Source organism: Bombus vosnesenskii, unplaced genomic scaffold (assembly GCF_011952255.1).
Source record: "Bombus vosnesenskii isolate JDL3184/JDL3185 unplaced genomic scaffold, Bvos_JDL3184-5_v1.1 scf7180000013295, whole genome shotgun sequence".
Classification (NCBI taxonomy): domain Eukaryota; kingdom Metazoa; phylum Arthropoda; class Insecta; order Hymenoptera; family Apidae; genus Bombus; species Bombus vosnesenskii.
Genome location: NW_022882946.1, coordinates 864,429 through 936,517, shown reverse-complemented (window position 1 = coordinate 936,517; position 72,089 = coordinate 864,429). Strand labels below are relative to the sequence as shown.

General features: G+C 42.6%; 2 protein-coding genes across 2 annotated transcripts; both read left to right on the top strand.

The window, feature by feature from the left end:
• The first annotated feature begins 43,385 nt into the window (after window positions 1–43,385).
• Window positions 43,386–46,241, top strand: LOC117233246. Its single transcript, XM_033493374.1, has 5 exons — window positions 43,386–43,850; window positions 44,476–44,736; window positions 45,202–45,455; window positions 45,732–46,106; window positions 46,219–46,241. Exons 1-5 carry the CDS (start codon window positions 43,426–43,428, stop codon window positions 46,239–46,241), a joined length of 1,338 nt encoding a protein of 445 aa, XP_033349265.1. The 5' UTR covers window positions 43,386–43,425.
• A 4,474-nt stretch (window positions 46,242–50,715) lies between these two features.
• Window positions 50,716–60,198, top strand: LOC117233335 (fatty acyl-CoA reductase 1-like). The gene is made up of 4 exons (XM_033493533.1): window positions 50,716–51,421; window positions 54,435–54,914; window positions 56,917–57,144; window positions 59,844–60,198. Exons 1-4 carry the CDS (start codon window positions 51,237–51,239, stop codon window positions 60,175–60,177), a joined length of 1,227 nt encoding a protein of 408 aa, XP_033349424.1. The 5' UTR covers window positions 50,716–51,236; the 3' UTR covers window positions 60,178–60,198.
• Window positions 60,199–72,089: the final 11,891 nt, after the last annotated feature.

Genomic DNA, 72,089 nt, shown 5'->3' with positions numbered 1-72,089 from the left:
TATTCGGATGGACGTGTTCGCCTGTACCGTGACGATTTCATCGACCTAAATAGGTTGGTTTTCTTAGTTCGTTCAAAATCATTTACCGTCGTTCAAGAAATAGAATCTCATTGCTCCAGTTGCTTTCATATTCGTTTCGCCCCTTCTCTCCCGTCATGCTTCGGGGCCGATTGTTTTCGTCCAGTCACGAAAACGTAAAGAATTCTATCATCGCGTCGGTAACGCGTTAAAACGTTTAATCGGGCGAAACGTTTGGTAGTGCTGCAAGTGCGACGGTTCCAAAAGGTGTTGCAACTGTAAACGTAATTACGCAACAAGTTATCGCGACGTTAGTCCGACTAACGATAAGATCTGCAATTTTGTTGCACCGTTTAGCATTCGCCTGCATATTTGAAGCGGTACACCGCTTTCCGTCGACTCATACCGATCGACAGTATATCGAACGTTTTTGTAACTTTGATCAACGAAATCAATTAAAAAAAATAATCGAAAAAATTATCGTCGTTTGTTTTATTCGAAGCTTCTATAGTTTAATAACCGTGTTAACGCTTGATTTCAATTGTTTACGGTTGACGATGCACGTTGGCGTAGGTCGTAGCGGCAACGATAGCAACTCGCATTCATCGATTTCATTGAAAATGCACAGCGCGGTAACGAAATAACGTTTGCGCGCGATTGCTCAACGCATACGGATGAAAATTAGCAGAAGTGGTATAGTGTCGCAACATTATCGCGAAGCGGGCATGCGGAAATCCGTATTGGATAAACGTCTCTGGATGGAACGCGAGTCGAAAACTCGGTACTTTTGAACGTTGGCAAACGCATCGCGACGATATTTTGCGGAGAGAAGTGCCTCTCGCTCAACGATTGACGACGAATCGCGAAAAGAAACGCGATCTCATCGTCGATTCCAACAGCGGTATTAATTTCATTACAGAGATTCGATAATCGTTCCGTTATTGCTTGATTCCGATCCATTCATTTTACACTCGCTTTAGCTCGAAATGGGATGAGAAGAAGAAACGGAAAAGAGAAAATAGCCGAAAAGAATTCACCGCAGCCAATCCGGCGACGACCGTTGCCCGTTAAAATCGATCGCAACTGTTGTATCGTTAGCGGGAAAGAAAGAAAAGAAACGAGGGGAGTACGAGTTCTCTTTGGGGAAAAAGTATCGTCGAATTTGAATCGAATTCGCGTCAAATTCGATCGGAGAACAAACGAATAGCTCGAAGCCGCTTTACGGCTTTCACGCCAATCTCTCTGGCTGTCTATGGCGTTGATAGCTCTGTATCTTTGCTTGTTCTTTTTTTTTTTTTGTCACTATCGAGAGGCGAGCGCTAAATGTTTGAGTCTGAGCGGGAAAGGAATGGAACGCACAAACGGAAATTTATTTCCGCGGTTCAATCGGTTGACCGTTATTTTCACAAATTTGGATTAATCTCGTTCAATTGTTAAAACCAGCTCTTTCAACCGGCCCGGTTTTTGCTTCGAATCAAACGTAATTATAGTTACCGTTTTCTTTCATAAATTCACATCGATAAACCTCACCTATGTACCACGTTGAAACAATTAGAACTAGTCGTCCGAGTAACCACGAGAAACGAGAAAAGCGTAACATTTATATCCTGTTGTAACAACGAACGCATAAATTACTCGTAGTTAGCGCGTCGAGTTTAATCCTACTCTCAGGCAAGCGGAGCCTGTTTCTGTTTCGTTCATTTCGTCGAGATTTGACCAACAAAGTCGTCTAAAGTATCTACTTATTTGCTCGCGGTACATGACTAAAGATTTTTTTCAAATATTCGTTTCTGTTACGTTCGCGAGGAAGGAGAGAAAGCCTGGAACGACGAGAAATAATCGGAATAGAGGAAAACGAAGAAAGGGGAGTTCAAATTTTATGTCCAGAATACGATAACCGTTGCTCCATAGAATTATTCGCGACATCTTTTTTCTTTTTTTTTTTTTTTTTGTGTGCTTCCTCGTTTCTCGAATGTCGTTTGGCTCGCGAACAGCATATCGTTCGAAAAGAGTTTTAATCGAACGAAGAACCTCGTGGAAGAGAGGCTTTGGAATAAGTTCGGAAGCATCGTTCGAGGACGAGACCGACGAGTTACCTCGATTTCACAGTGTCGCTCGGTCAGCGAATCTTTGACCGACTCTCCTGTTATTTCACGAAGGCAGCGAGAGCGTTGTTGCTCGTTTAAAGAACGTGATAATTTATCGCTTACCCTGCCGTTTCCGTTACTTTGATTTTCTGTCCATTCGCTACTCGACCGGCTCTCTCCTCCTCTCCTTCGATTCCGATATTTCAAAACGTTTCACCGTGCCACGGTTCTTTCGACTCTACCAAGGATTTTTACCTCTCCGACGCTTTTCCGCGAAATTTTCCAGACTTTCGATTCTTCTAAAAAATAATCGCGCCGCTAGATAATTCGTTATTTGTTGTTTTTATCGTACGCAAACGTTGTACTCGTAACGGAAATACAAAAGCTGCGCTAATGTGTTACAAGAGTACGTGGAAACGGAGTTACGTGGCTATTATACACAGATAGACGACGCGTTATGATACATATAGGCAACTCGCGAAAGTTCACTTTTTTATTGGGGTCACCCGGATGCCGTGTAGCGTTAAATTTTAATTCAGAACGCTTCCACTTCTCGGTGCTTTACAACTCTAATTCGAGAATAATTCGCACGGCGGGAATTAAAAGGTTAAACCATCGGTTGCCTCGAATGTTTCCAATCTTACCGAGAAATCACCGATTTTCTAGCGTATTAAAGCATCAACGATGAAACGTTTTATTCCCTTATCGGTGACCTATATGCATCGATATTAGCCGATGCAAAGCAAGCAAACGACGACGAAAGGTCGACGAAAAGCACAGTTTCGTCCGCCTTTTTTTTTTATTCCCTTTACGATATTCGCCGATGGACCCGTTGATGGAGAGTCTTTCTACGACACTCGTTCCCAGTCTCGATACGTACTTTAATACCTGGTAGATCGTTCTTCGAAGCAATTTCCTTTGCTAATTAACTAATTTACTTAATCCGTTGCAGGAAACAGTATCTAATCTGCGGAAAGGTAAATAAGTAAGCGGTGAACACGGTTCCGACAAACAGATCACCATCGTCCTACCGTGTAGTTTACCTCTGTAGCGTATCGTTTCAACAAATTTGAACCATACATAATTTTCATTTTTATGACTCGTTATATACAGGGTGGTTGGTAACTGGTGCTCCAAGCGGAAAGGGGGTGATTCTACGCGAAGAAAGAAGTCGAAAATATAGAATAAAAATTTTTCGTTCGAGGCTTTGTTTTCGAGAAAATCGACTTTGAATTTTCGCTCGGTACGCGTGCACTTTATCGCATCTCGTTATAACGGATCTCATTGTAGATCGTTGTCTCGATGGAAAAATTAAAAAAAAATTAAAAAAGAAAAGGTTTATTCTATATTTTCGACTTCTTTTTTCGCGTAGAATCACCCCCTTTCCGTTTGTACCACCAGTTCCCAACCACCCTGTATATAACATATACTATACATATTTGTTATATTTCGCATCATCGTTTGAAATTATTGTCGTAACTTGTCCATGGAACAACTAATCGTCGCGTAGAACCCGTTTGCCTTAGTATTTTTACGTGGATAGTATAGCAGGTGAATTTCATCCAAGCTGAGGAATTTTTAACGAACGTTTTCTTGCGTATGATTTTTCTACCTTTCCATGAAACTCGTTTTAGAAACTCATGCGTAGTCGATTCACGGATTATATCGGTAAAAGTATACACGGTCGCCTGCCATGCAAAGAACACCAACACCTTCTAGTGAAAACTCGCTCTTGTCTTGTCTGATCTACATGTTTCTATGATTTATTTATATCGACTTGCTGGCAAACAGGTAGAATTTTATAGCAGCCAACTTTACGAGTCGCGATCGAATTCTGCACCATGTTTCGTTTTTTGTTTAATGAATTCGTTTCTGCGGTCCGTGTTATTCTATCTTTTAGTCGGTAAAAAGTATGACGTACATATTCAATTTAAAAAAGATACAACGCGCCCAATATTTTATAAAATTTTGTAAGCAGAATTTTTTTCCGAGGATGTATTTACAAAGAGTTTATTTATATTTGCTTTCTACTTTATCTTTCGTTTTACCGACTGCAAAAATCCAGCAGTAACGCGGAAAGAGAAAAGTTACGCAAATTAACGAGTAACGTACAATTGACAATTATAATTACTAAGAACCTGATAACTAAGAGTAGTTACGGTTAATACGTCGCTGTTAAATAACAACCAAGTATTTGAATAGAACTTAATAGCCAAGAATTAATAGTCATTAAAGTAAAAACAGAAACAATGAAACGGACGAGAGGCGAAGCGATATAAGGGTTGGTTGGAGTTTAAATAAGCGAGATGATAGCAGAACAAGGTCGGTGGATGTATGCACGTCCACTACCGTCGTGAAATATTATGCGGAGTTACGAAGATAAAGAGAAAAATACGCGCATAGATATGTTTAACAAGGTGTATTACACGCTGTCGAAAGCGCGAGCTAAAGCGTCGAGATTATCTTTAAAAAACTATACATCCAAGTTATTAGAGCGATGTATACAAGTTTAGAAAAGTACTGTATGGAAGTTGCTACGCTGCATATCGAAAATTTGTATACCAGCGTCGCTAAGATTGGCCTGAAAACTTTCATAACGTAACTGTTCCAGATGTTTGTTAGGAAAAAACGTCTCGCTGTGGAAATCGTACGCAACTTTTAACAGAACCGGTTGTCGTATCAATTCATAATTAAGCGGAGGAAACTGTAACGAGATGTGGAAAGTTGAATAAACCATGAATTACATTTACATGAGTAATGTTCCTCGAATACATCCCGTAAATTCTTTCCATTCTACACAATTCTACGTACTTTTCTTTAATACCTGGATGCAACACGACGATTTCGTTCGTCTCTATCGAAATAAATGCAAGGGACGAGCGCGCATTTTTCAAGATATAAGAATTCACGGTGCACAATCGAGGGTCAAACGTGGACTTCCTTCGTGTGCTTTTCAATCATTACCATCTGAAAGGAGTCGTTTTAAAAGGGGGCGTACCTTTTCAGGCTAGTAACGACCGTATGCAAAAAGCGAGACGATCGATCCGTTTTCCTTCCGAACGTTTCATCGTAATCAATTCCTCGTGATGCTTGTTTTGTGCCTCGCTGCGAGACAAATTTTCCTCCGCTCGCGCTCGGCACAGCATCTCCGTTTCTATTCTTCGATAGTATTTTTCGTCTCCGTATCGCGAAAAACGCGTCTGTTGGAAATTTTTTAGAAGCGTGTTAATTAAAATTACAGCTTCCGTTTTAATTACCGTTGCTGCTTTCCGATGCATCGATACAGTGCGGTTTGCGGGCAAATTATCGGCCCGTGAATTACCGCTCGAAAACAGATTTACCGGGAAATTGTATTGCCTTTTCGAGGCGATACCGTCTCTTAAACCGTAAGACGTGTCTCAACCAGGAGAAAAAATACAGACCGTAGACGATTTCGGTAGGAAGAATTGAAAAAAGATCGGAAGCACGAAACTGACACGTGGACGCGTACCCGTATTAATAGCGACAGCAATCGAATTACGAATAACGAGTAGCGACAGCAACGCGTTAAGAAAGGACGTATCAAACTCGGAGACGTTAGTTCCTTCCGACGGAATATTTCCTGCGAGTATCTGATCTGCAGGTTCGCGACGAATCCGACGATTCGAGGGAAACTGGAAGGTGCGACGTGCAATGTGCAACGAACTTCTGTAATTTGCTTCCCTGGCGTATTTCTCTCGGGTACTTCCCGCGGGGAACCAACAGAAAGAGACCGGCAACTGCCACTGTTCCCCTAGCGCTCTCCTGATTTCATTTGCGAAACGTGTATCAAATATCTATAGAAGCATTTGCCGTCGACTGTGAAGCGCAACGCCCTAACTTTGCGTTCCACTCTGTTACGGCTACTGTTTTAACAGGTATCGCGTTGCTCCGGAGATTTCGGCTTTACTCCTGTTTTCCTACCGCAATCTACGTTGCCCCGGGGATTACCCAAAAATCGACTATGCAAAACTGCCGCGATTCCCGATTCTTAAGTGAAATATACGTTGCTAAGAACTTTTAATTGCAAGCTATCGTTCCCTGTGATCGCAAACCGCTTCAACCTACGTTCAACGTTTACCGTTGTTTCGTCACGAACTATCGCAGTACTTCCATTCATTTTGTGTCGCAAAGATGTTCGTAACGGAGTACGCGCGTGTGAAAAATTTCACTTATCGCGATACAAACTCCGATGCAAAATAAAAAATTGGCCAAACTTAATTCGCTTAGTTTCACCGACCACGTAGTAAACCACGTTTATTTGGTTGCCGGTTTTTGCATATGTACCTGTGTATAGTGTACGTAATTTGTTCCCCCGTAGTTTATCGCCATGTAATTTCACTCGCTTCTCTTTTTCCACTTACGCGTATTTTCATCTACCGGTAGAAATGGCCGATGTTCCATACGAAACTCGCGGAGACAATGTTCGCTAGTTACGTCGACTTTTAGCATTCTCGACACGCCGGAAAATTTACGGTTTCGCAATTCGGTTACGCAATTTAATGACAAACGTGGACGGGTCGCGCGGAACGGATAGGTTTGTTTAAGGGTTCGTAAGCAAGACAGAGGAGAATGAACGCGTCAACACGAAGGAAGGAGGCAAGAGTTGGAGCACGCAGCCGCGTGTCACGACAACGCAGCTAATGCATACCGGCTACGTGGAGCAAAATTTAATCCACTGAATTAATTATAGACTATGCTCGAGATCTCGTTTACGGCTCGGCCAATTACAATGGAACGAAGTACGTCTTTCTACACTCTTGTGACATGCCGCGAAGCTTTTCTCCTCTATCTCGATAGTATCTATCGATAATTTCATTTACCAAGCGAACTCGTGCCGCGTGACCTTACGGATGTTCTTCAACGAGTCGTCCGTCCAATCGTTTCCGCGACTTTTACCCTCCGAAACTTATTCTTCTTTTGTCTTTTCTTTTCTCCCTCGACTCGACGTACGTGTATTACGATTCCTATTCGCGCTACTCAAGTTGCAAAGTAATTCTATCGTCTTTTTATGTCATTAAAGGATATAACGCGAAACGTTTTACAGTACACGAGTTCAGTCCTGTGATAAAAATAAAGTCGGAGAAAGTTTTACAAACAAAGAGGAACAACTATGTGTATTTACTAATGGAGCAAAAGTTAGAGGGGTCAGCACCCCATAGCTCCGAAGGTGTTTAGGGTGATTAATAGTTACCGGACTACCCTCCATAATTAATGTACAACCGTAAATTCAGCTTTGCAGCTGGCGACTATTTGGATATTACAGTTAGAGAGGAGCAATGCTCCAATTTGTTGCAGTCTATTAAATGAACAATTTTTACATGCGAATCTAACTGGCTTCTTTATTTATATGCACCCGCTACGATGTGCGATCGCATGAAAATTTTTGTAACAACGTACACGCAAAAAATGTATTTAACTGAATCAGTTTGATACGTATTTGTCATTGTCGTATTTGTCGATCGCTGAGGAAACAGTCTCCCTCTTTTCCTTCCAAGTGTATTTCAAAAATCGGTTTAGTCTGATTTAGCTGAATTTTCGTCACCTAGTTAGAAACCAAAAATACTCGGATTTGTTTCCAAGGCGAGGTTATCGCGTTCTTCGTTGGTTCAGCTGGTTTAACGAGTAAAATCGTTCTTTGCGTGAATTTTGTCGGTAATTGCAGCAAGTGTAGCATTAGAAGTGACTCTGACGCGGGCTAATAGCCCTCTCCTCCTTTCTATTCGGGGTTGAAGTTTCGCGAGCCGGTATCGAATCGGTGGTGCGCGTTAGGTTTATACGTGTACATTTACGGTCAGAATTCCGGAGCGAGCGTGGAAACGGCACTTTCGGAAAACGGTTATGTTGGACACGAAACTGCTCGAGTGGTAGCATAATTAGAACTATCTTCCATTCACCTCGTTGAATCCCCTTCGTACGAGATCCTTCGTTCCTTCTACTATCTTCGTTTCGATAGCGTTTCTATTTCGTTGGACGTTTAAAAATATTCATACAATGACAAAAAATATTCGAAATACGAAATCTTTCTTTGAATCGTTTCTTTGAATCGACGAGATACGTGTCACGCTGATGTTTCCCTTTAAACGATAGATCATTTTTAGAACGTTTATCGATATCATAGCCTTTTGATCGAACCTTTTAACTCGACTAACCGTTGTTTAAAACGAACGATACACATGGATCGTGCGTCTCTCGCGTATGAAACGGAACGAAGCTAGTAGCGAAAGCAAATTACGAATCGTACTCAACGCGCAAATGGGTGAACGTTAGCTTAAAAAATATTTCGCAGATTCGATTCGACGTTTATTCGGCATTATTTCAATTTTTCTTTACATTTTGCGATACTTTTAAGGTTTCACTGCTGGAAAAAGCGTCATGATATTGAATGTAAAACTATCGAATTTACCCTCGAAATACTATCTGTAAATTCAAACTACAATTGCAGAATATAGCGTTGATAATACATCGTTCATTGGGGTAATATTTCAATTAACCTCTCGTCAGAATTAAATCAACAATATCCCGTATAATTTCATAATTAAACGGATCGGTTAAGTCTACATCAATGAAAATTGGCTTCGTCAAGATCATATCTCGCTTTATGGCTTACTCGTACGAAGAAAGAGTTTACGGTGGAACAAGGAATTATTAGAGAAAATTACGCAGATTGAATTTTTATGGTAATTCGATTTGAGCAAAAATACACGTATGCGTGATACGAATATAATTACGCGTGAAACTATCGTTTTTGCCCTTTCTTTCTAACAGGCATACGATATTTTCTCGTTAGTAAATTTTTTATTTAAAGTTGGATCGAGTTTGATAATGGTACAAGTAAAACGTAACCTTTTAACGACCTTAAACACGAAAATTTTATGCAAATCACGAAAAATGTACGATTTTTACTATTTTTGGACTTCTTTTTCAGGAAGCATTCTGTTTTAATCTACGAGCAATTAGACGTGTATGTAGCTTAAAAAATATGTTGGAAAGACTAAAATGGAGCACCCGTGTTCCGGAGGAAGTCAAACGAGCTATTAAAAATTCGCGAAGAAAAATTTATTATGGAAAATTTTGAAGATATTTCGAGGTTGTCATTTTTTCGTCGGAAAGATATCGTATTTGTCGATTTATAATAGTTGCCGCCCGAAATAAGTTTCGAGAACAAAGGAAAGTTCTTGACATTCGATTCCTTTCATGCGAGTGTCACTACCACGTACCATGATTTCCATCGAACCACAATGTATCCGATTCTTCTCGTTTTTCAACGAATGGAAACACAAACGACGAGTCCGCGGTGTTATTGTACGACGTTTTACGATATCGGTAAATTGCTTCCGATAGATTCGGATCAGCGTTGGAAGGAATTTGTTTCGTTGGCGACTTAATCGATTCGCGTATGTACGTTGCGACGAGCGTCAACGTACAACGGAATTTAGTAATTCGGAAGAGGTGGCATTAAAAAGAAATCGCGTTATACTTTAGTGTAGCCTTATTCGGCTCGCCTAACTACCAAATAACACGTAAAGCGTAAAGCCAAGAATAAGGGGCTTTTAAGCTGGCGAAGTGCACAGGGTGGTCTAGAAAACGTATTCGTCGAACGCGAATCAATTTTCAGCAAATCGTACCGATGATCGCCGAGCGAACGTTAAATAAAATAATCTTAAACTTTTCCATAAACTTACGTTATGGTTACTGGAAAAAAAAATCCCCGAACCAAGAAAACGAGGGAATGTTCCGCAAAGACGATCGGCTGTCGAAGTTTCGAAGATAAAGAAACGAATTTTGTCGAGAGGTACACTTAGAATGATATTACGACCATCGAGAGGAAATTGAAAGAGTTTGCGGCCGGTGTGTGCGGATACGTTAACCGACCCCTAAAACACGGGCCGACGCGACGGTATGAATATTCCATTGCGCAGTCACCGTGTATGCGAGGACCTGTACGCAAATAGGGTAGGTCGTGCTCCGTATCGTTTGCATAGGTTGGTAGGTGCGCACGTATCTTTCTAGGCGGTTGCTCGTGTATAGAGGTCGTCGTTTAGCCCGAGGTGCGGAATATCTCCGTGTAATTGCACCTTTCGTGCTACGTGCGCAACGCCGTTGGCGCGCCGTGCGGTACAATTTCGATGCCCGCGTCTAGGCGCATAGCGACACATGCTCGATACTATCTTTAATCGAGTGGCTTACCTTTGCCCAAAGCTAATACAACGCCGCCACTCGTCCGATTTCGTTCGCGAATTCGATACGAGCGGACACGAAAGTCCTCTTTGCTACGTACCAACCGTTTTGGAATTCGTTGCCACCGTGGCCTGTTTCGTTAACGCTGCGAGCGCGGGCCTTTACGTCTCCACCTCGAAACTGTGGTCGTATATATTTGCGATACTTTTCATTTTTCTTTCATCGCTGACTTTTATTTCGTACGAAGCGATCGATTGCGAGTTACGATTCAGCAGGGGAAAAATATATATCGAAGCACCTTTAAAAGATTCGTAGAATCATCGCTCGTTTAATATTTCGCGATACACAGTTAGGATATTCGATGCGATCCTCCCCGTTCGAGGAACGTTCCTGACACGCGGAATAATCCAACTTAATCGCGAAAGTCGTGGAAAGAACAAGCACGCGCGCGGATAAAATTAGTTCTCCTACAAAATTCTAAATATTCCAAGTACCTTCGACCGAATGTAGCCAATATCGGTACGAACACGACGATAGCGCAGATGTCGGCAGGCGGCAGGTGTACTCACCATTCTATAGCGCGCTTTATAAGTGCTACGTAAAAGTAATGCTCCTACACAGCTAGTCGGAACTTTTCCCCCCGAACTTAGATTATAGGATCTCGTACCGTTTTTGAGGTTTTAATAAAAAAAAATATATATATATATATATATATATATATATATATATATATATATATATATATACAATTGCTAGCAAACTTTCTACAACGAGTCCGATATTAGATTCGCAGAGAAAAGAAATTGTAAGATATTTTTACTTTCAAGAAGCTTCTCCTCGTTATCAGAACGGACGGTAAAAAATGACGGCGTCCGAGCTGACGAGCTTCCTTAATTATTATTCGATGACGCAGACAAAAGGCACGGCTTTCCTTCTTAACCACGTGTTTCCCTTGCATGATTTATGACACGTATATCGTACATGGGACGGGGAAGAAGGAGAAAATTATAGCGGAATACGTATAAAGTTTTATGGTTTGCCAAGGGTTGGACGCAGCTGCGCGTTTTCCCTTGTCGGAGGTGCGTATAACGTTATGTTGTACCACTCTCGCATGCAGAAGCTCGAACGATGAGCAGCATGTATTAGGAACGACGAACGACTAACACCTTCGTGGTTCGATCGTAGATCGGATATCGGTACGTGTGCTAAAATCGAGAACCGTGCGGTTAGATCGTTCTCGCTGTCTGTTTCAAGAGGAACGACACCGACGCTTCTTTCGTGGAAAACAATTTCTCGGGGCCGCGCGATCCGTCTTCCAAACGAAACGTCAGACGAAGGAACATCGTGGTCGGGATACGAAGGAATCGTTGCGAACGATTGAAACATCCGTTTCTCTGTTATCGCCCTAGGAATTCTAGGAAATTTCAACACGGAGAACGAGTTTCTTTGCACCGATTACCGTCTACCGCTCCTACCTTCCACCCATTAATCGATCGTACGTTTAACCGTTCGACGTATCGAACAAACGTTTCTCTATCTTTCCGGATATTTACGCAACATTTATCACACTGCGCAAAATAAACTTACTCGCCGCAATGATCAAACCGCTTCAAACGTGTTTCACGCACGATGTTTCGCAACGATTCGAATTAAACAGCTATTTACGGAATTCGTATTTTCTCGTTCCGAACGCTGTTCGAATTAACTTTCTTCTTTGACAATTTAACAGCCCGATAGATGTCATTATCGACTTGAACGAAACGAGCGGAAATTACTCTGGCAGCAACGTCCGTATTATTAATTCCAATTTTATAATAATTTCCGAGACGCGAAGAAACGGAAGGATGGAAAAAGCGAAGTAGAAGAGGATGCAGTTCGTCGAAGGTAGCGGCAGATATGGTCGCGTAAGCCGTAATATCGATTCTAGCGATCGGTCGAGCCCTCGGTCCTCATTACACGAATTTCCAGGCAACAAAGCTGGCGCGGCGTCTGCTAGACCTGCGCGTGGCCGGATTGACGAATGGCTATCGTGCAAAGCGATGAAATTTCAGACCGCGCCTTCGATAACGAGTCGTCATTATCGAGATCGCTTCCATCGAAATTAACCGTCCATGATAATAAGAATCGAGGTCCGCGACTTCTCCATATCGCTCCGAAGAATGAGACGCTCGACGAAGTTTCGTGTTTCGATAACGCCAATAAGAACGATATCGTTGAACGATCAAGGAGTTAACTATCCGATTTGTCGACAGACACCGTTAAAAACGTTTTATCGCGTAAAATTATAGTTGCGAAATGTTTGTCGCAGCTGGCGCGAGTTGATATCAACGCGAGAGCGACTCGCCGCGATACACGCCAGTCTTGCAAATATTTGATCGTAGGATCTCGACGAGAACGATACGTCCCTTTGAAACGATAGAACAGACACAGATAGCATCGTGAAGAAACCGTCCAGTCATTTTCCGGATTAAATCGCGAGTGTCGAGACGAACTATTTCGACGCGTTTCGCAAACGACGCGCGTGTCACAGACGAAATTCGAGCAACTGTATATAACAAACCGAAATTCCGAACGCCTTATCGCGTGTGACCGTCCGGTCAGCACCCGTTCTCAGCCGCCTGAGTGGCATTCGATCACTCCAGCCGTTCTCCGAATTTTACACTAAGTATAAACAAAACCTTCTCCCACTCCAACGAATGGAAGAATATAAATGCTCCCTTCAAAATCATCCAGTCAGTCTAATAAAAAAATTCTTAACTAATCCAAGCATCGAAAGTGTATCATCGCGAACCGAAAAAATTGTATAAATTGAGAGAACTTAATCTCCTTTTCGGAAATTAACAAGTTCCTTATTTTTACCTTAATTTTACACGACACGCGAGATGTTGGTTCTTTTTTGTCTTAAGGCGTCCCAAAGCTATCGTCTACAGCTTCTTGGACAACTGGAATTAGTGGCACGCGAGAAATGACGGGCGAACCGAATGTCGAAAACTTGCACAAGTATCTCGATCTTGTAGAGTTTCAGAGTCTCGGCCGACGAAGCTCGTCGCTGGATCGTTTTCATCGTGGTCGCTCCTCCAACACCGTGTCATTCGCTCACTCGCACGCTCTTATAAAATGTAACGCGACTCGTACGAATGCCTGGTTCTTTCCGTCTACCGTGCATATATTTCCGCTAAACTGGTACGGATAATACGCGCATTTCTATTCCCGAGGGTAGCTAAAATTTTTCGGTGACGTTGCGATGGTGCAGTGCTTACGCTCGTTTGTCGTCGATTCGAGACTAGTTTGGAGATTTCGTTATCACGGTATTTGCATATGTATAAGCTTTGGTTGCGCGTCATGCCACCGATTGCCATTTACCATCGTTCCTGTCAATCGGTTGTTACCTAGTACTTACGCGAGCAAGCTTACCACTTCAAACGAAATGTGTTCAACGATCGACAAAACTTCAAGTCTTTCGACGATATAGCCAAACGAAGAACGATCTCCCTAACTCGATTTCGGTCGGTTAACTCGCAAACGTTTCCTGTAGCCTTCGCTTGTTACGTATTTTTACGCGACTGTGTCTAGCGGCAAGACGATATTCTCGCACACAACGTGCCTCGAGCCAATATGTACGAGAGAAATCGTGAGTTCGCCTAATGGAATTCGATTCAGACTACACGCTAAATCAACATCGGTGAATAGTTCGTTCGAACATTGTGTAACATGGTTCAACGCCTTTAATGGCTTGACATTTAAAATTAAGGCAAAGAACGTGTTTGACAGGGTCGTAAGAAGAGGATACGAGCGCGAATGCGTTTCACGAAGATTCGCGAACGTAGAGAAAGTTACAGCGTGTAGAGCGATCGAAGGACGATAGCTTAAGCCTCGTAACGTTCTTTTCTTTTTTCATATCAATTAGCTAGCCGTTGTAACAGTACCAATACTACGTCGCTTAGTACCGTGATGCACCGGCTAATGTGATCTCGTTAATGTCCTACGTTAATCCTATTTACACGAAAATGTTCCACGTTACTAAAATCGCCGCCTAATGCTACTAATTAGTTGCCATTAATCGTTACGCTAGAGTTGCGAGGCATTTCGCCTACGCACTTTACCGAGATTCTCTTTGAACGTGTTACAGTCGCCAATTTTCTAATCATATTTGATTTAGAATCCTGCGGCAATTTATGCCGCCCGTTAATTAACTTCTTCCATGCTGATAAAGTGTAGAGTTCTGTCGATTATATTAATCGATTATAATCGAGAATTTACCAACCGATAACGCTTCGCGAGATAATTTTCAGCAGTTGCGAGATATCGGTGAAAATTTAATTTCTCTGCTCAACTATATATATTTTACAACGCATATTCGGAAATACCGACACTTCGTGAACTTTACCCCTCGTACATTTTCGTCTTGCTTTCAGATTTTATCACTTTATCGCAATACGATACCAAAAAAGTAAACGATTCCGTTTAAAAAAAACTCAAATATTAAAAGCTCAAATATTAAAATATCAAGTACGACTATTTAATTAATTTTCTTAGCACGACGAAGCGATATTTCTTTGAAGTTTTGCAATCCCGAAACTCGATCGCCACCGATCTGCGTAAATTGCAAATGTGCTATTGAATGTACAACAAAGTACACCGCGTTCTAACGTCGTATCAAGTATCCTTTCGGCGAAAATGTAAATCGCGAAATTGACGATTCTGATACGTGGGTCGTGTCTTAAATGCCGTAATTTGGAAAGACCGAGTTTTAATTTAGCCGCGACGAAACGAACGTTTAAATGCGACTTAAATTTAAATTCGATCGATCATCGTTTCCAATTTGCCGTTAAGACGATGGGACTTAAGGTTTGAGCGAAAGAGGTTCGCCAGTCCGCGAGTGCGATAAATCTTAAATGGCTCATAGCTAGATGAAAGAAGCATATTACAGGGATGGGGCGAAGAATCGAGGCGATCGAGTATCGAACGATCAACGAGAGATGTGGAACATTGCCGTTATTGCATCGACGGGGAACACGGGGTTGGAGGAGGGGGCGAGTGAGGTTGAAAAATTTATGCCACCTTTCCGACGTTTCCGGTATCGAAAGTGAGAGAAAAGGGGAAATCGACGTTCTTCAAGGCGCGAAACGACGTGTTCCCGTTAAAGGTTGCGAAACGCTTCGATCGCACCGAGACCTATTTAATTTTTAAATCAGAATGATTCGAGAAAGAAATAACTAGCGAATCGACTCGGATCCAGAGAACAGCATTACCACACGGGCTCGATCCCAGTCGATTTGCACGTTTTCGGGCCGTGATCGGGGATTTATTAACTTAGTCTCACGTTTACTTTTGCTCGCTTCTTCGTATGACCAAGATCATTTCGGCGTAAATATAATTTTAGCGAAACGACAGGGAAAGAAGGTAACCGATAAGCGATCGACGCTTCGTGGTACAACGCTTTCCCATTTCTATTCGAGCAACAACGAAAAAAACCGTAAGTTTTTGCAAACTTCTCGTTTCCGTCCGCTCGGAATTTCTGGCTTATGCAGCATCGATCGTGTATTCGAACATTAATCTTTCACCAACTTCGAGGATCGCGTTTAAAGAAGCTACCGTCGTACTAATCGAAAAAAGATCCGTTTCCGTTTAAGTAGATGATGCACTTTTGGATTAATACGAATGCTAAGCAAATTCTTCGAACTTTTTGAGAAGAGCAAAGGAAAAGATATAACAGAAACGCGCCTTTCCTCGTTTCGGAGTCAACGCGTATGTTCGATCTAGGAAATATGCCACTTTGCAAATCTGAAGCGAACTTTGCGTACCATTGTCGCGGATATAAAATTTATTGCTCGCGCGTAAATTTTCAATCATTCTAAATTCTAAAGGGATACGGTTTTTACGCGTGCCAATAGGAAATTGTTGGAATATAAATCTTTCAACCGATTTGAAAGAGATTTGCGTTTCATCGTAATTATTAACGCGCGAATATTGGTCCCAGCGGGATGTTATTTTAATAACAAAGTACCGATTTATACATGTACATACGTCGGCGGTGCAGACGCGATTAATATCGCGAAAAACGCATTTCGTTTTAAACAATTTTTCGTAAGAGAGTGGATATTAAAAGCGAGCGGCGTATAATTTGAAATCGATAAAGTTGTGCTCGTCGTTTAATAGGATAGTGGTTTTCGACCTAGATACTATTTTAACCCCGCACAATATATAATTAATCGTCGACGTGGTAATCTCGCCTACCTTATTATTCAGAACGATCCTCTTTCTCTGGGCATCGCGCAATTAAAGAAATAAAAGGCGTATTAATATTCCTTTACCGGAGCTCTCTGTAATAAACATTCGACTTTTTAGTGGGAGTTCTAATTTGCCGATTGCACCGCTCTCCTGAATCCTCAAAACGATTCGTGGCTTCTTCTTCTTCTTCTACCTTCTTTTTTTTCTCAACTTTTTCTCCTTTTTTAGGGGAATGAATTCATTAGTAGCCGTAGCCGAGAGGGAAAAAGAAAATTACAAGATTGTTAAACGAAGCCGCAAGTTGGACGAAGTCAAAGGTGCAATCTCAATCTTCCACATCTCCTTCAATTACATCCCCGAGGCATTAATCTTCGGGTAGTAGCGCCAAGCTCCGGTATACGCCATAATAAACGTAAAAAATTATGTGCAATACACGCTCGATCGCGCGCTTTTTCAAATATTAAAAATTACCTTTTTACGATATTCCATCGAATAAATAAATGGTCTTGAGAAACGTATACCGACTTTTTTTTCTACGTCCTGCTTTGATCGAAACAGGAGCAGGCTTAAAGGTAGGCGCTACCCTTTTGACATCTTCCCTCCTTCTTTTCCTCTATCTTCTTTCTTCCTCTCCTCTCCTCCCGTTCCTCTGTCTTTATTTTTTTTTTTTTTTTTACTATATCTTCTCTACTTTTTCGTTTCGTATATCGTCCGATGATCGTATCGCACGGAAAAGGCAGCGAAATGGAAAGGTTTATCAGAAAAATGGTTAAATGCAAATAGATAGCGGTTGGCGTTCGTAGAGATGGCGGGTCTTGCGACCGCTAATCAGGTTGGAATTGGTCGGCATTGTCGAAATTTCCACGAAGCGACGCATCGCACCATTACGTTTCACCGCAACGATCGTGCCCTCTCGCACGGAATTCGATGACGTCGTGTTCGGCAAATTAAAGCTTCAACGCGGAATGACACGCAGCTTCTTTCGCGTTTCGTAGAGATTCGTCTACCTAGAGAAACTCGTTGCTCCCTCGAAGCGTAAGTGTACCTCGATAAGAAATTTTATTTATTAGCTACGATCGTCTACGGCGTAGCGATGCTGTCTAAACTTATTCTTATATAACTTATATAACTTATAGATTATATTCTCACGCTCGTTTCCCATCTTAACGTCAAAGTCGATGTTCGAACGTTCGATGTGGATCGAATACGGATGATACACAGCGGGAAAACGAAATCGTTTAACTTTAAGGGGTACCGATGTAGAACAAGGTTAATTTATAAACGAATCAACAATCTGTAGCAGCAAATGTATATTTCTCCCAAAGGACGTTTCTACAATAAGCGAGTCTGATCGATACGTGACTTTGTTAAATGTTTCCTGAATCGTATTCCACGTATATTCCGTTACGAGAGGATTACGAATCAATGAATCGGGCGAATCGAATCTTGCAAAGCAAAGATAAAAATCTATTAATTCCACGCTTTACGATGCATCGAAATGCAACGCAATTGTGTTTTAAGTACACCGTCGACTCCGTACCCCGTACGATATCGAACGGGCACGGTCGAACGAGCCAAGTATTTTTCATTACAGCTTCCTTTCAAAGTATTTAAAAGGTTGCCAGGCGCCAAAGAATATGGTGAAAATGCGTGGAACAGGGGAGAGACTGACTGAATGCAACAGTGGCAAGAGGTAAGAGAACATATTAAACAGGGGCTGAAGCGGAATGGCGTATTCGGAGAATGTCGGGCTATCTGGTAACAAGGAAGAATCGCCGCGAGGAAGGCGAGGTGCGCCGCGGGAAATCCGGTGTTCCGGGTTCCCGGGACGTCGCAAGCTTCTTAGCATTGGCGGAGAATAAATCGTGCGGCAAGAAAGAGAAACTCAACGGTTGACGTTGTCGCGAAATAATACATCTCGGTGTAAAGAGGCTGCATAAATAAAAGCCAGCGATGCTGGGGGGCTGCTGCTGCTGCTGCTGCAGTCGAGGCCAGTCATGCCGTTTCGCGTCGCGCACCGCCACGCCGCTTCAATTTATCAAGCACCGAAAGAGCGCGTTGCGAAAATTTTACTTTTCTTTAACCTCCGACTATCCGTTCCTGCCTCTTAACAAACTCTAAACGACGATTCACCACACTCTATTCTTCCGTTTCTTCTTTTTTTTTTTTTTCATTTCCCATCTCTACGACAGGCTTGTCGCCGTTATTTTGTGTATCTGTTTCTTCTCTTGACGCGGTATCGAACAACTTTCCATTCGTTTACGTTGAATCGAGTACGAAGCACAAAGCCAAAGTAATGCCGACGTAAAGGACGAAGAAACGGCTTTTGAAGCGTTTTTTTTTCGTGATTGCTTGGTCGTTCGACGACGAGAGAACATAGACGAAGCGATAAAAAGGAGAAAGGGTGGCCACGGTGTAAATAGCATCGGAAGCGTTTAGCAAATGCACGCGAACATACGAGGAATCTTCGAGATCGGATAAACGATACGCCGGTAGAAAGGTTATTTTTCCGGGGTGCGCAGCGTGAAGCTATAAGGAATTAATTCGGAAGAACGAACGGGAAGGGGGATAGGCAAGCAGTGGCTGGTTTGCCGGCTGGCTGGCGTTTCACAAGCTGTTCTATTTTCTTGGTTGCAATTGCAGTTGCAGCGCGCGGACCATCTGTTTTGTACGCGAGCGGGTTTCGTTATGTTCCGCTAGTTCGGATGACACCTCCTGTATTAAAACAATACCGAATGACGCGTGACGCCTGTAGCCACGGTAAAATATGGTTTATATGCAAATTACTGCCACCGGCAAACTTCGAGCTAACGGGCTTTCCTTTCGAGAGACTCGGTATTTTTCATTTGCAAGCAGTCGCACGACTGACATCGAAGTCCGGATTTTTCCTACTCCAAAATACCCAATTTATTCTGTCTCGCGTGAAACCAGTTGCTGCAAAAGTAAACGTATATTTTATGAACAGTCGCGACGCGTTTCTTTGCCCGCTATAATCGAGTAGCGTTCATTTAGAAAGCATTCTCCCGATTATTTCTTGCCCTCTGTATTTTTCCTGTTCCGTTCTTGGATAAATATCGCGCGATCGTTCGTGGTGCTGCGTTTCTTTTACCTTACCCCGTGCAATTGGTTCTAATAGTAACTGATTGCAAGAACGGGTCGATATCGAACAGATAAATCAGAAGATAGAAACGAGGTAGAATACGAAGGCGGTGACAACGAGATTGGTCCGTCCGGCAACGCGATTTACTTTATCGCGGAATCGCGCTTAACTATTTTCGGGTCGGTGATCTATAGGTCGTGATTTCTTCTCGCGTTTCGAACTCATCGTCGTGCTTACAAGCAACGCTTCTAAGATAGGCGTTAACCGAGAAGAAAGTTTCGACGTAAAAGCACGACGATCCACTTTCTCTGTCTTTAATTGCGCGAGCGTAATCTCGTCGTTCGAATAGCTCCATTTCGATTACCATTGTTACCGAATGCAAAGTTGCCGCGCTGTAGATTCTAACGCGTAAAACTTCTCGACGTAGGTAAGGTTGCACTAACTCTAACGCGTCGTTGGTAGAATTCGTTTGTCCCGCGACATATATATCTCGATGTGGATACAATGATACAATTTCACTATGTGAAATTATCCGACAGAGCGATTCGAGCAAAAACCCGATACAGCAGGGACGCAAACAAACGATGCAACTTTAACGAAGGTTCGGCAGTGCATAGAAAGGAAACGACCGCGAAGCGGTAATCAATTTCGCAGTGTATCAAGCAGCTGGGTGCAGAAAATGCGGTTACGGTTGCGGTACGATTGAATCGAACGCAGAATCTGGAAACGGCCGGTAATTACATGGTAACTACATCTCCGCCAAGATTTAATAATCCCTCTTTCCCGAACGAAGATTGACCGATGGTGCTACATCGTTCGATAATTACAGGAATTAAGACGCAATCGATTAACGAGACGTAATTTTCGAGAGAGAATGCTCGGGCCCGTAATACTTCTCCGATGGATAGACCTGTCTGACATATAAAGCCAGGCGCGATTTTCAGTGCCAATAAATCGATCAGGTCCCATTCGAGGACTCGTTATCGCGTTTTCTCATAACGAAAGGACTTAAGCGCCGAGGAACCGAATGTTCGATCTCCTCTCGACACAGCTTTTCGTCTTAAAGGTCGGTTACGCACCGATCGATGTTATTTTCGATCTAGAGGAAATTTTAATTGGCATCGGTGACAAAATACGTAACGAAGAAAGAGACGGGCAGGTATGCGTTCAGCTAGTAGAGAGTGGATCCGTTAAACGAGGCAAATTTCTACGATGATCATTAGAACGCGTCGTGAAAAGACGTTACGGACAACCGACTCCCGTTGTTGCCAATTTTCCAACAAGTCTGCTTCGTTTCATTATAAAATCGTAAGACGGAAATGTCGATGAAACGAACACCTCGATCACGTAGATAACTATCGACGACTAGAGCGTAATGTCAGGGAAAGGGCAGATTAGGACACGGAATTTCTGCAGAAGTGACGTGGTTAACCTTCGTACTTTCCGAACAACCGATACAATTACGTTACCATGGAAACCTATTAGCTGGTCGCGCGCCGTAAAAAGAGAATGCAGTATTTTCTCGTTTAATTACCCAAAGGTGCCTTTATAGTCGTTTAATTTAAAGTTTCAAACACTCTAGCAAAGAACATGATTAAAGAGAAGGAAAGTTTTGCTCGTAATACGCTCGTTTGCTCTGTGCGTTTCGTTCGTTAAAAAATTACCTAGGCCCGTCGGGTTTCGCGCAACTGAAATTAAAAGATCCTTCTGAAAAACCAACGGGCGTTTGACTCTGGCGATTGCTAGTTTCTCGCGAAAGTAACTGAGATCAGTTGTAAGCTGCGAGTCGAGCCGCGCCGATACTGGCTTCGACGAGCCCCTTGCTTTGATCCTTTTCCCCTTCGAATCAAGTCGACAAAATTAAAGGGGGAGACCACGTTATCTCGTTTTTCTTTTCCTCAAAGACCGTTCATGCTAGGCCTTTTAAAGTCTCGTCCCTTATCCGTTTCTCGTACACGCCATTACATATCAGCAAGTACGTTATTTCACGCCGAGCGAGGTTGATCGACTTAAATTTAGGATTTGTTTGTCGTAACACGAATCGCGATAATTCTACGTCCACTCGCGATGGCATAGTGTGCATAGCTACCGTGCGAGTCTGTCAAAAACCTATCGAACGACCGCGAAGATCGCGACAAAGAGCGGTTTTCTGTAACCGTAGGAAAATCGAAGTCGATCGGACGTTTAGTTGTAACTAAAACGTAACTGATCGTTATCGACGTGACGCATTGCAAGTGGCAGCAAAGTGCGTAACGAAGGGTCGATTCGTGTCGACGCATACATGAATGTCAAAAAATCGAGGGAGAGACGTTCTCTCCTTGGAGATACCTCGAATTACGGTGAAACCGGCAACGGCCTTCTCCCGCGTATTCAGAAAAACGTGTACTTATGAATTTTAAAAACGTGCCAAATCCTATCATTCGGCTTAACAACGTCGTGCGATTCGCGTAGCCGTGACATTCGCGTAAATATTAATTTTAGCGCCTACTCCGTTATTCATACGAGTGGTATAGCGGCACGGTGCGCGACGCATTTCTATGGAACGATGCAACGCGAACTGTCCTTTTTTTTCCTGCACATTCAACAGCCGTAGTTTAAAAATGTCAAATATTTTAGCTACTTGGAGTACGACTAGCATATCGAATATACGTAGAATGTTCGATTCGATATTCGTGGTGGAAATCGCTCGACGCGGTGCATTTTAAACGATGGTTTAATTTTTAATTTGCGACATTCTTTCGGACTCTGGCCGTTGAGATATTGAACGGCAAAGTTAAAGCTTGATTAATTCTCGCATAGCCGTTACGGGGATCGGTGCAATTAACGGTTGCAGTTAGAATTTACATTAGATTACAATTGAATTCGATTTTGTTCGCGTTAAATAACCACAGGCATTGCGCGGGGTAGTTGGATTACACGATTTAACCGAAACACGTATATAAATATTCGTGCGGAGATAACGGCTGAAAAGTGCCGTTCAACGACAACTTCGATTTTACGCGATAATAAAGGAGATTATGGAAATGCTGGGCATAATAGTCAAATTTATCGGACCTCAAAACGTGGTAATTCGCCTGTACAAACGTTCTACAAATCCCGATTAACTTAATTACCGGTCATGAATTATCGGCTGTAACGTTTAATAGCAATTGGAATTTCATACTTCTCGAAAAAATATCGTAAATAATTCTATCGTTCGCGTAATGGCGAGATCGGGAGGACGAATAAATCGCTGGAGAAAGGATAAACCTTGTTCAAGGATTTGATCGAGATCTCATCCATAGTTTCGTTCTTTACAACCAGGTAGGAATGGCCGTATTATTTCGGATCACCATCTAGGATAATTAATTATTAATAATTGCCATCTGGCTTCACGAAGAAGTGGGTTATACCTAATAATTTACCGTAATAGCGTCATTTATAAATCTTGGCGAACCAAGTGGTAAGGTTATACGTACAAACGAATAATTCCTAGTCGCTCGAGAAAATACGGAGATAAAAATCTGAAAGACACGACTACCTCTACATGTCTACCTGTAAGTACCTTACAGAAATAACTGCCAGGCTCGAAACACAAATCAGAAAGCGTTTGCTAACCGACTCAATGACAATATTTGTAATTCATCGAACGTCCAGGTTAAACTATGGACTAGGTAATCGGGCGAATCGAGTGCAGGTTAGTCGTGCGGTTAATTATTCGAATTGCCTAAATACCTGGATGTATTTCACAGAAACGTAGTACTGGTCGAGGTCAGACCGGCTGCAGGAGCGTACTGTTTCACCGGAGATAATTAATGGAGACTTCAGACTAATAGCAGGTTAACACGACCGCATCACGGGGTTACAATGTAAATGGCCATTACTGGCTTTCAACTAAGAAATTAGAGTGACTCGAGTCGCGAACATTCGCGCTTAAAAACACTTTAATTCTCGTCGAAAACTTTCAAGACGTTCGGTCGAAAATGCTAGGTTCGGCACTGTCGTCCTGATAAAATCACGCGGAGGCACACGGGCAAAGGTTCTAACGTTCAAACTGAAATCGCACGTGTTTAGTGCTTATACTTTTATTCAATTGTTCGTTAGTGTCTTACGTTCTAGTCCTAACGAGTTCTTCTACGATTTAGAAGAGTAAGAGAACATCGACCTGGGTCGACGACGTTAACTGGCGCGGCTTGTGAAAGAGCTAGGGTCGACGACCAACGTTTCGAGTAAGAATCGCGAAAGGTAAGCGCGCGTGTGCAGGTGCGTGTGCCAGGATTTCGGTCAGGTGGACCAATTGAGGACAAAAATCTGCCTCGTCGTCGACCATTGTTAGGAACAATGAACGAGCATTAACGAAAAAGAAGCAAAAGAGGAACGAATCGAAGGAACGGATTCGCGTCGGTCAAAAATTTTTGGCTTTCGCGTGCTGCGTTCTCGCGTTCCATATACGTTGAATTGAATTTTAATTTACCGACTTACGGAACGTTCTTGTCGCCATTTCTATAACGAGACGACGCAACGACTCGGCGCGATACAGTTACTATAATACGGATACACTATCACGACAAAGTTAGAAAACGGATACCACGATACCATTTTATATGTTAAGCACGCAGGGTGACGCCTACCGAAATTGGTGCATCTACCGGATAAGCTGCTTTCCTTGTAACTCAGGAACATAACCCGGAGGACATGGCCGCTTGAAACGTCCCAGAAATCCTTCGATGCTCTTGCGTCGCAGCTTTTCTCTCGCAAGACTTTCTAAAACGATAACGTTTCTGGAAATACCCGATCTTGAAGCGTGTGTCGTAAAATCTCGGTCGTTTAGTGCGAACCAGCGGACCACGGTTTGGAAACACCGATTAACCGTCCTATCTAGAGAAGCGATTTAAAAATAAAACTAGGCGTATCGTTGAACGGTGCAACCTCTCGGAAAGCACCGGCGAGCGTTCGTTCGATCATACGCGTAGAGGAAAATAAAAAAGAGAAGGAGCAGGAAGTCTGCCAAGTAGCGAAAGAATCTGTATTATTTGCGAACAAGTTTTTGCCTGGCCGCTGAAACCGAAAGTCGTCCGTGATTTAGCCATACGCGAGATATAGTAAACTCGAACAAGTTTATCATCTTTGTACAGCATATTTTGGCGAGCACGGTGTTGCCTATTTTTCTCCAAGTTACTACGTAGCCGTCGGTTACGAAGAAATTTCGAAGAATATTCCCAGGAACGTAGAATTATATCGGAAATGATCTCTGAACCGTAAAACCAGATCGGTTATACCAGGATGATTCTTGTTCGCTCGTACTTGGAATTATGGGTCTCGCCGTGTTTCTCCTGGGAAAGCAATTAGACGATGGAAACTGGACCTGGATTCGTTGTGCTTCGACACTGATATCTATCTAACCGTTGGAACGATTCAGAGACCCATCGATGAAAATAGGAAACGATACGTTTGAAATTTTGGAGAAAATTTGTTGGGTACAGTGCCGTTTGCGTTCGTTGTCTATAGCGACGAACGAGTAAGAAATCCTACGAAATTGTGTTTAGTATTTCTTTGGTGCGATTCAAAATTCAACCACAACCTCTAAAATTCCTTCCTCCGCTCTACTGTCCGTTCAAACTTTTGCAGCGTACATAGAAAACTTACGTGCATACGTTGCAAGTCAAGATTTCCGCGAAATAGAACGCACAGAAGGCGAATAGCGGGTGTTTTTTTTCCCGGGCGGTAGCAGAGAATTCGAGATTGCGAAGAATCGTAAGGTTAAAAGTTGAGAGGGTGTATCGTCGTAGTCGATTAAATGATCCGAGTCCTCTTTGGTATCGGAAGCTTCTCGGCCGAAGTTTCCTGGCCGTTCAATTCGGGCCAATCTCGACGGACGGACGGCCATGAGTCTCAAAGGGAAGTTGGACGGATCGAGGTCGAAATTAAGTTTCGACCCGATTGACGTACAGCCACCGGTGTGCTCGACTTTATCGACGAACCAATTATATTCCTCCTTATGCTCATCCTCCTCCTTCTCTCACCTCGTCTAATCCGTTCACTACCTTTTATCCTCTATATTTTCTTTCCGCTGCTGTTCTTTTCTCGATGGTTCGTTCGAGCGATCGCACCGGTCGTAAACGTGGTGGCTCGGCGGGGCAGGGCGGGGTAGGGCGGGGCGGGGCGGGGCGGGGCGGATTTCGGAAATAATAGCACTCTCGTTTCTCCCCGATTTTCGTGACCGGGTTGTTCGTCGGCATTGATTTTGGATAATGTCCAATCTGTTTGTTATTTATGGGGAACGAGGTAACTCCGCTCTTCCCTTTCGCTCCTGTTCTTTCACCATTTCGCTTCGACGTGCCAGCCGGCAACCGATTTTCCATCTTTTCCTTTCGCTTGTCCTCCCTCTCTGCCTCTCGCCGTCTCTCCGCCATTCTACAAGGAGCGACCACGTACACCACACTGGGAAATCAATTTTCGGGAACAACGAAATGTCCGCCCTTTTCAGTCCTACCGCGTCACGCTGCTGCATCGATGTATCCCTCGAAACGCGGTCGCATCTGGACATTCTACTTTATCACATCGACAAATATCAACTGACCGATCCAATTATCGTTTCGAGAATCGCCACTGCAACGCGATCCACCATTAATTACACCTAAAATGTTGTTTCCTATTCCCGTCTCCTATTGCTTTCGAAATTTCTGTAACGAACGGTATCTATCCCTTATCTTAGTTTTTCATTTTACCGAAAAGAAATTCGTCGCGTTTCATTTATTTGTCGTTCTCGTTCTTTCAACACCTTTAACAGAACATTGATAACGTTACGTTAGAATTCTTATCCTGCTCGACGACACGATCGTGTTCGATTCCTGTATCCAATCGGCTTATGCAGTTGGGCTAAATTTCATTCGCCTCATCAGTTCCTAGTTCCGTGTTCCCTGTTCCTGTACATACTTACGCGTTGATACGAGATTCGTGTCGATTTTCGCTCGCCGTGCCGTTAACGTCGAGTTCGCCACCGTCAGGGATTAAATATTCAAGAGTCGTGTACAGGAGGGCCGTCAAAATGTTACATGCAACTCAAACCCCTCAGGAGATATCGAAAGTTTTATTGCATTGACAGATTTCGTGGTGTACCGCCGTGCGGCATTCTCCAGCGAATTCTCGTCTTTTCTCTTTTTACCGGCAGTTCTGCCAACTTTCTTTTTCTTCGAAACACGCCTTCATTGGAAATTCGCGATATCTTTAACCACTTTTCCGATGTTAATAGTCGATAAAATTCAAGTGATTCGACACAGCGAGCGTGTAATTGTATCGATATATCTTATTCGAAATTTTATTTTAAAAAGTTTAAAAAATTATTCAAAACGATTCGGTTTGTAAAATTGATTGTATCGGAGTCTATGGGACAGAATAATTTTCATGCACTTTTCATGGTACGTTTGTTGGTTCGCGGTAACGTTGTTTTTCCATAGGAACGTAGTGTTCCAACCAAATTCTACAGGCATATTCGCTTCCAGGCATATTTTTTTGTTTTCAGGTTGCATTTACGTTGTATCGCGAGATTAAAGATACAACGCACCACCCGCGTAAAACGCGCGTTCCATTTCGAACGTTAAATATTAGATGAAATAACGAACAAGGGATTGATTATTAAAAGAATTTTGCAAATCGACCGTATGATTAATCGTGGTATCGCCTCTATTGCTATTGCAACTGCTTCCTTAGCGACAAAATTTGAGGATGTCACGGGAATTACAGGCAAACGTTACAGGTATTTTGAGAACCTGTCTATTTCGCGAGTAGCTAACTCTACATTCGGCGCACACTCTTATAAATCGAAGCACTAATTTTAGCAGAGAACATTTTAATCTTTCGATCGACGTTCGGTTTGAAGATGTAACGCCAATAATTTGAGTTTCCTGTATAATCCGTAGGTTTGCGTGGAACTTGGCAAATATTTTCGCAAATTCGACACGCGTTTTGTTCGATCTGCCAAGCATTTCATCGTGCCTCTTACAAACTCACTCCGATTATACGCATATCGTGTATCGTGTTTATTACGAAATATCTCGTAAACTATCGAGCGTTTACGAAAACGGCCAAATGTTCGTTCTCCGTCTAATACCCTATGACGATAGGAAACGCTACAAGCATCGTAGTCGACTTTTTGAAGATTATCTGGTGCCTGGTGTTACGTAACAGCAAAGATGAAACTTGTCCGAACCGGAGAAATTTTGAGATCGTATTCGAGCGTATTTTCGCCGGGAAATGAAAGCTCGTAATCTCGAAAGGAAGTTTCAGACCGCAGAACGTTAAACGAGAAAGGCGCAGCTGTTCGCGTTAGTTCGAGAAGCACTAAAAATAGGCTATGACGTTTCGTTATGAAATTACCGACAATTAATTAAAACGGTAACATATTTGCCAAAGTAGAATCGATTTTAGCAGCTATCGAGAGGCGAAATTATCTGTAAACCAATGACGTACAGCTCCTTCGGTATGATCTTGCGCTAATATAGTGCATCTGCGCTCTCGGCGTCTCGGTATCTGTAGCGTGTACGCGTATTAACGCAATAACCGTGGAAATGACGCAGGGGTTTGATCGTAGACGCAAGACGGCAGAGGTACGGTACGCGGTGTATTGTCGTAGAAAAGGTTCTCGCGACGCTATCGTTTAATCGCGTGATCCCGGTTAATGGGTAAGATCCCGCAGCCGTGCAACGCGACCCGCACGCTACGGCACTCGGAGATACGTCGCGATCGTTAAGATTTTCATTAATATCCTTTGGTTTCGTTCCCATCGGCTTTTGCCTCTGTGTCTCTGGGTCGAAATGCTAAAAGTAAAATCGAATGTACGGACGCGATGCGCGACTGCAGGTGCGCGGCGGTTGCACGTCGGTGACATACCGCGCTTAATCATTAGCTAATATCCAGCACGGTCGCGCGGCATCCCCGCAATACGAAAGGTGATATAGCTCTTGGCTACTTGCCGCCGCACTCTGCGGTTTCGCTAGCCGGAGTTTGCGATTCGAAACGAGCAAACCTGTACGAGCCGAGGGCGGAAAATCAAGAACGAAAATACACGCGCGCTACTGGTACCTAATTTTCGAGCATGCGGCAAATTGCAAGAATAGAAATGTAACGGTGAAATGAAACGCGAGAATGGGAAGATACGAAACAAAGAGCGAGCTACTCCGACCATGTTTTCAAGATTTGGATTTCGAAATACGCTGTATCGTCTATGAGCGCTGTGTTGTTTCGTTTAAAAGATAAAACGGAACAAGGGACGAAGATATGGTATAGTTTTCAAGGATAAACGATACACGCTAGCAAAGAATGAAACGCGAAAGACAGTTCGTTAGAATGTTAATCAGGACTATAAATTCTACATTGCTGTTATCGTACTTCATATACTTGGCGTGGACGGTTTTTCACGGCTGAAAATATCTAAGAAGATAAGACTGGGGACCAAGTTCGGATCGTAAATCAGAAAACAGGGTGGCGGTCAGTCGAGCCGCTGAGCTTCATCTCGTGCACGAACGTGATTTATACGGTCACCGTGTACGTACAACCGAAACTGCAGCTCCACCAGCCTTCTTAGTCGTCTCGAACATCTACCTTCCTTGTGTTAACTTAACCCAAGTCTCCAGAGATAGGTTAGATCGAGTTAAAAACACTCGTAACTCGAGTGCATTTAAACGCCACTGCTACGATACGATGCGATACGATGCGATACGATACGATGCGATACGATACGATACGATACGATACGATACGATACGATACGATACGATACGAAGCGATACGATGCACGGGCTACCGAGAACAACGGCGCATATTCACGAGGAATGATTATTATCGCCATTTCAATGGGGTCTCATTTGTATTAGCGATTAACAGTTCTGGTATCGTGGCAAACATCGATGTCGACCGAGCAAAGGATTCTGTATTTCTGTATTTCTGTGCTTGCGTCACAAGATCCTTCTTTCGATCGGTAACGCTACAGAATAAACCTGCTTGCGAAGTGGACAGAAATGCTATTTGTATCTCGTTTCTAAATCGACCTCACTCACCGGTCCTTTAAATTAATTGTTTTAATGGAATTAGTTTTTCGACGGATATAAATAAAAGCTTTTTATAACAAGCGACAGAAATAAAAAGTTATCGCCGTCGTATTTAAGGGCACTTCAATTATGTAAAGCCCTTCAAGGAACACAGTGGAACGAAATAACGTGGATCGAGCTCCCTTCGTGACACTTGGCGCTAATAGAATTCGTCGGATTATACATTGGCGGGCACTTAAACGTAAGTGCTTAAGTAAATTACTTCGCGAGAGCATCAACCCTCGTCGTCTTAAATATCGTTCGAATTATATTAATTCGTAACGCTAACATTTAAAATTTTGCGACGCTCTCGATATTGCAAAGTTACTCGACTCTTGAGAATTTTAACGAAATTTACTCGAAAAGCAATTGTAATATCCGATGTTTCTACTACTCGTAGGCAAACCCTACTTACTATACGTATATGCAATATGCGTGTAATTGGAAATAATTTGTAACAACAATATTCACAGTTATGCAAATCGAATTACGCACAATGTTCGAAGTTAATTAAACGTAATTTTAATTCCTACTAAATTCGAATAATAAGGTAGTTTACTTTTAGTACTCTAGAAACGGAGGACGATGCTTTACTTCATCTTTAAATTTTAAACGTAGGTTAGCGATTTTCGTGCTTGGTCGTCGTTAACTCGTAGAGATTTCAAATCCAACGTCGTTCATTGTGTCAAAGTTACAAATGCTGTAATAGAATTTCATTGCTTCCGGCGAGTATCGCAGAATAGCTGGACATACGTATGTACATAGTTAGCCGTTCGATATAGTTGAGTATGCGTAATGTTTCCTAAGCGGATAACCACGAATCATCCGCTATGAATAACATCATCCTGATTAATTCTCTCGCGCTCGTTTTACAATAACGATAATTTTTCACACAAAAGTAGCGCAGTACAGCAGGAGCACTATAAATTTTACGATACTTTGTATACCGTACGAAGTATATATACGTGTATCGAGTCAAAAAGCAACCAACAGAGTCATCTGGCGCGATTTGTCGCGCAAATGTCTATGGCAAATACGCTCGTGCTCGTAACGATATCTTCGTTCGACAAAAAATTGTTAGGGAAAGACCAACAGCTAGGAAGCCGTGGAGATTGCGTGCCGTCAGTGGATACGGCACGGCGAGTGGAGATTTGGAGAAGCAAGGCGAAAAAGACAGCAACGGTGGCGTTTCCCGCGAGCAACCGTATCGCTCGATTAACCTGTATGCGCGTGCCGCTCAATTTATTGGACGCGAGACAAACTTCGTTTGGACGCTGAGAGGAATGAACGCGGTACAAAGAGAGAGAAAGCTCGCGCCAACGGAATCAATGACGGAAACAAGAAGCAACGAAGAACGGGGAAACGGAGAAGGAGATGGTCGAGTTAAATACGTAAAATAAAATATAGGATGAATGTTAAGGAGCGACTTCGAACGTACAGAGTCGGAGAAACAGTCGGAGGAGTTGATCGAGACGACGACACGTGCGTAATTAGTTTAGTGGAAGGAGCAACGGTGGAGGCAAACGCGCGTAGATTCGTAAAAAGAGAACGAGACAGGAGGAAAATCGAGAGAATAAAAAAGCTCGCGAACGAGGGTGACGAAGTCTGTCGCAATATCCTGCAACAAAAGCCAATAAATAAGGGACGACTTTACCGCGGAATTAAAACACATACATCACGATGTTGGCTGGTAGGCGTCTCCTTGTTTCCGGTTCTCGTCAGCTCTCGCTCCGACCGCTTTGTTCGATCGCTGTTTCTCTGTTTCTGCGCGGTGCAGTTCGGAACTGCGGCCGAATCGAACCTCGAATTAATCTTGGTCTGGCACTGATTGCGAAATAATTTCGCGATCGAACCGTCCGCCTCGACAGCGTCCGATCGTTACCAATGACGCAAGACGCGAACGCTCGCGAACATCGCGCGAATATATGTCTTTGAACGACCGATACTTCCTAGTGGAATCTTCCTACAGGTAAATCTCTTGATTTACGAAGGTAATTCGTTTCACGGCCACTGATGGTTTTCGCGCGTTTCACGCTATATCGTGCTCCTCTGGTTATCATCCTACCAACGGATACTGTGTTTTGATAATGAATTCCCGTCGACGTGGTTAGCTACTTCATCTTACGGTTTGTATGTGTATATGAGAAGAATTTTGCTTCTCAATTTCGAAGTTCCCAGAGAAGTACCATCGAAATAAAGTATCTCGTTCCACGAAGCTCTGCTATGCCAACAGCGATATCGATAGCAGTAGTAATTTACGCAAACTGTTTATTTATATAGAAAAAGGTACGAACGGCTTTCCAGGGTTTACCGTAACGTGGAAAATTTATTCGCGTAACGCAGGACACGCTATCGAATACTTGGTTATTTCGCGTTCCAATCGGATACTTATTCGATAGTTTAGTAGGCGCGCATAGCGTTCCGAACGAGAAATTCGCAAGTTTGCAGGGAAAATTTATTCGCGATACATCGATAATTTGCATATATTCACGAAGTATGTATATTTTTTTAATCGATGAACGACGCGTTGTTGGAAATGTTAAAGAAGCAAAGTAGATACGATCCGTGTGTTTATTACAAATATCTCGTATTCACGGATACCATTGTTTCCGATCCAATTTCAATCGATTTCGCACGAATCGAAAGTTCGGATCGACCTCTGGCTAGATACGAATTCGTTTTAAATTACAGCAACTTGATCGCGCGTATTTGTAAACGCTACTTGTATCTAGATCAGATATGAGTTAGGTTTACCTAGATCCACACAAGCATCCTATGTATTACCTAGCTAGGTTTAGGTGACATATGGGTTAGGTCTATCTAGGTTTACCTACACATTCTCTATATTCTGGATGCTCTGTGTGTTTCCATGATCCGAGTTACGGATGGCTGGAATACTGCCGGGCTGTGGGGTTAACCCAACCTTACATTTACAATTTCTTTTCTTCCACTTAGCGGTCGATAACGCGCAGCTTACTCCAAGAGACGTATCAAAGCAAATCGTTTTATTCTCGAGCGATTACGAGTCTCTTCGAAATTTTTAATCGTCGCTTCTCTGTTTCATCTTTTAGGCTGATAGATGCCAATCTTTTTTGTCCGCTATTTCGCTAAACTTCTATCTCGGTAAATTTATGTCGGTAATCCGTACCGTCGCGTTTCTCTACGATGTTGTTAAAACGAAATTGTCGTGGATCAAAAAGTAATTGATATGGAAACGCTGTCTCGATTCTCGTAACGGAAAATAGCTATTCGACGAAGCGATTGAGAAATTCGTTCGGAACTTCGTGTATCGTGCAAGATGGATAAATAATACGTAGTTGGAAACCTTTAAACGATCCTATACACGGTGACAACATTTATCGTTCTTACAATGATAATTTACACGTAATCGAAATTACTCACTGTCTCTCGAAAACCCCGTATCCATTGTTAAAGCGTATCATGAAACTTTTCCTTTAAAGAAAGTTTGCAATCGGTGTCGAACTTTGATCTGGATCGTGCATCGATTCCAAGGGTCATCGATATAAAACGTAGGACCTCGTGGTCGATCGACGAATATAGGATTTCTTGCTAAGGAGGATCGTGAAGGAAACGAGCCAAGTTGCCAATTACGTTCGCTGTTCATTGGTGGGAGTTAGGCCGGCAGCGAATGAGACGCAGGGGCCGTGGGTAGACATTTCCGTAGCTATCAAAGGCGCGATGGGGAAGAGGGTATGCAGCGGGTAGAACAGGAAGGTGGAGGAGATGTAAATGGTGCGCTTCATTAACGTGAGTTACCGTCACATCCATTATTCGCGGTAACCGAGCTGACAAGCGCGATTCCAGCTTGTCCAGGGCATTACTGTGCCGCGTTCCTTCCTGGACAGCCAAATTGGAGCGAGCTGATGCCGTCGTCCTAGAAAACGTTCTCCGCGACAGCACCGCGTAATCGCTCGAGCCTGCTTTTAATAAGAGGAGCGATCGTTCCTTTTCCGTCGAGAACGATCGCTAGTCGGCCGAGCTGTTCGCGATTAACATACTTTCGTTAATTTCGCGTTCAGCGCGTGCTCGTTCGCCCGAAAGGACGTGCTGCCTCAACGCGACACTCGTCTTCCAGGAACGTCACGTTCCTAAGGAAGCCACGAATTCGTGCACCTTTCTCAAAACTAACGCCGACACCGACATTCGCGCAGTCTAAAAATGAAATTTTTTTAGAACGCGAGACAGGACATACGTATTTGGAGAAGTTCCTTCGCAATTTGTTTCAGGTTAGCCATCTCTGAAGCGTTGCCACGTCCGAAACGCTGCGATACTCGCCACATCGAATACTACTAAAATCACTACGAACTTCTCATCCTGTTAAACGAAATATAAATTTAGGGAAATATCGAATCGTGTGTTGATCGATTTATACGATACCCGAGCCATCGCCGGAAAAGATCGACAAAGTTAAAACGAACAAATAACGAACGATACGGTATCGATTACGGACAAAGGAGACGTCCGTCGCGTTGAAATCTGGAAATTCTTAAGTGCGGTATTCCGTTGATATTAATTGGAGTTGGAATTAATTCTCCACCCTCTCCTCATACTGTATTACGAGCCACCTGAAAACTTGATTAGTATTCCCCAGAGCTGCGCCAACACGCTGACAGTGGATTTCTGCGAATAGTTGAAAATCGAAGTAGATATAGCCGACTCGATCGCCGTCTGCGAGCCAAACTATGCCATGGAGGAGATTCTGCTCTTCAACTTTCATTTGTTACGCATCTAGTAAATGCAACGAGAGGAATGAATGTTCCATCGAAGCTTATCCTGTGCTCGGTCGATTTTAATCGTCGATCGCGATGCGTTTCCTCCAAGCTAAACGCTATTCACCCGCGTTACATACTCTCGTCGCGTCGATGAGGAAAAGCTAATGAATGCCGTTGCAACGTTACCACGCTGTTCTCTGGATCCTCGATCATTAAAGTCATTTCTTGTTAATTCTCATGAAACTCGCAACGCAACTAAACAGGAACGAGCCTTGTTGTTTCCGTGTTAGCTTTATACGATCGTATCGATAAATTATACCGGACGTGCAAATTTGCCTTTCGTTTATCCACCTTTGCTATTCGATCGCTATCGTTTCAACGAAAACGACGTTGTTAATACCACAGTATTGTATCAAATTCGAAGACGCGAAAACCGAGTTACGTAAAATTTGCTTTCTTTCGTCGCTTTTCGATCGGAAGAACGATAAATTAAGCTCGTGTTCTCCGGTTATTAGAAAATACGCGAACGTTCCGAGTTTTTGGAGCGTTTACGTTAGGGCCGATGGAACTGGGATCGTTACGCGATCGTCGATTCACGTAGCTAATACGTTGCAAAAGCATTTCGATAGCACCATCTATTTAACACGCACGCGAAAAGAAACATGATCGAAGCGATGATTTTCACTCGGTACTGGAACAAAGAGACTGATTTATCATTCGGATATCGATCAGAAACTGCGATGCAATTTCGACCACTTGAAAATTAATACTGCGCGATATGACAGGTGTGTGTATGTGTGTGTGTGTGTGTGATACGCGACGCGGAAAAGTGATTATATCGTTAATCATCCCCGCGATCGGTGTAGCTAGCGGATCCGTCTCTTTGTTTTTATTCCAACCGAACGGCTGGTTGATTGGGCCAATGGAAAAATCGTCGAAAATGGTTCGTTAATTATCGGTATTTCGTATCGATGGGCCGACGTCGATGGGACGCTGCGATTAACATGCAAATCTACTCTCTTCCGATGTAGATTATTTCAAGAATCACCGATTCATAATTAACGCTGGAAATCCATCAGGCGACAGCGCGGTAGGCTCGGCCGGATCGCTTCGTTTTAAAATATGCCGCACCGATTGTCGTCTCCGCGTTAATTAATGCGCTCGTACGAAGAATCGTGCGAAATGTTTCTGTCTGTCCCCCTTTCCCTTCGTCGGCTCCCTTTAAAAGAGCCACGTTGTACCACGATGTTCCTTTTCCGATCGGAGAGCCACACAGAAAATCCAGACGCGGATCTTTATTTCCAACAACTCTGTAATTCGAACTGATATACGAGGTCATCTCATTACTGGATATACGCGTAATTAGTTCAGTTGCATCGTGTAGGTACGCGTGCTGCCGCACATGCGACGTAGATCTACAAACTACGTCAATTTCTATTACACTGGCGCTACGTGCCACGGCTTTCCGATAGAATCAACCAAAATAAAGTCGTTCGCTGCAAACTAATCGCATACCATAGTAACGATCGATCGCTTTATATTTTATACGCATTTCATTTTCCGATTATCCATGACAATCAAATTTCATTTTCACCGCGTAATACTCGAATAAAAGATTTAAACGGTTACGTACACGGCATGATGGCATGCAGCGCAATATATTTTCCATAAACGTGAAATTCATAAGCCTGTGTTTATGAACAAACACGCCAAGTAAATTCTGTCGTTTCCGTCACAGAAACTCGACCTAAAAGGATGAAAATATTCGCGTTGTTTGAAATATCTCGGGTTCAATTTTTTAAACACGCATCTCCGACATTCGGAGAAACTCGTTACGCGTGAAACGTCCGCGCCACGGTTTGCCCAGATTTCGCGCGTCTCTTGCGCTCTTTTATTTGTATTAAGACATCGTGATACTGTTTCGTGGCCGTGACGTGGGTTTGTATTAACGCCGTGTAATTATACGCGAACGGATGCAAATCAAAGGCAACGCAAAGCTGGTTAAAAACCGACAAACGCGTATTTCGAGGGAAGAAGAGTAACGGTCGTAACTGTTACAGGGCAATAAACGTATATAACTTTATACAAATAAAGTGATCTCTCATTTTCAGAGTATGGCGACCGAATAACAGAGATGGCAAGCGGCCAAAGTAACAGACGAGTCAAAGCTCCGTCGTAAATCCTAATCAATAGAGTTTTTATGCGCTTTTGATCAATTTAAAGACGGAAAAATACCCACAGAATGCATATAATACACAAAGGAATGTAAAATATTCGATGTATCACTCGTGGTAATTTCTAACAGTAGAAACAAATTGCTGTGTAAGTTGCATTTCTTCGATTCTCTTCGTAAATATCCGTAGTCTGGTAACGAGTTTTCTAACGATCGATTCGCACGATTATTGCCGTGTTCCTGTTTTCACGGCTGCCAATTATTTGACCCGTTCCTGGAACACAGCTCGAACTACTAGCGTCGAGGCGCGTTGACACCTCGCAACGTGACACACCATGTTCCCCTACACGGCGGTAAGATTCCAGATCCCATTATCCTCGACTCGATGGATCTTCCACAATGGCTTTGCTGCAAAATTTAATAAATGCGCTTTCGCTTGAACATCGGTAACTTGTCGGAATAGAGAGGGTTTATTCTTAAAAATGATCGTATTTCCGAATCAATGATTTCCGTGCGCGTACCGGAACGTGCTCCAACGGTAGCAACGGCAGCAAAGGCAGCGATGGTAGTAACAGCAACAGCAGCAGCAGCAGCAGCAGCAGCAGCAAACTGACTTTTCTCTTTAAAACCCAGAGGGGATAGTCGTGGAACGAAGAGAATCCAGAGAAAGGAGAGAGAGGGATTCTCCCCTATCTTTTCGCGTGCTTTCCACGACCAGCTCATTTATCAAGCTGGCTTCCATTAATATCCGACAAAATAGTACAGGGACGCGTGACATCCCATAGAAGTCATGGCTGTCCGGCAAGCGGTACCAGGTTCTGCATCTCACGGTGCCTATATCTGGCAGAGTTTCGCACGCGTCTCTAAGGCCACGTTTTCGGATAGCATGGCTGACCGACTCGGCTCCCTCGAGCGTATGCCGCGTGACGCGATTAGTAATGTTCATCCGATGCTCTCTCGTGCGAGTTTGCAAGCAATATCATACTACCAAGTACGAAGCGGCGGTCGACTCCGAACCTCCTTTGCTTCCGAACTACGTTTCCACACTTCCCGCTACTTAATTGCTAATCTTTCTAAATTACAATATCCTTCTTCTTACAACCTGTTCTGAGAATTATCTCAACGTCTTCGGCATGCCGATACGTTTCCTCTGTTATTTAACGATACGAATTACAAATATTAAATTCTTTCAGGCCCAAGGATACTTCGGTACGATTACGTACGACAAATCGATAGATACCGCGAAAGCGAAAAAAAACTTAAAAAAAAAAAAAAAGAAAACTGGACAAAACTGTTTGTATCCCCCGTTGAGCAATGAAAGGAACAGATAAGCAACGATATTACGCACGTTGCATTATATAATGTAACGATATAAAAGAATCGTACTTCGAAATTCCCATTACCCGGAGTCCGTTAGTTGCGTTACGAAAAGCGGAAACGAAGAAAATAAGTTGGTACAATAAAGCATAATGTTTTCAATTTTCAAACATTTATATAGACTGGGAAAGATAAGCGGCAAGTCGATCGCATTACTAAGTAAAATTTCATCGTTGCTTTTTGTTACGAATTAGATGAAAATTGTTTAAAATTCTTTTAAACCGACGAACGAGACGTATATGCTTGGAAAAAGTCACGTAATCCACGGAAATGTACGGAATTGCGTTTGATTCCACGCAAACACGGACGACTGCACGCATTCGCTTTCCCATCTTATCCTCGGATTTCTAGTGATTTAGTCCAAGTCATAGGGATTTGTTTGCGCAAAAGCTTTGCAACGTGTTTTCTATTAGAAAGCTTAGGCGTGCTCCTACGGACAGGTCCGTATCGCGTTCACCTATCGTTAATCGAAGATCGGGAAGCTTTCGGAAGCGATTCAACAAGGAGATTTATTACGAAAGTTAATCGAATGGCGGCTTTGGTGAAACGAGAAACTTGTACTTATTGTTAGTTAGTATACTTTACCGAGTAAGGTTACGTTGCGTTCACTTTCTATTCCTACTTTCTATTTTCACGCTGTTAATCGACAGAACTACGATAGGAACAATAGAAGCGGTGCTTATCAACAGCTTCGTCGATCGAAACTAAAAGCAGCGTTCCTTTTAACGCGGTACCGTGGAGACTTTGGGTGTGTTCTTCATCTCGGTACGTTAAGATCGTTAAAGTGTGTACTTCAAAATGCAAATAAAGAGGCAGTGAAGGCGGTAACGCGGGCGCTTTGAAAAACTTTGAAAAACGATAAAGACCTACGGGTATAGGATTGTTCGACGAGTGGTAAGTTTTGCCGATAATGGGACTATCGACGTTCCTTGTTTTTCTTCGACTACTACCGCCGGCAGCTTTGTCGATAGCGCTACCGACAACGTCCGGTTTCCCGCGCCATCCGCTCCGTTCATGCGAAATGGAAAAAACGATTATGGACGAGACGCGACCAATCTCACCTAAATGTCAATCGTAATTAAATTGCGTCTCGATTATTCCTTTCTCTACAGATATCTAGACCTTTGCAGGTTAACCAAGCGCGCGACGAGCTTATATTTGAGAAATTTACAACGTTAAAAACGTCCAGTGGACGTTCGAGTTTGACCAATTAGGCTCTTAGAATAGAATTAAAATGGCGCAACGGACGATTACAGATCGAGGCTGAAGCTTTTAAACAGACGTCGCCCGAAGATAACAAGAATTTGTCCTGCAGCGATCGTGATTGTTGAACTGTACAAAAGTTCGTTGTACTTGTACATAGAAGAGTCATAATCCGGCGCCCAAACCCTGGCACAACCAACTTCAACCGGAGTAATATTAATTTTCAAATTTATCTCGTTAGCTTTAAAACGTGGGTAAAATGCGAAGTAGAAGGCGCGAACCTCGAGATGCTTTTATTCCTTCGAGTGCTTTGTCAAATCGAAAAGGGTGGAAGATCCAACGTTCAAGTCCAACGCATCCTCTGTGCCGGTCGAGAAAGACGTGGAAAACAAGGTCGGGTCGTCCAACGTTGATCGATATTTTCCAATAATTCTTATCGCTGATCAGAGTTCTGGAGGACGAGGATATTTTTCTTATTTGCAATTTCGCTCGATCGAGCTGCGAATAAATAATATCGAGCTTGCGCCTTTCACGTTTCCCCATTGACTCTCAAATTACAGAATATCTCGCGACACTCGTCGATATTCCAAAGCAATTAAACTTCTCCTCCCCTCGAGCTTTTTGTCCAGCCGGTTTTTGCGTCTGGCTTTCTTCTTCGCGGCTTTCTCCATTACTTATCGGCAGCCTTTGTGCAGAGTTCGCATTAAAGCGGCCTTTATCCACTTCTTCTCCTTCTCTTCGATTAATTCAGTCTATTGTGACAAGCCACGCTCGAAGGACCTGTTCGTTTAGGTTCGCGAACCAACTAATACGCACCCGGCTTCTCCTCGCATCTGCTTATCGTTGTAATCTTCATTTGCGATATTTATCGGAAAGATTCTCTATGCTATTCGCAGTATTACGATTTTCCTGCAAGTTACGCCTTCCAATTTTTAAATACCAAGATTTAAAAAAAATTGCTTTATATTATTAGACGGAGCATCTGTTTTAAACTATATCGATCAACGATCAAATAACTGTTACATCCATTTGCTTCCATTCATTCCATGCGTTTGTCTTTAAATATTGGATATATTTTTACACGCGCATTTATTATCAACATTGTCGACGTACCTCTACTCGCAACCTTTTGGCGCTACTTTCTTTCGTACTCTCCATTTTCATGTACTCTGACGATGATGCTACGTTGCGCGTTCGGATATTTAAAAAGTTTTGAAATACCAGCAGAGAAGCTAAACTCGTGCTTACCATAGTAACTCCCCGAATTTTGATCGGCCGATTTGAAAGTCAATACACCGTCGCATCCCGGAGATCCTTTAAAACGAATTAAAGTTGCAACGCGTTTGAAAATTTCCATTTCGAGTCGTCTCGACGGCGCGCGAATCTGGAGGTCTGGATGGATACCGAGCAACTTGATCTATGTAATTTTCTTTTGCAGCGTATTGTAACACGGATCGATAGACCGACTCAGACGGTTCCTTTCAGACTTTATTTTCTGCTCGCCAACTTTTATTTATACGAGGTGTTTTCGACCGTAAAGTCGGTTTATACGCGTCAACCCGGCCAAATACGCGTTCACACTCGCATTCCACATCCCTGAGAAAGCGAATCCTGCGTCTCCGACAAATTCCATCGATCGTCATATTGTTAATTCTCGTTGATAAAATTCTCTGCTAAATATTTGTATTAATTTGAAAACTCGATCGGACGAAAGGCGTATACGAGGCCTATAACTTTGTGTATGTATCTTCACCTCTCGATATCGATGAACAAACAGCCCATTGCTGCGGAAAATGAGCTTTCCTTCCGTCATAGTTTATTGCACCGTGACTCGAAGGGAATCAAAGATACAAAAGGTTTCAATAACCGGAGGCTTTTCTGGCAGGTACACTTGCGCGTCGTCTCCCAAATGGATTTCGCATTGTCGTGCCGGAAGCTGCATGGCACGCTTTATTTCCTCTTTTCCCTCGGCGACGCATCCTGATGTACCAATCGAATCCTGATACGGAATTGTCGCGGACGCGTTCGTTGCAGCCCATTAATTTTGAAATTCGTCCAGCTAGGAGACGATTTTCATAGGAGCGCGATACGCTGTTCCTGTCCCTTCTATTCCGTTTTTCTCCGGTTTCCTGTTCGAAATTTTCGCGAATGGAACACTTCCTATCAGCTGTACGGTAGGACGGCTTAAGCGGAACACTTCTTAAATGGAGTTCTGTTCTTGCACAATGGCAGTCTGCGACAGGACCCTTAGATGCACGACTCCGACGAACACGGGCTTAGGTTTGACGAAAAGGCTACACCGTGCCCACTATGGTTCGTCGTTTCGAGGGACGAAATGGATCAAAAGCGCGAGAAAGCTCCCAATCGTCAAATGGATTTCTCTATCGCGACGTTCTAGGTTTCTATTTCTGTTATTTTTCATCAAACACTCTAGGAATCGTATAAACTGTCCTCCGTTTCTCTTTGCGACTCTGCTCGATGGTCCCCGGTTTTTACATGGCTGAATTTCCCTTACCGCGAACATCGTTATAAACGTTATAATCCGCTTGCTTGTTTTTGATTGGGTTTGACACAAGTAGAATCGGCTACAGCCAAGTATCGGTATGATTTTACATTATCCTATTAATAGACTGTTTCGACGTGGTGGGTATTACTTTAAATTGCAAACTGAAAGCGACTGATCTAGGGAGCGCGAGTGCCTCCAAAGTATATATATAACGTTATATATAAATGTATGTTTACGTTAATAATTAAGGATTGAAATTCAAACATTTTCTTTATATCGGGATAAAATTACTCAGCTCGTCGTTTCAATTGGAAACGTTCCGAAAAATTAAAAACAGATCTCCGTAAAAACTTTTTCCTTTAGCAGGAATATAGAAACGCGAGAAGTCATGATTATTTAACATATAAATCGTGGAAGCTCCTGTTCGAAAGATCGAAAGATGGAAAGATCGAAAGATCGAAGGATCGCCAACAGGTTGACTCTGAATGCCAGTTGTTATCCCATTTTATTTCGCGTACAAAAGCGGAGGAAGACGATAAAAAATGAAGTTTTCAGGCGAAGCATTTGGGATCCGGGAATTGTATTTCCAGCATAAATTTCGGCTGGTCGATGGCTTTCCCGGTGGGAGAAAAACAGCGTAACAACCATCCTAACTTCTCGCTCATCGCGTATTCTAGTCAGCAGTTTTGGAAGAGCGAGTAGCGTCCAATCCAAAGCTGAAACTGGGTCAACATTTGCTCGCCAATCTGAGAAAAGAACGAAATACGTTCGCAAGAACAGACCGCCTCTGCGATGTCGAACGAGATCCAACCAGATAGTTTCTCACCATTGATCGGAAACTTCTGTTTTTCGTCCGATTTAGAAATTCTCATCCGAAACGTTCGTCCGTTGTCACAAATCCAATTAAACGTTCGACGTTTGTCTCGATGATTTTTCACTAAAATCTGTCATTCGCGTGTTTCGAACGGTCACTTTCGTTTAATATCGATGTGTCGAGCTTTTCTCAAAAGTATAATTCTTTCTGCAAAATGCGTATCGCGATCGATGTAAACCGGAACCATGTTAACGGTTTTCCGAGATAACAACAAAGATAACGTTTGCACGTTTAATAATTCGTCGAGCTTCGTGAACTATGCATTACGTAAGGAATGGTTTAAGTGCATAGCACATAAACAATTTCGAGGACAGTGAACACGATCCTCGATATACCTGCGTACGTGTTACAATATATTACGTTAGTTTCGTTCGTTTTGCTTGCTTCTTCATACGCTATTTGCGGAAACTTGCGTACTATTCGAAATCGAAGAGCGACAAATGCATTGCATTTATCGACGAGTCTGAGATATCTTCGATGTTTCCTCTCCGGATCGATTCGTTGGCCACGCGAAACGCAAACGACTGTGCGCTGTTAAAAGAATTAAGAGAGATCTTTAATCAAAAGAATTAAGAGAAACGAATGGGAAAAATAATAATAATTATTAAAAAATTAAAATTTATATTTGTCCAGGTTAGATCGAAACCGGAAGAATAAGTTTTTCTTTCATTTCGATTTGCATTTGAAGCGTGGATTCGATTTCATCTGAAGTTATGTCCATAAATTCTCATGCGATCCAAACACGCTCGTTCGTTTTTATACGATCCAATGTACAAATATTTAAATATTTATCTTACTTTAAATTGACATGGTCGGGAGGAACAGCGTGGAATTGAGACGAAATATGGAAATTGCAGACGATGAAAATAATATGGTACGCGTTCCTACATTTGTACGTATTCCCTGTATGTTGCGCAATCGAACAACAGACGACGTCGCCAATTATAATATCAACGACGGGCACTACCGAGAACCTGGGAAAAACGGAAAAAGACGAGGAGCAAGAGGAGGAGCAGAAGGAAATTGAGGCCGTGCCGATGACGGAACAGGTTATGGATGCCAACATAAAAATAACCGACGTGCCGGACGTGGAAGAAACCACCGAACACTGGGACGCAAACTGGGACAAGAACAAGGTTATACGAGATGTCGCCTATTATATTCGTGCGCACAAATTTCAAGACTATGATCGTCGTTATTACAAGCGGCTGGAAGATTCGCCGAGCAGACTTTACGAGGAATTTCCGAAACCACCTTTAAGGTCTTTGCATTGGGAAGTACGCAGGTACCGGTGGTAGCCATCCGATCGTTATCAATTCCAAAGCGAATTATTCGATGTACGTATCGCTAAATCATATTTCATGACTGGAAATTGGAATCTACTAATCGATTCAAAGCAAGAAATTTCATTCGTATCTCGTAACGTGCAATTCGATTTCCAGCAATAAATGATATCTGCTGGTACTACTTCTAAATAATCTAATAATCGAAGAAATAATTAGATCTACGTTTCTAAATCAAAAGTTGCCTCGTTGTATAAAGTAGCAAGATGTGCGTGAAAATTTCTCATCGTTCGTTGCGTAACATTACGCGTGTTATTTTATACCGTTCGATGTATTGATTTATATATTAACTTTGCTGTATCGTCGAGAAACCAAATAAATTATTTTTTCATTATTCGTTTCGTACGCTCAAAATACTACCGGTTTATTGTTAAAGCGATACGCGGCTTTCAAGAACCGATCGTTAACGATGGTATGTCTATTTAATCTCAGTTCGTTCGATTTCGATACGTACATCGATTGGCTAGTTTGAAATACAATATTTAGCAATAAAAGCGAGAAATCCAAATCAAGATGAAAAAAACTGTGTAAATGTGGATAACAACGATGTTGGACCATTGTACGCAGACACTGCGAGGCAAGCTTCGTCGAATGCCTGAAATATATCGAAAGCATCGTTAAACTGACTGCTCTGAAGCGAGAAGACGACATTGTCACGATCATGAAAGAACAAAAATGGAATCTAGCGAACAACGCCAAGCAAATTCAAGCCGCTCAAAAGGATTGTCTTGCAGGTCAGAGACGCGACGATCTAACCATGCCACCCTTTCAAGGTCCAATAGGCAAGTACCCGCGCTTTCATCCAAGCCTTTCTAATAAAAACGGAAGGTTACCGATCGATATGGAAAACGATCTCTCCAATAAGATATTTTTTGTTTTCCGATACTCGATAACCTTCAACTCTTTCATGTTCGCGATGTTTTACTTTTTTCTTCCGTGAAACATCGAATTTCAACGAGGAAAGTATATCAGAGAAAAATCCAGGGGCCGATAGAGCAATTCGATTATCGGAAAATGGTCGTACAAAAAGGTACTTAGGAAAGTCCGAGTCAGTGACACATGCCATCGCCGCAAAGTGCATCGCCGAATGACTAAACTAAACATAGTCATCGTTGCCTTTCGATCAAACTCTTGCAATTCGTATTTGCGAAATGGAATTTATATACCGTTCGAACGCTCTCGGTCTTACGCGCATTCCCGAATGCTCGTTGGACACCGACACGCCGGGCACGTCATATTATAAATAGAAGAAAATTTGGACTTAGAACGGTTTCAGTGGCGCACTACGGTCAGTTACTACATGTGCTGGTACACGATGCTCGGCGTTCCAGAATTGAGCATTTTCGGAGAGTCGTGCGATAACCACGCCAATTGTCGGGTCGAATCCGACTCCGGGAACGAAGACCCGAGAACCGATGACACGATACCATATGCTTGCGCCCTTTATAGTTTCTGTCCGGATCATTGTTGCCCCATGAAACATATCCGGGATATGACGGATTGCCATCAGTCGCGGGACAATCCCTGTTACGCTGGGAACCCACCGGGTGCGTAGAAATCACCTTACACTGCCACCATAAGCGGATTCTCACCATTTTCGATCCCACCGCTCCACCTAATTTCCTATCGGATATTCCATTACTTCGCCAGTCAAAGACACTGTCATCGTGTTTCACGCTTACCGCCAGACGTTTCTTAATCGACTATTTAATTCTAGTTTTTCAAAGATATTTCGTTTTTCGTGATCGTGATCGTACGAGAAAGCCATTTTCGATAAATTTCAAAGGAATATCGAAGGAAACTTCCTTCTTGATTTTTTACAGCTCACAGGGAATGTACATTGAATCGACAAGAAAATCGAGATTTCCCGAGCTTGGTGGCAAATCAGATCAACATCAGCTGCGAATGTCCTGATCCCGGATACGAATGGTCCTCCAGATTCGGTCTTTGCGTCGACGTGAACGAGTGCGCTCGAGGTGAACACGGCTGCTCGACGGAGGACGGAGAAACGTGCGTCAACCTACCCGGCGGTTACGAGTGCGTTTGCAAGTTCGGCTACGTTTACGATCCAGATCAGAGAGAGTGTGTTTTCAGCTCCGATATCCAACAAATCTTACTAGGGTGGAAAGAGGAGTCGAATGTCACAGAAAAGAAGAGCGTCATCGACACGATCGTCAAAACGATCGCGAGATCGTCTGGTAATCATCTCGTAACCAGTCATGCGATACTTTGTACCGTGATCGTACAGATTTTCTCCTATAACGGTTTTTTCGTTGTAATCATCGAGTTGTAAAGATTATATGTTTCTAGATTTAGACCACGTAACTTGTTAAGTGGCGCAGTTAGTTGATAAAATAGAATTTAGTTTTTGAAACTTGGATTAAACTTCCTACGAAAATCAGTTTACCGTTTGGGCGATATAAGCGGAAAGAAAAGAAATAAAATTCGAAAATCTGTATCTTATCTTCCGTTGATCGTTGGATCGTAATGGAGAAATCTGTGTCCGTAACAATCCGAATTTTAGTCTCATCGATTGATAGCGCGATCCCATGTCTTTCGCGCGGTTATCTCCATCAAATGCTTATTTGCTCTACTAAGAGAAAAATAATGTTCTCCCGTGGTTCGCGATATTTGGCATAGCAATCGCAGATTAAACGGCAAATAGAAAGTTCTAATGCGTTTTCTGTTTTGAAATGGCCCACGCTCGACGAGTCGTTTCATTTACCACGAAATCATAATTATACAATTTCCAACAGTTCTTAAACGTAAATCCTTCGTAAAAGTACTAAGGTACGTACACGCGGCGGTCAAAGCGTAGATTTCTGTATGTAGTTAATTTCAATATACGAGCAATCGCAAAACGTAAAACGATTGTTCGATGAGAAACCAGTCCGCGATCTCGGCCGCGTAAAAACCTTCGATCGGAAGGAAAATCATATCGGAGAGATTTACGGGTGGGCGTTATTAGAAAGTTGTTCTTGGCGACAAACGATTCTGCGTGTTAGTTTACTATATATTACTATATACTATAGGCTCTCACGCGACCTCTTGATCAGTCACAATGAATACTATACTCGGGAAGGGAAGGTGCGGCACGACGCGTGATAAAATGATCTAACATAGAGCAAGAGCACTTTAAGAAATTGGAAATTATACTGGTGATGCGTGGGCAAGTTTAAAGACGTCGTTACTTCCGTACGCTACAACCCTTGCGGCGTTTGCGCGCTTTCACCGGAACATGCTTGAAACGACGCTGTTCATTTTTCGCGTAAGTCGCGTCCAATACAAGATTCAGCGAAACCGAAACGCAACGATCTTCGAGGGATCGAGTACTTCGCGTTTAGTCTAGACGTTCTTTGGGAAATTTTTTAATTCAGTGACAGTTTGTTCCTTCGCGTGGATTCAGCTTTTCAAGAAGATTTCATTAAGCCGAGGTATCCGTCGAGTTGAAATTGAAATCTTGCTTGACTTTCGCGTGTCCAAAAGGCGTCCTTTTAAATTTAATCCCCGTCGCTCTTACGCTATTTTCGAGTTATTAAAACTTTCGCTGCGTTTCAAATCCGTCTCATCGCGATCAAAGCCTCATTTGGAAAAACATCGTCATCAGTGGCACGCTATCTGTTCAAATCTGTTTAAATCTGTTCAACGAAAAGAGAAAAACCGAAGGGAAAACTGAAACGATAGAAGATACCTACGTGTTCTTTATTGTTGTGGACCACGCTGCGGAAGAAACTGGTTTGGTTTGGCATACGCTTCTTCGCGATTAACAGCTATACGCTTTGTATTCGAGCCGAAAGCGCTCGTGTGATCCGAAAATACCGAGAAAAATAGATCGTCTGAAACGCCATGTTTCCAATTGTTTGTTGTTACACGGTTTATTATTGCACCTTCGTGTGGTTAATACGCAACGCTCGGATATTGCGGGATAATAATTTGTAAATGTTTTCTTACTAAACAGCTACACGTGGCGCGATTTAAAATTCTAATTTTGCGTGCAACCGGTTGCGCGTGTGTCTTACCACTTATCGCTTATCACGCTACACCTCCACACTTTTGTCCCTTCGTCTTGCGCATTGTATTCGCAAACCTAATCGCGTAGAGTTAATATTTTCGGGCAGCTTTTCACGCAAAACTTTTACGTCCGATTTCCTCAATTTTTGTTAATTCCTTTTTCAATGATTACAACGCACGAACGGCCGAATAAAAAATACACGTAGTTCCGGTGAAACAGCAGATATGAAAACAAATCGCAATTAAAAGCGCAAACTTTTAAATCGTTCATTTCGCTTTTACGGCCAAATAAAACCCCCTCGTTCCGTTCAATTACGATGTTTCCACCGTTACACGGGTCGCACGATAATTTCGTATCGAAATGGTTATTAATTTACGGTAATTAACTCACGACCCGTTGTACCAGCTGACTATATAATTTTACATTAGCCTCGTTGCCGACGAGACGTATTCATAGAAATGTATACGTACGTATACAACGAATAACGATCGTTTTTCTTGTTACTTGTGTGCAACAATACCGGCGATGACGTAATCGATATCTATTCGATAGTATCGGTGTACCGTTCGCGTTCGGTTACATCCGAATCGCATTTTGGGTTTAATTTTTATAACGTTTTTCGATGTTTCGTCGAAATTAAAATACGTATAATATATACTTCTACGTTTCCTATCGATCTGTGAAATTCGTAAATGTAAAAAAGTTTCAGGCAGCCGGCGTTCGAACTCTGTCGTTTAGTTCGACCAAGATTTTGTAATCTTGTTCGGTCTAAATTCGAGCAGCGACATTCTATTAAGTAGCAATCGATATCGATTCGGGTAACCACCGGAATTGCAAATTCTGAAAGCGCTTACGGTAATTGCGATGGCGATCCTAGAACGAGACACCGATTCCATAACGTATATCGTTCTATTTATAATTTCCGAGTTGTTGCCGCGTGCCGCTCCGCGGCGATTCACATCCGTTCGACGCAAACAGAACAGCTACGTACATTCGTACACGTAGAATCCCGCCTCCGAGACTTTACGCTCCGTTATAAGCATCGCGTGCAAAGTTTTATCGTCTCCATGTTTCCGATTGATCGCTTTATCGCGTAAATAAATTCTCCAAAAGTCTTTCAAGATGGCGAAGAGGATAAAGCGATGTTTTAGGAGGAAAGCGACGCAAAGAACAGGGGGAAAAATAGGGAAAAGCGAAAATTTATCAACGTCGGTAGGTATGTCAGAAAGGTGAGCGACAGAACGAAACACGTTCGTGATGCGTGCAAACACTGTCATCGATAGGGAAACGGATATCGACATGCCTTGATAACGAACGTGTCTATGTGAAAACGGTGACGCAGGCTGCGCGGCTTTGCAAGTACGCGTAGCTCGCGGTTCCTTTCGAATTGGCTGGAATTTATATTCGCAAACAGCATAACTGGCACGTCCGAAGGTAGACCATAGATACGATACCCCGCGACGAAACATACGGCTTCGCCCGCGGCAAACCTGTACATATTCATGCATGCGAATATAGCTAGAGGGAAAAAGTGGGTAGCCGGTCGTATCGCGTTACAGGGAAATTGCGCGCCGTTGCGCTGCATCGTCCGGCCGGAAAGGTGAAAAAACCTACCAGCTACCGGTGTTTCTGGTGCCGCGAATTCTGTTTGTAATTATTCAGCATAGTGACGACGATTATTATGCTGGCCGGCAACTTACTCCGATTGCGCCTACCATTTCGTCGTCCAAATGCAAATTAACGATCGTTTCATTTCCGCGAGACTGTTCCGCGGGTCATAATCGAGAAATCGTACAGCGTGTCCTTTGGTATTCATTGAAAAAGTTGTCGATGACGTTAAATCTGGCAGCAACCGGTAGTTCTGCACTCGCTGTAGATGTGAACGTGGTAGTGGTCATGGTCCGGAGACCGAAATCGAGGCTGGTCCGAATCGCAACCCGAGTCGCAACGTAGAAGCGTCTACGGTTCACGGTGAAATTCCATCGAATCTTCTTCGTTCTGGCTTGCTATGTTAAAATAGAAGGATTCGTCTTTTAACGAAACAAACAAATACAACCGATTACGGTTTCCGTCTACCAAGCCGTATCTTTCGAGCGGAAAGTCCTTCGTACCACGAAGAGTCTATAAAATCCTATTGTACGGGACAATCTGATATCCAAGCTATTTTGTTTCTCAATGGGTTTTAACAGACAGAGTTCCATCGTACTTTCTGTCGCGATTGTCGTCTCTATGAAATGAAAACGCGAACAGCCTCGGTTTAGAAGGATAACGTTGTCCTTAGGAAATCGTTGTTACGCGCACGTTTCAGCGTTTATAAACGAATAAACGCGTTACCTTCAAACTTTTCCTCGGATACGATGGCAGAACCACTTGACGCTAGACTCGATGTTGTTGGCAATCTTGGCTTATGTACCGGCAGTCTCGTTTACATGGAGACTTATCGAACGTTTGCGAAGCGTCTATACACGATCAAGGAGTGTCCGGGCCACGTTGTTGGTCCGACTGTAATAACGGTTTGCGACACGCCGCGTTAAAGGGAAACCCTCTTAACGCAAACATCTTAAGCTTCGAATCGAATTAAATTGGTCGACGAGACGAGTCCGTCCACGATCGTCGATATCGAGCTCCTAGATGAAATACGAAAGGTATTCGAAATTATCGGAAAACAAGTTCTCCAGCGATGACAAAGTTTCGTCGTTAAAAAAGTAGTTGAAAGGGAAGACAGCGCCGCCGCCGCCGCCGCCGCCGCCGCCGCGTTCTCGATTAATTTCATCGATAAATAAATTCGCTGTATCTGCTCGTGGATAGCTCGTAAATACTCATTAAGACGGCAAATCGACAGGTTAATTGGTTGAAGTAGAACTTTACTCTTCGGTTTCTGAATAGTTCCTTTAATTCGTTCTCGACAAAATCGCCCTGAAAATTTATTGTTTTCGCTGTTGGCGAATTTCACCATTTTCACTTCGTTGCCTGCGAACTTTCGAAGCGATAAGATAACGCATCGAATACCTCCGCAAAAACGCAAGAGGTTCTTTGAGCGCTACAAGGTGAACGTTACGAGTGGAACTTTCAAAGAGCAGAACCGGTTTCTCGGAGGAAACGGCTCGAGTCCGAGCAACGATCTCTCGAGACGAATCACTCCGAGTTTAGGAAACGCAGACGTAAACACGACTGGAATCGATCGACTTCCGGGGTCGAAGGCTAGAACGCAACGATGAAATAGTAAAAGGAAGCCTGCTGCGGTATGCCGGTGGGACAAGAGCCGGTTAGGTAAATCGGTTGCTTTCTTTTCCCACTGGTCAGTCAGTCATCGAGCATGGCTCTACGCGACTGGTACGCGAATCGTGAGCTGCTCCTAACGGGAGTTACTAGTGACGTAGGACGTGCGTTGCTGGAAAAGATTCTCCGTTCATTCCCCGATGTAAAGGTTTACGCGATCGTCCGGTCCCGGCACGGCTTCGACAAAGACGACAGGATAAAGAACATCTTTCTGTCGCCACGGTAGGAACGCCTGCTTTCTTTCCTATCTTCTTTCTAGAGTCGAGGTTGAGAGACGGTGTTTAAAGAACCGACATCTAGATACGATCGTGACTCGAATCGAAGAGTCGCGATGGTGCGTCGAGTGTGTTTGTTAAACGATTTGCCAACGACGAGTATAGTATTTTAATTCGGTTGAAAATTAGCTCGAGTTAACAACGCGCGTAAATTTATAAGAACTTCTGTATTTTACAAGAGCTTGGGTATCGTAGGTACATATTGCGGACTTGCGTTGAAATTTCCTACTGTAAATAATTACGGAACAAAAGCTCGCACGTTTGGTTAATTCGTGCAAACGGTCGGCCTATGCTCGGCGTTGATCGAAGCACAAGTATTTTACCGTGCTGCTTTAACCATTTCGCTTTCCTCGTTATTTTGCTTTCCAAGAACAATGGTTCAGCCCTCGTTCGGAAAACAGATATTATCAAGATCGTTATTCGCGCAATAAAGCCGTAAATAATGTACAGCTCGAAACGGTGCATATACAAAAAGAAATGGGCGTTAACGCGAATAAAGCTTACAACAACAATGTGCGCGAACGCAATGAACCCAGGACGTAATAATATCTCCAATTATTTACTTCTGCGATATCTGTTTTTTGGTCGTTTATTACCTTAGTTTCATTAGCTATTTGTTTTCACAAAGCTAATTCGCCTTTTAATCAAGCATACAAATGACAGCAAGGATTAAACGTTGAAGCATTTATTCGTCATTTTTTCTCGTTCTTTCGATCTTTCCTTACGCGCAATATCATTCGCACGTTGCATGTTGTACCCCGTATATACGTTAAACATTGCATCTCACTTTAATCAGCCATTCGTTAGATCCTTCCATTCTAGTCAAAGCTTCGTTAGACGAAACGGCGGCTGTAAATTAGCTTCCCCGTCTGCTCGCTACAACCGTGTCAGCTCGTTTAACTATTTCAAGTACTTATAACGTTACAACGTTGTAAGGGAGAGAGGGAGACAGAGGTGAAAATATAGAACAAAATGTTTGTCAAAATAAATCGTGACTCGTGAACATCGCATGATACCCGTATATCTTCGTTCGTGCACAGTATCCGGTCAGAAATCGATAGTTTCTTCCAAATTATTTCCCAGATAATTAACTCAACCAAGGAATAAAAAAGAAACGAGTAACTTGTTTATCTTCCATCCAGATTTCGTAATAAGTCCTCGCAGCGTTAAATGGACCTACCGCTTTTCACGATTTACCACTGGCGAGTGCGCGTTACGACAATTAAGGGGGTATTCTAGTCTAGAGGCATGAATTTCGGACGGTTTTCGAAGCTCTGTACAAACGAAACAAAAAATATTTTTGTTATCCTTCTTTTTAGCATTTGTTTATTGATATTTTAAGATTACGTAAAAAATTCACCGAAAAAGAACTCAAAATTCACAAAGTTATGAGCTGACAAAGTGGGTGGTGCTAAAAAAAAAAGGGTATCCTGGCGTGTACGATTTCAACCCTTCTGGTCATCTGAAGCAATAAAACCGAACGGATTCTTAATTAGTATAGATGCGGTTATAGCATGAACCTTGGAAAAGTCAAAACAATATTTTTTCACAAAATGACGGCCGTTTGAAAAAATTTTCCTTTTTGGCATGTTTTTTTGGCAATTCCGTATTTTTTAAAAATAGTAAAATTAAAAATTTTTGATCTGAGCGTGGTTGAGGCGATAGAGGAATGTATAAAGAACATTCACACCAAATTTCAAATAAATCGGTTCATTAGAACTTGAGATATCGTGCACCCCGACTCGAAAAAAGTAGTTTCGAGAAAAACGCGTTTAAAGTTTTGAGACGAGTTTACTCGAACAACGTCTACCGTCTACTGTTCGTTTGTTCCGGTCGGACCGGAGCAGATGCCGCGTCACAAAAACGGCTGTAACTCATAAAATAATTGAAATTTTGAAAAATCCTTCCAAGGGCATATTCTTGAATGTCTAAACTTTGGAAATATGGAAAAAAAGTTGTTCGATTTTTTCAAATTTCTAGACTAGAATACCCCCTTAAACGTAACCTCCGAGCGATAAATGTCGCTCTGATGTATTTACAATTGGTATAATGTCTCTCTTGCGAGAAAAATTGACGCTTTCGTTATGATAATAGACGGAACAAAATTCAACCGAGATGAAATAAGATATAAGTTTCGTCAAAAGCATCTATTAAAGAATATCGTTATACTCCGAAGTGCTGTGAAAAGAACGTACGAGCACGCTGACGTAGCATCAACGGTGGGTATTGTGAGTTGTACGATAAAAATAAAACGATACTTGGAAACCGCGCGATCCAACGTGAATCTATCTACCACAAAAGGATTATGTTCGTGGTTAGCTGTCTTCTAGTAACAAGAAAATATCGATGATAAATCGCTGACATAATAGCAGACGGATTATAGTGTAACGAACAATAATAGGAGTCTTCGTAGTCGAGGGGGTGGAGAAGGACTGTCTGCGACGTCCTTAACTACCGCTGTAGCAAACACCGACAACACGCTATTGGTTGCGTACGTTGCGCGGTATACACTTTGAAAGAACGATGATACATCGACAAGAAAAGGGATGAAAAAGCTTTGTCGAAAGAAAGCGATAGAGACGTTGTGATTCCGCGCTTAATTCGTTCGATGAATTTTTAATCGGCGCGAACGCCACGCTTAATTACAAAGTTATCTTTCGTTTCGAGATATTCGTTATCCTCGGCTTTGCAACAATGCGTAATCCGGTAATTACCCTTTAACAGGTTAATTACAGGTGTTAATAAAAGTATCGACTAAGAAATAAGTAGATGCTTTCACTTTTTTCTTTCATTGTGCGGTAGTACCGTTAGAATTGCAAACAATTCGCCGATATACGAGCCAGAGACGAAGAGAAGGTGGCCCATAATTCTCGACGTCTTTGAATTAAATTGGCGAGTTAAGTCTGGCCGTGATCCAATTGAACAAACAACGAGTTCCTCGTTCGATTCGTTTGCTACAGATTCGAGAGACTGAGACAGGAGGCCCCAAACGCGATTTCTCGGGTGAAGGCGTTAGAGGGTAATTTATTGTACGATGGACTGGGCACGACGAGGGCGGACAAGGAACTGTTACGAAACGTGAGCGTGGTGTTGCACGCGGCTGGTCCGTACAACGAGGTATTTCGACTCTGCCAGAAACTGCCACGTCTTCGAGCAGTGGCAGCGATCACGAGCATTTTCCATCACGAGGGTCGAATCGCCGAATCGTTGGAGAAAGAAGAGGAGGCGATCGACGGACCCGTGGCTCTGGTGCGAGTTCCGCTGGTCGGACCTGCACTGCGCGAGCCTATGCCTGGCTTCGTCGATCTTCTCAAAGGACCGACGGCTCTGATGGTAGGAGCCGGCCTCGCCTTCGGTAACTCGGAGTTTCAAGCGGAAATCATTCCGATCGACTTGACGGTCAACACCCTGATCGCCGTTGCTTGGGAACGAGCCACCGCGTAAGTACCCTTTTCCTGCTTCTCTTCCTTTTCCTCCGTCTCCTCATTCTCGCTGATTTCTCCGCTACTTTTACGCTAAGACGACACGATTCGGATTAAACGGTTCGTTCGTCTTACGAATAAAAGCCACTGATACAACGATTTTTTTTACTTACGAGGAAAAAGAATCGAAATCGACTCGTAAGAGACACAGATATCTCGAAGTTCGCCTTGAAAGAAGACGACTTCGCGTCGTGTGGAACCATCGACTGATCGTTAAGGAAGCTTTACCGGCAGTAAATTTGCGTTTAATTACACGCGAGTGACCACCGGGTAACGAAGGCGATGTGCTTCGCGAGCTAATAAGGATCACTGGTTAATAAGGACCAATTGTTCCGGAAAACTGCTGTCTCCTCGAGTTACTTTGACGCGATAATTACCGGTCGAAAGGTAATTTCTCGCTTCGTTATAGTTATCTATTAGAGAAATAGAGAAAGTTAATCGGTGCGGGAAAACGCGCAATTAGTTCTTACGTAAATCGCGTGTCGAATAATGAAACGGGGATTGAACAACAGCAACTAGTTTAAAAGACCGAAATTCAAATTGACGCGGTAGCTCGATGGAAAACAAAGCGGTAAATGGTATCCAACAAGTCGAAATAATAACGGAACAAAGAGTCGAAGAACTGAGACTACGTTTAAGGCGCGCGTGTAAACAGCGAGTCTGTGTATTCGATTCACAGACCGTTGCCTTTCTCGCTGTTCTCGAACAGCTCTAAAACGTAGCGATTAAAATTAACGCCAAACGAACGCGGTTTCGTTTTACTGGAGCGTTCAAATCTCTTTTGAGAGAGAAGGCAGCAGTTTACGCGGTCAACGTTTATTGCATCGAGCAATACCGGGCGGAGAGTCGCATTAAAATACCCTCGGTTACCGTTTCATCAGCAATCACGCACGGAGACAAAGGATTTTTCTAAATTACTTAGTTGTCCGTCTGTCGCGACTTTTCAAATACTCGTAAAGCGATACCTGCTCCTTCGTTACTGTACGTTATAGGTTAATATCGAGCGTTTGTCGATTTTGAATTTAACCGCAAATCGTTTAGACAGCTAAAGCTATAAATTCGTTAAAATTTTTAGCAAGCTTTTTGTACGTACTTCTCCTTTTCTCAGAAAAAAAGAAAATAAAAATTGCGCGACGTTTTCTTTAAGATTTTAAGACTAAAAGTTTAAGCGGCCAATTTGTATGTATTTATATCCTCATGATACTATACGACCGAACGATACGTAATAACTCGACGTTTCCTGCCGACCTGTATCTCCACGCTTTCCCTTCGTTCTGTCTTAGCTGCGAAACGAAGCGCGAGTAAGTCGCGAGATCGTATCGTAGCAGGTACGGCCAATGCCCGTGAAAATTCCCTTAATTCTCGTGTTTTTAAAACGACGGTAAAAATCAATGTTAAATCGCCAAAGCCGGAGATAGCTGCAAAAGTTGAATTTCTGAAGAGCGATCGTAATATAAGATAGGTTTAACCGTGAGTTGTGGCTACAAAATATACGATGGGTTGTGACGCTGATTTAAAATAAGTGGATAGAGAATGGGAAAGGGCAAATAACAAAGGTAAATAAGGTTCTGAAAAACGCGAGGATCAGGGAGGATTCCTATAAAAATACAAGTAAAAGAGCTCGGTGGTCAGAGTTATAAAGGTTGGAGTATCCACTTACATACTAAAACCGAAAATCCGACGGATTTACGAGGGTACAGATGAAGTTATTTCCTTTAATCTTGCCACGAGAGATAGTTCAAGCTTCGTAAATTCCAATGATACGTCAAACGGTTTTGCGAAATTCTCGAAACTGATCAAATAGAGATCGTTTTGCTCTTTACGATATATGCTTTCTCCTTCTGTGTAAGTACTATACCGCTGTCGCTTCCGTTTATTCTCGCGTGTTGAAATTTTACCAAACGATCCAAGGTACGTTGAATTACAAACGAATTTATAATTGTCCTTTGAATTGTTGCAGAAAAAATGTAGAAACCGCAGTGGTGTGTAACGCGGTCTCTATAGGATGCACATGGGGCGATCTGATTGAAAAAGGTCGACGGGGTAATCAAAAGTTTGCGTATCCGACTTTCGGCATCCGAGGGATGACATCTGTGGTAGCGCTGTATCGGACTCTGGTGTTGCTTCTCGAATGGTTGCCATCTACGCTCTGTGACACGATTCTCGGACTGGTAGGAGCAAAGAAAAGGTATAACGAACTGGAAATTTACGATATTTTGAATTTTGATTCGAGTCGCACAGTCGAATGCACTACTTTGGGGTTTTCGTTATCGCTATAGCGATATACAACGATTCTCGTGACTTAGACGTTCGTCAGGAATTTAATCGTAATTTCGCAATTTCTGCCGAACTTTGATGGGGACGCGTTCTATGTTAGCCTATTCAAAAGCGACAACGAGACAAGGATCAACGAACAGACGAGTTAAGTTATCGGACACGAGACGAAGCTGCTTGGATGAAGTTTCCGGAAAGAAGGTTTCGAAGAAGATTTTCAGGAAAGTTTGCTGACGGTAGGGAGCGGCGTGGTGGCGCAGAGGTTGCATTCGGCTATAAGAGCCGATGCTAGGAAATGGTCCACAGGCATACTTGGCAAACGCGCTGCAATCGTAAAAGTAAAAGTTATTCGAAACTACGATTTAGGTGAATACCTAAAATAAACAGGTTTTCCACGACGGTATCCGAATCGACGAGACAGAGAAAGCAAGGAGGAGGAAGTGAAAAGGGCAGTTCGGGAAAGAAGGCAAAAAGTGTAACAGTCGAAAGGAAACTCGTTTTCCCCGCGGGAACTTGCGGACTCGTTCTCTGATTGCTTTTAAAAATCGCGAGTTTGCCCCGGCAACGAGCAAACTTCCCGAAAATCTTGATAGCTTTCATTGAAATGCGTTTCTTTGCAGGTCCGCGTGATTCCAACTTTTCTTTCTTTCTGTTCTTTGTCCAATATCGGAGAAGCTACGGAGTACGTACGATTAATCGCGTCAAATGCGTACCATTCGTATTTCTTTTAATCGACAATAACATTCGAGCTGGCTCCTCTGTACACGAAGCGTCGCTTCATAGACGCGCATTAGACGCGTTGATGCTAAGGATACGCTTCCATGCAACGATCGGTGTAAATTAATGTCCACCTGCCTACGAAACAGCAGCGAATAGCTTTCGTGGTGTCGACTGGCGTTAACATTGTCAACAGTGAGGCGTACGTTGCAGCTGCAGGTATAAACGAATGTAGCGACTAGGAACGCGTTTTCCTCGTATTTCCTCGACATTGTAATAATCAGACTAAAATATCCTTGTAAATATCAAATACTACAGAATTAAGTCGAAATGCGTGCCAGAATGTATCGTAAGATTTCAATTTAGTATCTTTGGCTGAAAAACCACGATAATAACAATGATAACAACGCCAACAACAATAATGATAATAATCGAGTTGCGCGTAACAATACCGTTATTATTGTTACGTATTTACAAAGTCCTACTATATCATGGATAAAGTAGAGCAAATTAGTGCAGCGCAGCGTAATGGACCAGGTTGAGCGAGATACGTCAATGCTATTATTTACGTACTCCAGCATGTCGTTGAAACTGTTCGTCAAACCGTTAATTCCAGTTCACGTCTTGTTTCTTTGAAGCGCACTTCAGAGATCATAGAAACGCTTCGATAAACGACTAAATGTCTATTACTTATCGAATAGCATATCGAATAATCGTAACGACCAGCTTCGTTCGCCTTGCTTTCGATGTCTTCTGGCTATGACTAAAAGGATCGTGCCACACACTCCTAAAGCATACGGAGAGCGAAAAACACGGTATCGCTTCAGTCGCTCTTTGCAGATATCCAAATCCGCGTTAAGAAACTTTTATTAACTCCGTCTCTTTCGTTTATTACCGGTTATAGCGACCAATCTCTTCTCGACAAATAATTCGCGATATCGTACGAACGTTTGTACGTCAAACGCGCCTAGTTTTGAGAAAATATTTCGCAAATTCGATTTCGTGTCCCATCGGAAAATGTCCCGAGGCTACGTCGCAGGAGCTTACGCGTCTTTATTACTTGGAAAAGTCAAACATCGTCGTCGAGGAACTTTTACAATTACGTACGTTGGACGGTCGAAAGGCGAAATCGAGTGCAGCTCATCGATCTGCGTACGATCGCACGGTTAGGAACGTCGTCTTGCACGCGGTGTCGTGAGCTCGACGTCTCTGCAGCCGTTTATCAGTCAGAGGAAATTACGGTACCCTACTGCGTCTAATTGCGTTAATCGATTAAACAGCGGAACAATACTTTCGACTAATTATAACCTGCGTGTGTACGCGAAGGCAAAGACAAATTAGCGAGACACCGATTTCTCGTCGTGTGTCTCCGAGTAGAAAGCGAGAAGAGAAGAATAGAAAATATCGAGCGAAGTTTAAGGAGGACGTGAGAGATTCGCTAATGAAATCGCGATGAGTCGATGTCGAAGGAACTTAGTCTCGACAAATTCGAACTCGCAGAACTGTTGTAACTGGAGAAGCGTAATTCCGCTTTGGTTGTAACGTCTCGTTCTTGCTCCACTCGTCGGCTTCAAGGGCCACGGTTGATATCTCGAAATGCAACGAGCGAGATAAGTCCTATTTGAAAATTGAATCGAAGCAAGCGAACGATTATACCTATGTATGTGTATGTATTTACGAGCGTGCAACACGTAAGAGGAAAGTAAAACAAGAGTGGAGAGAAAAACGGCGATGCGACAGAAAGGGAATCTGCTCGCGAGAGAAACAGATGCGAATCGTTCAAGTTGGAAATAACAGAAGTTGGAGGCAAGGGAGGTGGTATTAGGGTTCGAACAAAACGGTGGTAGGACGAGGAGGAAAGAGATCAGTGGAAGTAAAACCTTTGCTTCTCCGCAGGTTTCTCGAGGAACACCGGAGAGTTCGTAATGCACTTCGATCTCTTGAGTCAATTTCATCGAGGCCGTGGTCAGTAGAGAGGAATCGCGTGTACTTGCTTCAGCAACGTCTCACCCCAGAAGACCAAGATGCATTTCCGGTTTCCACGGAAATCGACGTCGAGAGTTACGTTCTGTGCGCTGCGGCTGCTGCCAAGAAGTATTGCGTGGACGAGAGCAATATCAGCCTCGTAAAAATCTTCCGACTACTTTTCTTCTTTCTTATCGCGGCATCCCTCTTCTGCGCGTTCTTCCTCAACGGATATCACGTGCTTGCAAAGCACGATGAACTCTGAGCCAGTTTTAACTTCACACTTAAGGCGTAAAATTTACCTACGCGTTTAAAGTCTGTGTTCGAACGTTCGAGTAACGAATGTACTTTTGAATAGCAATAGCGCGAAAGCTATCTTATGACACTTTGTCTTTCCAATTAATACGTTTAATTCACGTAGCTTAAAATACCTCGCGATAAAAAAAGCTGGAAATACATGAAATTAAGAGGAAGAGCGTATTATGGTTTTGCGTTTATAGCTGTATATTACGCGAAACTTTGTCAAGGAAGATACACGGTATATCGATACGTCTTCCGAACGGTCATAGTTGTACATAACGATAAGGAAAATTACCACAATATATGCGATTTGAACCTCGAATTCGAAATCAACTATCCTGACGTATTTATTTCTACGTACATATTTACATCGGATTAAAAGCAACTTTTGCGCCACACGGAGGTTGCTAAAAAACGAAGTAATTTTTCCCCCGAGTAGATTCCGCTTTGGTAAAAGGAAGACGCTGCTTACAAGCGGAAATCCTTCTTTTTCCTCTTTAGAGCGTACATCTTACTACGAACGTAATCGTATAATAACGCTAGAATCCAGCGAGTTAATTTGAATGCCGCTCTTGCCGAAGACGATCATGGTATTGCTCAAACTACCGGCCGAATAATCGAAGGAAAAGTTTGCACAGCGAGAGAAATTCGATCCTTTCGTCCATCCATCAGTCTCTGTCTCTCTATTTCTCTTTTTTCCCTTCCCTATCAATTATACGTCTTTGATCGTATCGCTTTAGCGTGCTTCGACTGATATTCGTGCAAATGAATTGCATGCATTTTTTAAAGAAATTCATAGTAGCTTTAATTTCAGAATTCCTCTGTCTCATTTGTATCAAGTTTAGAAGTAACCAGCGTTCGCGTGACAGGTCTGCGACGTGCCCAACGCGATCACCCTTCGGGTGAAATGCAAAATTGAAAAGCATTTGGAGCTACTACGATACTACATATTTCCGTAACTTTCAGACAATTGGACATTGCCAGATTTTAATTCCAAGTTCGTCGGTGTCATCGTTATTAGTCGCGTTAGTTTAATCTCCGCTCGTGAGGAATCGTGTCTCGCTCCGTTTTCGTTCTTCGCTTTCCCTTTTCAATGCAGAAAATTTGATCCTCCTCGGAAAGAACGCATTCAACTTGGATTCTTCTATTCCGTCACGCTGCACCACTTCGTACCGTGTGCAAGACGAGTCATTTAAAATCAAATAGTCGTTTAAACTCGTCGTTTCCGTAGAAATGAAAATTACTTTTACACGTTAAAATATCACGATCCATCGATAACGATTTCATCGCCGATTCTGGCGCACGTAAAGCCGCTTAAAAAAATAATTTCTATTTCGTCGGAAAAGTATCTGAAATTGGACGTCGTAAACAGAGATAGTAATAGGTGAGTAGATTTGAGAAACGAACTTACAAGAAGGGAAAAGAAACATTAGATAAATCCGAAAATACCTAGCAGCTGATTTTACGACTTATGATAAAAAGTCATGTGGAAATGTATTTCGCGAATACATCGGTATTCACAGTTTCGAATATATAAATGTGATTGCAGTCGAGCCGAATGTACGGCAAATATTCGTGAGAATTTTCCAAGGCGTCTATACACAAGAGAATGGTATACTGGTGAAAGTTTGCGGCAGAACATCCACGACTACTTACTTTCGCATATAACCAAGGAACACATATCTCTTGCATATTTCTTCTTACGTAACGCGTTACACCGAGCCACGTTTATCGAGCTGCACGATCCACCGCGCTGCGCCGTGCAACCTGGTAAAACGCAGAGCTGACCTGGCTTCATAATGAATTTAGCGAGGAAAATGCCATCGGCTCTCTGAAAGACCACGAAAATATCCGATCGGGAATTTTAACCTTTCGCAAGATTCGATGGTTCGTCAAATTATCGACAACTATCCGTAAAGACGAAAATGAAAATAATTTAATATAATTTGCTGTGTGTGTGCGTGGGTGTATGTGTGTGGTGTAGTGTATACGTTACGGCGAATACGGAAAACGTATAACATTACGGCCGCTGGAACAATAGCTTAGTAATTGTATTAAATATTAGGATTACCGTGATACTTTTAACGCGATAAAATCGTGACATTTCACGAGCATTGTGTAAGCTAAGAAAAAGTTTAAGCTCTCAGATGACCGTTATCGGAAAAAACTCCGGCTGGGAAAGATTAAAACAAATTGGAGGAAATTCTCGTGAGAGAATAAAATAATATGGCTGGGAATGATCAAGATAAAAACGCGACGTGCAGCGAAACGTACGAACGTAAAATAACGTGGTCATATTGGGATAACAAGAAACTACAAATCCGGTATTTTTTTCTAATATAACGTACCATTATCTAACGCGCGAGAATAAAACGTGTTTTTGTAATTTACATTTCACAGGTGTATATGAAAGGAACTGGTCCGTACATGGCACTGCACGTGGTCGTAGCCTGCCGGGAGATGACGAATATCTCGCGTTAAGTACAATCGCATAACAATATATACGTACGTATATTATATATTAACGGCGAAAGATGGCAGTCCTTGGTATTCCCATCAACTTAACGAAGGAGCAATAACCCGACCCGTTTAGCACCCCTCTGTTCTATCAAAAACTTGGTTCGCGTGACTGCATGGTAGGAGGAGCGGCGAGTTATGCTTTTAAAATCCTGTTACCAGTTGCGAGCGCGAAATTTAACAAAGAAACTTACAGATTAGTTTCGCGAGATATAATTGGAAGTGGTGTCTGGAACTGTGCCTTCATAATAATAATTGGAGGAACGTCTGTTCTACGAAACGAAGTTCCACGAACTGACTGGCTGGCTGGTTGCCTGGTTGTCTGCGTAACGGAGGCCTAGAAACAGGAGGGAAGAGGCGGGAAAGGGGTGCGTTGGAAGGAGGAGCGAGAGAGAGTGCTCGGGCTGAAAAGGAGTAAAAGGAAGGAAGCGGAGAAAGGAAAAGAAGACGGAAGATGAAAAAGCAGGAGGAGAGAAAGAAGAGAAAAGGTGAAACGAAAGAGACGCGAACGAAAGTACGTATTCAATTTCATTGCAACGGGAATGAATAAGATGTATATATTTACGTATACGAATTGCCTCTCCAGGCAAGTGGCTTGCGTTGGCATATACGATGCTGCTACGACAAAATGCCGTGTCCCGGCAAAGGAACATCAAAGCGGTCCCTCTAAATCCATTCAACTCGCTTTATTTCCACAGAAATATTTTTGCGAGCATTAAGTACGTCTACTTCTCGAATCGCGACATCTCTGTGTCGCATCGCATCGCGCCGATGAGTTTCCCCACGATTCCCTGGTGATCTTTCCTTTAATACGATTTCTCGCTCGCCGATCTTTATTCCGAAATAACAAATAGTCTCGCTGATTCGATGAAAAATGAGTTTTCTCCCCCTGTCGACGTTTTATCTTCGCGACCTCGTGACTTTCGCTCGCTTGCCCGGATCCGGAGTAAAAATTATCATAACTCGGCGTGTTTGCAGAGGAGTCTTCCTTTTAAAGGCGTCTTTCCATTCGAGATATTTGGTCTAAAACGAACTTGAATACAAGCGATCGTTCCACAGACTGTTTCGTCGGAAATTTTCTCATGGATCTTAAATTCGTTTCCGAAAGTTTGACTCTTTAGCGTCACTTTAGCGACGTTTAGCGTCGTTTTCATGTATCACGTTTAAGTCCTAAGTGACTCGTTCTTCTACTGTTTCAATGCGTCTTTGGTTCTGTTGGCGTTGCTTCACGCTAAACGAAACATTTCAACTGCGAAATTTGAAAAAGGACGATAGCAAGTAACAAGTTTACTATGCCAAAAGAGAGAGAGAATGAGAAAAATCCAAATCACGTTTTTCTTTCGACTGTGTTGAAACTTTTACACTTTTATTTCGAAAGTTTTCGTAATTAACGCAGTCGCAGCGACGCATCTCGAAATGAAATGTTGCGCGAGGAGTTCTTTATTCCGATAAAGCGTGATTTTATCTTCCCATATTATCGCTCTAACCTTAAAAATTACTTTTGCTATTTCTAATCACGCGCAATTGGAAATGCTATGGAAAAATGGAAATGCTATGACCTTAATACGATAATTAATTGCAAAGATTGCAATTCACGTTGCATGTAAAACAATTTGTACCTATAGTTGACTGCGTTCGTAATCCATCGGGAATTGGCGCCTCAATTTTTTGAAATATGATATTATCAAATGTACACGACGAGTAATAAAATGAAAATAATAAACAGATTAATGGTCGCAAGAGAGATTTTATTTCCTCCGAAATAGGTACGCTTCTGTGAAAACGCAATTTTTCGCATCAAATAATTTTCACGTAAATGACAACCGTAAAGTGCTAGGTTAATATGCAACGAATCCGTTTCGGTATCGAAGTAGCATTTGCACCGTGTAAATGTACGAATGCGATATATTGCATTTATCGAGTGTATTCGTATCTTTAAACGTAAACACAGTGTTTGCTTATTTAATTCTCGTTGAAGCGATTTTCTGAAATCTTTAAATTAAATAGCTAAAAGCTAGCGATTTACTATAGAAAGCTGCTGTATCTAGCGATTAATTCGAACAACGGGAACGCCAAGGAAGATGTCAGCGGTTGGAGCTTTCCATGATAGCCGGGCCTGGAAAAAATCGCAAAGAGCGTTTATACATAAATTCTTCCGGTTATCCCGCAGAGGCAACGCGCAATAAGTCCATCGTGATTTCACGCTCGTTACCTCTCTAGATTATACGCTTCCGGTGCAAAAGCTGTTTCTCGAAAAGGCACTGGATAGACCGGATAGAAGCGTCATTCCGTCGACTTTAACAGGTACAATGGAGAAGACCGGTAAAACAGGAGATTTACCGAGAGTACGAGCGGCCCCAAGAATAAAGAGTCGGTCTTTCTGTCGGCGCTTTACCTACAAGCCTATTTCATCGGTTGTCTCGTCGCTTCGTATATCTTCGTGTCTCCGACCGAGACCACTCGCAAGGCGAAGGTATTAATTGGAGAAAAGAAAAGCTACGGGTCTCTTATTACGATCTTTATACCACTTGATCCCTCGACACGCCAAGACGTTACCCCACTCGGTTTCCAAGATCGCGACGTACTGTACCATAGCTTGGCGTGGCGTGGCGTGGCGTAGCATACCGCCATCGGTATAACACTGTTCCTCGGAAAATAGAATCGTCACTGACAGGATTAATCTTCCAATTACAACGGAACAGCCACCCAATTTCCAGCTGCACCGTGTTTGGTAATCGTTGGGCTAGAAGCTTGCAAGCGAACGGGTCTAAAACGAATCGGGAGGACGATTGCGCTGGCAATAATTCACCAAGAATTCCAGCACGTTCCTTTCACCTTTTTGCAAGAGAGAGCTCGTCTAGATTTAATTTGTAACTTATCGCGGTTTACATGTTTCTTCTTTAACTTTAAGCGATTAAGTTGGCGCTACGTTAAACGATATTCTCGTCTTCCTAACGCATTGGGGTTCGCGCAATGCATCTCGCAAGCTCTCTCGTGAATTTGTTTATTTGGATTCCAATCGTCATCGGAGCACTCGTTGTCATGAGAAGACGAAGACAAAGCTATCTACGAACGTTCCTTGTTAACTTTTTTAGAGATGCGAGGCATCAGTCGGTTTAATCTAGGCGATACATTCCGGTTGAAGGATACAGATCGTATCGAAAACGACACTGCGAGCTTGCCAATTTCTAGCAGAACCATTCTCTGTATTTCGTTTCCTTCTCGGAATTGTTTCAAGATCTTCGATATCTTCAAATTCGAGGCTCTCGGCTAAAGTGCTTCGCGATTTTGTTTACTCGAATGTAGTAACCTGCGAGAAGCCTGGAAAAACGGATACGAGCAAATACTGTTATTTATGGTACTATATATATGCGCGATGATACGCAGAAATTAACTATTAAAAAATAATGAAAATGGAGTGAATAAACATTCGTGCGATTCAGAAAATATTACGCTAATAATAGCAATTGCAATAATACTAAATTATCTTAAACAATACTAAATATTCGATACAAGGTCAGCTTTAAGCGCGTAAAGAATTCTTATTGGTAGTACGTGTAATCCGATTTATATAAATTCATAGTTTCTCGTATCTAAGATTTCTTAAGTTTTTAGTCGGAGAAATACTTCTTCCTCTTAAAAGTTTTATTTCTTCCACCGCGCTTTGCAGATAAATGGCATTAATACGTAGCTTTTTAAAGCGAGACATACGTCTAAACGCGTAATATCTCCCTTTTAATAGAAAAATTGAATTTCACCGATATACGTAATTTTACCGTGGAAGAAGAATCGCGTGAAAAATTGTGGTACACGCCAGCTTTACGTAAGCTTTCCTACGCTTTCCGTATAACAATGAAGGAAAGGAAGATGGACATAACGAAGAAATGCAGCAGAAAAAGGGAAAAAGTGAGCAAATAGAACACGATCCTCCGTGTAGAAGGAAAAGATAGAAAAAGCAACTAAAAAACTGTATGAATACGAATGGTAGAATCGTTATGCAAAAAGCAATGCGTTTGCAACCACACGACTTTGCGCAAGGGTTGAGTGTCGTCAATCGAGACCCATGTACACGGAAATTTTCATTGAGAGGGAGTTTCCCAACTCGGGATATAGATCTCAAAAGAATATCTAAAGTGGATGTTTCGTTTTCATATACAGGTACTCTCGGTATTCGTCGCATCGTGAAAGAGACATCGAGTACAAAGAAAATGCATTTCGTTCGTTTAGCGAATACATAAGAATAAAGGAGAGCAACGTGAATTCGAATAAAAGGAAAGTTCATAATGTAGACCGAGTTCGAGCAATTTGTGGAGCAAAGCTTGTTTCGCCCTACCTTTCCAAGTTATAATATTCTATCGTATCTAATATTATACGTATACGTACGGATATTGGAAATAGGAACGGTGAACTTCCGTAAAGACATTTATTGAAAACAGGTGCGTGCGAGAACGTCCCTATATATTATGCTCGCTATATACGTGCACGGATGAAAACAGAACGAGGCAAGAGTCGGTAACAATGTCTATCGGAATAACGGCTGCCACTTGTCGAGGGACCAGTCTCGGTCGGATTTGTAAGACGCGTTCCGGCTGAATAAAACTCGAGAAACGTTGTTATTGAAAAAGTCTGTGGCCATCGGGGAAGAAAAGCGAATGGAACGGTCACAACGAACGCGCACGAGTGTGTATGCAAAAGTAAACCGCGAGAAGGTTGAGACGAATGAAAAAGTAATGCAGCTAAGAAAGTAGCGAAACGCTGAGGGATAGAGAAGGAGAACGAGAAGGAGTAGGAAGTGGTGTAAGAAAAGGGTGACGGGGAAGAGAGAGTGGCGCGTAAGTTATAGTTGGCATTGTGCAAGACCTTCGGGCAAAGTTGTGCGAATTCAAAGGGGGTGTAGGCTGGCAGGGTAGAAGACTCCTCGAGCAGCTAAGGAGCTTTTCCCATTGCCGAGCAAGCCGCGTGTGAGCCACGGACGCGTCAGTTAATCTACACCCTTGCCGCGTTAAGCTAAGCTTTTTGCTGCTTTCTATTCTGCCTTTCTCTCTCTCTCTCTCTCTCCGCTTCCCTCTTTCTCTTTTGTCATCCGGACGCTCTCGCCGAGAACACCACTTCTTCTTTCGAGTCGCTTGGAAACCGCTACGCCTTAATTGAAAATCCTACTCTATGATCGATTACGGGTTCGATATCCAAGACATATCAGATATCTTGCTTTTTGTTCCTCTTCTCATTTTCTTCACCCGTACGATCCAACCATAACTTGCATTTTTTCTCGTACCATGGTACAAGCGCGAAAATGTAAGAGCGTGAAAGAATAATTAAAGCCTCGTTTAACGACCGTTTCGCGGACACAGCGAACAGTTGAAAAAAAGACTTTCCTTGTCTTTCGTACGAAGCATTGTCATTGAAAGAACGAACAAAAACTTGTATCTGTTGGATCGTCAAGCGATAGAAATATTTGGGTTGAATTGTCTCGAATGGCCGAATCTTTCTCCTGATAGCTTGGTATTTCGGGTCGTTTGCCATCGACTATACCATCTTACACGAATAAACAGAGCTCAACACGTAGATAAAATGCTCGGATTTCGGATAACCTTCGATTCAGCACGATGTTCTCGGAAATGCCAAAGTGCAGCGGAAAAGTTTGCTCCGTAATTGATACAATTAAATAACCTTTGATCCTGTGCATAATTAATGCATGCGATAGATACCTTTAACGTTACATAATTCGTGGAAGAAATTTCGATGGGTAAATATGATGAAAGCTTCTACGATTATATATTAAAATATACTTTTAAAATGAAACGAAATACGGGCAAAGGTATTTAATCGATAAGATCGACTATCTTCATCGCCAGTGACCTGATTAACTTCTAATAGGTTTGTGCAAATGCAAATCGGCTACTTTTGCCTTGATCAACTTCTACCTTTGAAGCTTTCGGTAAACGTTCGCCATTCACCAAGTTTCTTCGTTATTCCGTAACTGCAAAGCTAGCGCGAATAGTCCTTCTCGCCGTTTAGACCATAATCTCGATGTTATCGCGTGAAACGCTACCGGCGCGGCGCGGCGACCAGCCAAACGAGTTAAAGTTGATTATCCTTTCGCGTGTACACGCATGCGCGTCGCCAATCGGATAAGGAAAAAAGCGGTCGAAAAAAGCGCAAGGAAAGCCTGGAACGTTTTAGGAAAATGAATAAATCAATTTGTTACCATTGGAGAGAAATGAAGTTATTCGCGCGATCTTAGCAGGGTCAGAAAGGAAGCGCGGAATAACCGCATAACCGCTCGAAAGTTTCCACGACAGAGCGCCCCTCTCCGTTCGTGGCGTACTTAGGCAAACTTTGTATATGTGGCGGACATATCGTGGAATCACGAGTTACGCTAAGCAATTACAAGCACTGCGAGGCGAATAATTATTATCATTGTCGGCCGCATTATCCTTCCGGGTCGTCGAGGAGCTGCAAGCGTTGCTTAGCTCCGGGCGCTCCTTCTCCGTGTAATTCCAAAATTCCAAACTGCTTTAGAAAACGAGACATCGCGTCGTAGAGCATCGTCCTTCGTCGGAATTACGTTAATGCACCTACTTTTCCTTTCGTCGTTCTTTCTCACTATTTTTTTGTTGGTAGTCGCTTCTCATAACGTAAAGAACGATATTCCACGTATATATCGAATTAGATTACTATTATTGCATCGACCAAGACATCGGCCCTGAAAATGCATAAGCGTCGTGCGATTAGCGAGTGATAATCGCGCAATGTAAAAATAATATATACAAAAATAATACATACGTGTCACGAAGCAATGGAAAAGTTTAAGTACATCGGCCGGCATTCGAGCAAGCAATTTCGTAGGTAAAAGCGTTCTAGTAGAACTTTTTTCTCCACAGATAGTACAGTTCGTCGTTTCTTACGCGAGAACCTATAGAGAACTACACGAGTATCGAAGCGGCAACAGAAAACGACCGCACAAAGTTTCAGACGTCAATGCGTCCTTTATGACGGCGCTTTTCATTTCTTTTCTATATCGCGTCACCGTGGAAAGTGTAAAAACGCCGCTGGCAGAGTACATGCATCTTTTCCCGTGCGCATCAAAATGGAAGAATACATTTCCGGAATCGAGGTGTAACGAACGCTTCACACGTTACCGTGATACACGTATCTAACCTATAAGCCGCATATTGCGCGCTCCAACTTTATGCTGGGAAAGCGAAGAAAAAGGTCACCATTTTTCATCGAGGTTATTTCCTCTCCTTACGACGTACAGTAACGCGCTCCTGGTTACGCTGAAACAGAATCATCTGCTTTCTTCCTTCGAAAAAATACACCGGTTTTTAGAAACCAAACAATTCTTTATACTTTAACATTTTCTACCGAAAACGAACGATTCGATGCGACAAAGAGTCCCAAAGTTCCAACTTCTGTATATCGCGTTAAAAGAATCTACACAGGACGCGCGTGATTATAACGAAAAGAAAGAGATTAAGATGCTCGAGAGAAAAGTAGCGAGACGCAAATGGAAAGACAGCGATACTAATTCAGGCGAGGGAAGAGAAGCAGGGAAGCAAGGAAGTAGGGAAGCAGGGAAGTAGGGAAGTAGGAAAGGAAAGGGATGCGAGAGTAGGCTTCAATTCCTATATACATATGTATGTAAGTATGTTTGCTCAGCTTCGTAGAGCGTCTCGTTACGTACCACGGCGCCCAAGCTTCACGCTTTTCTCGCTTATGTATACACTTACAGGCTAGTGTTTATGTATCATTTATGCGGTGCACCAACCGTGGAAAAGCCGTCTTTTCGCGTAAGATGATAGCGCGTTTCCAACCGTCGCGCGACGAATGCGCGTGTCACCTTCTGATAACGTTTCAACGTTATCAACTAGCCCACTCCGAATGTTCAAACTTGGAGAACCGCCTTTGATATAGTTAGACGAATTACGCAAAATATTCTATAACGCCCATCATCTTTTCCTTTATCATCCCGTTCCTTATCCTCGATTATTACGAATCAACTTTTCAAAATGTCGAATAACAGCAGCAAAAAAGAAAATTATTTTTTCAGATTTTCATATTTCGGAATTACCTTTACCGCTCGAATTTCTCGTTTGAATTGCATTGAATCGCAGAAAAGTTTTGAAAACAGCCCCTGTTTCCTCGGCTTTTGTCCCAACGAACGCTTACCATTCACTGGTTGCGCTATTCGTATGCGTTGCACGTATTATTCATTGATTACACGGAAATCGATGTGTCGTGTGAAGAAAATGAGACGGAATAAAATGTTATCGAAGAACGAATTATAAATGGAGAATGTTGTATAATGGACGAGCAAATTGAATCGAATCAGCAGTTGTCCGAAGCACCGAGAGAAACGTTCTATATTTACAATTCTCACGCTGCGAGATGTCTTGCTTCGAGCTGAAATTTTCAGTTAAACTGGATTATTTGGTACAAAATTATCAGAAAATACGTCTCTACGAACTACGGTTTATTTAAATGACTTTCGAGTATTATACGTTGTTCGATCCGTGAAAAGATCGACACGGTTCTCGCTCTAGAGGAATGTTTCCGAAAAAAGAAGGAAAGTATGAACTGACGTATCACCTTCTGCATCAAACGCGAGTTGTTTCCGTTGAAACCGACAGAGCGGAATACGAATCATTTTTCGCTGTTGCATCGTTTTTCGATAAACGCTTTACAGTCGACTAAATAATAATTTACGGTGATCGTGCGCTCGTTACGAAATAAACATTGTCCACGAGGCAACGAATTTCTGGCAAACTCGACTCCTCTGGTAACCCCGTTCTAACGAATTGTTTGCCATGGCTGTGTAACCCTATTACGCGCACGTGCGAGCAGATTCCTTCTTTATGTTTGCTCTATGTTCGTCACATTACATCCAGCTTTCCCGGCAAGGCGGATTTTCTTATTTGTCGAAAAAATATGTATTATGTTACCGCTATCTTACGTTCTACGTAGAATAAAGTGAAAACTATGAACTTTCTTGAACGCGACTTTTCGGATTTCGTATCGATATGTTCAAATAGATATAAACTTTATTTTTCTTCGTTAACGTTCGATCGAATACCTAAATTGTAACGATATACGTATATTTTCAATGTTGTTCGTTTGTCTTAAACTTCAACAAGCAATAAACGATATCTATTTACTACGTTATTAGTTGGAAGAGAGAATAGTCTCGCACCTGACAAGATCTTAGTCGATGCCACTGTTTCTGTAAGATGCATTCTCATACATTTATTATTTCGATAAGGATTATTTTCCAAGATATCGCAACGCGCGTGTCTCTCATAAAATAAGATTCGTTGCATTATGCAACAGTACTTTTCGGACTGCAGGTGGATAGTTGTG

Bases quoted from the DNA above. Each gene is read 5' to 3' on its own strand.
- LOC117233246 (XM_033493374.1), top strand. From the start codon at position 43,426: ATGAAAATAATATGGTACGCGTTCCTACATTTGTACGTATTCCCTGTA. The intron at 44,737-45,201 runs GTTACCGATCGA...CACTACGGTCAG, and splicing joins CTTTCTAATAAAAACGGAAG to TTACTACATGTGCTGGTACA. The intron at 45,456-45,731 runs GTGCGTAGAAAT...GATTTTTTACAG, and splicing joins TTACGCTGGGAACCCACCGG to CTCACAGGGAATGTACATTG.
- LOC117233335 (XM_033493533.1), top strand. From the start codon at position 51,237: ATGGCTCTACGCGACTGGTACGCGAATCGTGAGCTGCTCCTAACGGGA. The intron at 54,915-56,916 runs GTAAGTACCCTT...GAATTGTTGCAG, and splicing joins GCTTGGGAACGAGCCACCGC to AAAAAATGTAGAAACCGCAG. The intron at 57,145-59,843 runs GTATAACGAACT...GCTTCTCCGCAG, and splicing joins CTGGTAGGAGCAAAGAAAAG to GTTTCTCGAGGAACACCGGA.